Genomic DNA, 61,913 nt, shown 5'->3' on the forward strand with positions numbered 1-61,913 from the left:
CAACTATAGCAGCTTCTCACACACAGCCATGGCCTGAGTAAAGCCTGTTTCCCTCAGTTGGGAAATGGGATATCAAACCCTGTTTTGAGATTACCAGTTCTTTCTCTGGGCAAAACTTCATCTTGAGCTAAAGATGCTGCTGTGGAGCAGGGGATCACACAGTTTGCTCCCATTCTGCACCTGGTAACACGATACAACAAGAATGTAAAGAGTATGTACTGGGGTTTCAGGTGCAGAAGGTGACTCAGGAGAACCCCACCAAATGCAGTGCTCTTAGTTTTAAGGAGATGCAAAACTCAGTTGGGGATACCCAAAGGACCTGCAAGTTCAATATGGATGACACAGGGGAAATAATAATAAAAAAGAGCAGGAGGCTTCCATTTCAAATGCTTTTAATAGAGGTTTGTTTTTTTTTTTAATTTGCAGGGCTGTTATTCCGTTAACTCCGGTCCAAACCAAACATATACCTCTGCAACCCATAGAACGAAGAGAATAGCAAGAGCAGCTACGGCTCAGTGAGCTCAGGAAATCTAATCAAACGCAAACCCAGGAAAGGAGAAAGAGTCACATACCCTGTCAGCATTAGAAAGAGGCCAGATGACCAATCACTTGATTGAAACCCTTGAAGGACAAAGCCCCAAATACTTCCACCACGGAAGGCAGAGGCCGCGTGAGTTATGGCAGCGGTCTGTGAGCCAGGTCTGCAAGCCCATAATGAAAACAGGTAGCTGGGGTAGAGGCACATTTTTTTTTCCTTTTTGCTGCGCTGAGAACCTGAAAAGATAAAACTCGCCAAGACTGAAAGGCTCTCCATCCAACTGATAGAACAAATGCCTTGTTTCCCTGTGATGAAGTGGATGGATGTGGCCGAGTGATAACAGGCCAGTTGTGCAGAAAATATTGCTGCAGACAGAACTGAACAGTGCCCCTAACAGATAATAGTATTGGCAGGAATGCTGAGAATTCTGGATCAGGGAAAACCTTCCTGTGCACAACTGGGAACAGGGAAAGTTTGTGCACAGAGGAAATGGGGAATTGGAGGGCTCTGTTGATGTGGTTATGGAAACAGCTGGCAGACTAGTGCTCTTGAGACAAAGAGAACCTCAGCTTCCTGAGAATGTAATGTGGAGTGGACAGAGCTCCTTCCAAGATGCCAACAGATGCCCAATTTAAACTTTGTCCTGCTGGGACGCTATTCAAGTCAACAGCAGGCATGAGGAAGGAACTTGCAAGTTTTCCTGCTCACAGCTATAAGGACCAAGGAACAGTTTTAAATGCAAAGGGATGCACAAAGATCACTGCTTGTGAACTGTTGCCTGCCCAACTCTGACACAGCCAGGATATTATTGCCAAGATGATGTCTACTTCCTGAGCAGGAAGCCAACTGGCCCCAATGCCAGATTTGGCAAGGAATGACCCTCTGAGGGAGGAACAGCTGTTGGCTGATCTATTTCACTTGCTGTCATCGTGGTAGGAGCTGGACGAGAACCGGGTCGGCAGGCAAGCAGAGAGACCATGACCAAGCTGAGAAGGCCGTTTCCTCCGTTCTCTGGTGCCAAGGTGCTTTGGGGCTTAGATTAGAGCTCTGAGCTGCTATATGTTCTGCCACCACTAAATTCGGAAGCTCTAATTAAGAGGGCAGGCTGAAATGAATCAGGCACCAGTGACCCAGCGACTCTGAGGCTGAACGCAAAGCATGTTAAGAGAGCGATGTTAGGCAAGCTAGCCCTGGGAGACCAAGCCGTCCCTTACAACACTGTTGCCTAGCCTCGCTCACTGGCTTAAGGCTGGGAAAAGCTTGTGGCATGCAAGCTAACAGGGGGAGGGGGTCGCGACCCCTCGCTGCCATGCGCCTGCAGAGCTGGTGAGCCATTCGTGCGAATGCAGCTCAAGGGGGAACACGGCCTCTGGCTTTCTACAATACTGAGAGCAAAGAAAAGACAAGGCAGCAGCACAGGTAGAGGGGCTATGTTATGTTCCCCCACCAAGACATCCAGTTCCAACGGCAAGCGACAACCCTTTGAATGGCACTGTGTGCCTGTGGTAAGGGTCAGATCCCCCCTGCCTCGCCCCTCACCGCGCAACATCCCAGGAGGAAGTACAATCCTGCCTGGCTAGGGGTTTGCCTCTGTATTTCTCTGCCAGTTGGTCTGTAATGGCCGCCCTGAATGCCAAGCCAGACGAGGCTTAGCTGCGTGGGAGGCTGCACATCTCACAATGATCTGTGCCTGGCTGGTTCATGAAGGTGCAGTGCTGGCAGGCCCACATGGAAGAGGTTGCGGCATGTGTCGAGCTACCCATGGCGCCATATTCTTGGAGTCCTGGCAGCTGAACGCCAACAGTGCCTGCAAAAAATCACACAAAGCAGAGAGGAGAAGGTTAAAAAGACAACAGCAGATTCGACAAGCAGGGGATTCTCATGCGGGATCACTGCAGAATGTCTCTGTAGGGCCTTCCCCACCTATCAGGGACTTCAGGGCCTTCTCCACCTATCAGGGAAAATCTCCTTCCTTTGCAAAGTCTCTGCACAGCTGTGTGAATCCCCCCAAATGTAGTCACTATTATCATTCATGGAGTATCTTCACTTGATTGTCTGCTCTAGATCAGCCCATTTAGACCTACTTGAATCAACGCAACAAGAGTGCTTCAGAATTTTTTTTAAAAATCTGTTCTGAGGAAAATGTCCATTGCATATGTTAGTATGTTACAGCCAAAAGAAAAGGAATCTTGTGTCACCTTAAAGCTTAACAGTGTTATGGTCTCATAAGCTGTCATGGGCTAAAGAGCTGACTACAGCAAGGTCAGCCCCCCCCCGCCCCCCCCGCCTGCTTCCAGCCCACAAAAACATCTGTTACATCAGATGTCAAGGTGCTAAAAGCCCTCTTTTGTAGTAGAAAAGTATACTAGTTTTCCCCCACATAATCTATTCCAAGTCATCAAAGGAGGTTAGAATCCATCTCCAACACTGGGCTACCTCATATGAAAAAATTAAAGCTCTCTAGCCTTTCTGCAGCAAAATGGTTAAATTTCAGTGTCAAAAAAGGGTGCAAACACAAGACATACTGCAAAGCTGTTCAATGGTGGCCCACTGCTCCGATTTTTTCCAAGTCTGTGCCAGCTCCTCATTCCGGGTCCTTACTGCTTCCAGTAACAAGCTGATGCTATCCTGAAAGAAGATAATATTAATTATGGTGTGATCTGTTTATGATGTGAGAGGCAGCGGGCCGCACTCTGGAAAAATCCCTTTGTTCCAAAGCTGTTCTGCTACATACTGAGTTGGTAATAACAGTTCCCAGCCTTTTCACCTGGCTCTGCTCTATACCCCACACTGTCCCATTCTGTTTTTAAAACCAAGATGGAAATGCCCTGCACTTCAGTTTCCACTCTCAAATTCAGCATCATGTTATATGTCCATGAAGTGCATTCCATCTCCCTGCTTGCTAAAAGAGTCAGTAACCCAACAAAACAAGACAACAGTGAGTTGTATCCACCTACTGTTTCCAACAGTGAAATAATGTGAAGTGCTATGATGGCTGCATGAACGACTCTCCACCCAGCTGCCTCAAAGGACAGATGGCCAGAGCCCAGCCCCATGAACATCATCAGTATTTATGTCTGTGTAGAAGAAGAAGAGTTTGGATTTATATCCCACCTTTCAGGAGACTCAAGGTGGCCTACAAGCTCCTTTTCCTTCCCCTCCCCATAACAGACACCATGTGATGTAGGTGGGGCTGAGAGAGTTCTGAGCCCATTGAGCCCAAGGTCACCCAACAGGAATGCAGGAGTGTGGAAACACATCTGGTTCACCAGATAAGCCTCTGCCACTCAGGTGGAGGAGTGGGGAATCAAACCCGGTTCTCCAGATTACAATCCACCTGCTCTTAACCACAACACCTCGCTGGCTCTAGAGGATGGGTAGCATGTATTTCTTCAAATAGTCAAAACAAGCACGATAACTGTGGACAGGAGTGAATAGCTGGCAGCAGCTAGGAAGCTGCAATTGTACCCTCCCAGCTCATTCACTTGTCTGTAATGGTTACTATTCACTTATTTGTAATTTTTATTTCCCACAAAGAAGGGGCAAAATAGCCAAGATACAAAAAAAAATGACTTTGCCAAAGGCAGCAACTTGTACTCCAAACAGCAGAGGGTGCTAGAGGTTAGTTCTACTGAATGGAAACCTGCAGACAGTTTACTCCTGGGCCCCCGAATGCATTTGTTACAAGGGCCGGATATGACATAAATGTGACTTGGTCGGGCCAGGGCTGGTGGGGGGGGGGGGGAATGTGGTTACCTTGGCTGTGAAGCCCACAGCAGGCTCACCAGCCCACATCAGCACTGACAGTGATGGTCAGCACTGGGGGGTGTGTGTGTGTGCCTCAATGGGTGAGCCCCCAGCAGCCTCACCAGCCTAGATCAGCATGGGGGAGAATGTGTGTGGCTGCCTCACCTGGTGAGACTGCATTAGGGGTGGGATGGCGACCATAGCTGGAGGGTCATCTTGGCTGGCAAGTCCACAGTGGGCTCACCAGTCCAGAATGGCACTAGGTGAGGTAGCTGGCACTGGGAGGGGTGGCTGCCTGCAGGTTCACCAGCCCAGATTGGCACAGGAGGGTGGCTCGCCAGGACAGATTGGGAGTGGGGAGGGTGCTTAGACTGGTTAGACCACAAAGGACTTGCCAGGCCAGATCAGGAACAGGATGAGGTAGATGCCTTGACTAGCCAGCCCACAGTTGGCTTGCCAATCCAGATCAAGAACAAAGGGGGGCTGCCTCAGCTGGCTCACAGGGCTGATAAGCTCTGTTAAGGGGCCAGCTCCAGCTCCCTGGCCACACGTTTGACACCCCTGGTCTACTCTATCCCACAGATCTGGGGTATATACATGCATGTGACCACCCATCTTTTACCCTCAGAAGATATAAGACATAAAAATGGGAAATGCATGACCTTTCTCTTAGTTTCATAACCTGTTCTTTTACTCTACTCTCTCCCTTGCCCACACACAAACTTAAACTGGGGGAGGGGAGAGAGAGAGAGAGAGAAATGGTAAGCCAAAATAAGCAACAGGGCAATAAATAGCTAATTTGATTGGCCCTGATCTCCAGTTGTCCACTAGCCGCCCAGCTGTTCAGCACATGCTTGGTGTGTTCCATTTTTTGCAAGCTTCTGGAAAACATATGGCCTGAGCTTCTTTTGCTTGCTTTTTTTAAACTGGGAAAAATACTGATGTTATAATCAGAGCCTCGTGTGCAGCCAGACTCTAGCTGCCAGGCCTATAAAAATGGGTGGGAGCATGGGCGACGATGCAAATACAAGAAGCCTTAGTAAGGCTGGGTGACTGATACCGCAGTCATTTATTACACCAATTTCTGATTCAGAGGAGTTTAAAACATTTCCAGTTGTTGAGGCAGCACTCAAGGTGGCTCCAGCTACTTTGAGAACATCCTGATGCAAACGCTACACTCACTGCTCCAAACTATGCAAAAGCTGTGCCTGCCAAACCTCAACCCCATTGAGCATCTCCACTATCAATCTTGAAGATTGAAGAACTTCAAAAGCAAGGCAACCTCTGATGTCTGAGGCAGGGCTTTTGTCAAACAAACTGAAATTAGGTATGGACTGAAACACAAATAGCCACCCCACCAAGCAGGCAGGATGCTCTGGTTGGAGACCGGAGAACAATTCGGCACCTTTCTGTACAAAGCCCTTCTTGCAAGTTCTCCTAACAGCCTCCAGAATAGCTTTCTTTGCATATACATACCCTTAAAGGCATGACTTCGTTGGTGACCAAGAAGAGGAGCAGATGGAAATCGGAGATTATGTCAAGGAACACAGATGAGGTGTTCTGGGATAAATATGTAGCCAGACTGTGAAAGTCCTGTAAAGATTGTAAACAGGATAAATTGCTAACTATTATTATTTTATTTAAATAAAGCAAACCAGGCAAATTCTGTCATAAAGTTTACCACTGTAAGAATTTTAACAGAAGAATTTTTCCTATAAATTTATACAAAAGTCCCACAATCACATAAACTACTATCAACTGGCTAATTTCAAATATTTGGCTATCCTTCCAAACATGCATTAGCCGATCAGAGATAGACAAAATGGACTTAGATTGCCAGTGAGCAGCTATACATAAACCATTTTTCTAAAGGATCAACATTATTTTCCAAAAAAGCAGTACCCCAAAAATAGGAACTTTAAGAAATTTAGGAATGATATATTCTTTCCAATCCAAAATCTATCTTAAGATTGCCTGCCTGAATGCAGGGTCATAACCAAAAATAAGAAGTATTATCTACTGGGAATTCCATCTCTACCATATATTCAGAAGCATATGTAGTAAAGTATCAAGGTGATATGATCTTGAAGACATTCTCCTTTGGACTGGATGAAATAAAACTAAATGGGACATTTACCCAAAGTCAGTTCCACACATTGAATACAATGATTAATAATACAATTTAATATGAATGTTAATAACAACATTTAACAACATGTAAAATTGTTCCAGTTTTCAATTAAATGTACATGAGTTTTCTTTCTCTAAAAGGAGAGCATAAAAACTGTCATATTATCTTTGGCAACACAACATTACTTTACAAGGTGTGTATAATCATAACATAACATTAGTAATCATGGTCATAACATAACATAATAGAGGCATCAGTAAATGCAAGTCTGCCCTGGTTGAGCTGAGACTGCAGTAGAAGAGGGGGAAAGTCATTGTGCTTTCACCTCCATATTCTGCAAGCTTGGCCTGGGCTGAGTCATAATTTTGATATCAGTCCATATAAAAGGTGCTTAATCTGAAAATCATAAACAAAGGGTAATCTAAAACAATCACTAGCCAAACTGTTTTCTTACTGCTCCATATTCTTATGATCTCTAACAAGATTTGTGACACTCACATTAGCCCAGCAAACTTTGCCACACTATACAAAGAACAAGCAGATATACATCAGATGACCCCAGGTCACTGTCAATTAATTTCTCAGAAAAAGTATTCAACGCCTTTCCTGCTATTCCATGGTTTATGTGGCCACAAAGCCACCACAGAGAGCCGTGAGCAGGAGAGCTCTACTCTCCAAGGGGAAGGGGGGGGAGATATTGAAAAGATATGAAAAACAGCATCAGAATTCTTAGTACAAAGTAAGAACAAATGACTAGTGTCTTCTGACTTTTGCCAGCTGCCAATATCAGCCCAGGCCAAGCTTGCAGAATATGGAGGGGAAAGCACAATGACTTCCCCCCTCTTCTACTGCAGTCTCAGCTCAACCAGGGCAGACTTGCATTTACTGATGCCTCTATTATGTTATGTTATGACCATGATTACTAATGTTATGTTATGATTACTGATGCTTTTGTTGTCATAATGCTGTGTTTAAAAGGCAACGCTCATTGTTGCTTAGAATATGTCATAATGTTATGTTTATTGATTCTATGTTATTGATGTTATGTTTTGATTATTGTTATTTAATGCTACGATTATTGATATTGTCACTTTGCAGCTGTTGTTCACCGCCCTGAGCCCTTCAGGAGGGCAGCATATAAATCTAATAAACCAAACCAAGCCTGCATTTCCTTTTTGTAAACAAGCCACACTCTTTAGGTTTGACAGCAATCAGCAAAAGGAAAGCACAAAAAAACTGAAGAGTCTGCAGAAGGTTTGCTTTTGTGGGCATCTAGCTCAGCATCTCAAACTTTTAAATATCTGGCCAAAAACAGATGCTCCAGGAGAGGTCATAAGAGCAGTTATGGACAGAGCGACCACTTATCACTTGCACAGTTCCTGACCTGAAGTTTAAGGACATCTTGAGTACAGACTGTATCTCTAGTTACTTTCCACGCTTGCAAGAGTTGCCAGGGTAACTGGAGTGAAAAGCAGAGCTAGGGATAAATTGTTGCTAAAACAAGTAGCTCATCAACAACTCCACAGGCACAGGGAGCTGGAGCTCAGATCCAAGCAGTAACGGCAAACTCAAAAGGCAAGCTAGACTTGGCTTTCTTCCTACACACTCTGCACCCCCACAAGTCTCCAAGTCTACTACAGTCATATCGTAAGCATCTTCTTGTTTTAGCAGTGGTACACGGATGTGAACTGAAGAAACAAACAGATGTGTATAAATGTGTGTACATGGGGAAGGGATATTACTAGGACCTTCACACACACACACAATTCCTACGACTTGCATTCAAATTCAAATGAGGGTATTTACAACAGTTCTTCCTTTTGGTGCATTTGAATGATGATTAAGAGCAGCTTCTCTCCACTGAACCCCTCCCTACCAACAAAGGTGGCGAGAAAACAAACTCAAAATAAGTTATATTCTTCTTATATACTTCTTATATAAAGAAGTAACACACTTCTCTCTGTGATAAAACTCTGAAGATGCCAGCCACAGATGCAGGCGGAACGTTAGGAACAAGATCTACCAGACTATGACCACACAGCCCGGAAAACCCACTACAATCAGTTGAGTCCGGCCATGAAAGCCTTCAACAATGCAAGAAAAGAAGTTACATCAGTCACTTAGGCCCCTTCCGCATACGCAAAATAATTCGTTTTCAAACCACTTTCACAACTGTTTGCAAGTGGATTTTGCCATTCTGCACAGCTTCAAAGAGCATGGAAAGCAGTTTGAAAGTGCATTATTCTGCATGTGCGGAATGAGCCTTAGCTTTTCAACTGTTTATCCCTTTTTTGGTACAATTCCCTATATAATTGAGAAGGGGAGATACCGGTATGTTCTATTAATTAATTAAGAAAAGAAAAGAAGTTTCATTATGTAGGGTTGTTGATCCTCTCCCTTCAACCTCTTACCTGCGTTTCTCCCAGTACATCACGATTCTCAATAGGGAATGGATTTTGAGAAATAGAAAATGTATAAACTGGATCCTTAGGGAACGTGGTAGTAATCTTAAAAAAAGAAGAAAAAGGACTATTCAAAGCACAACCCATGAAGTGCAAGAAACCAAGGCCAGGTGTACGGCAGATGTAGACTTTAATAGAGTGTCTTCCACAGGTGAGAGCTAGGGACCCAGCAGGGAAGGTCAAGGGGAGCGGAAGAAGCGATGCTTCTCAAGAGTTCTCCAATTTACTCTCATTTACACATATTTGATCCTCATCCCTTTCCCCAAAGCGACACTTCAACAAGCATGGCTAAAAGAGGGGAATGTAACAGGGAATTCTATTTCAAACAGCAAGGGTTACTCAGGACCATACAGACTTGCACAGGATGGTCAAGAGCAGTCCTCCTTTAGGCAGATGCTGCTGCAATCCCTGGGGCCGAATCCATTACAGGTTCAAGCTCCCACCCTTTCCTCCCAGAAAAAGTGACCCTCCAGACTCAAAAAAGCATTACTATATACTGAAAATCAGACACACAGCTATCCTTCTAGACCAGGGGTAGGGAACCTGCGGCTCTCCAGATGTTCAGGAACTACAATTCCCATCAGCCCCTGTCAGCATGGCCAATTGTTCTAGACAGTGCTCTGCTGAAGGAAGACAGCTGTGCTTTTTGTATTCCTACTCTCGTTCAATGGGAAGAACACCATGCTTGCTGATCCCACACAAGTCGCTCAAGGCAGGCTGATATTACAGGCTGTTGCATTTCATGCAGAAATACTGTCATATCCCAATTGTGATTCTATCGAGCTTGCTAACAAAGGGCTTTTCAATCAAGGACTGGCACAACTTGTAACGGACACCAAAGGTGCAGAAATAGTGCATTATAATAGAATAATTAAAAAGGTGAAACACTGCAAAGAAAGGCTTCAGAAATTCAGTTTTTAATCTCTTTCTCAATTCCTCCTAAGTGCACGCTCTGTCAATCTGTTTTCATCTTAATTATACCCCAGGTAGTCCAAAAACAGATGCCTCTGCTGCTTGGGTAATAAATATGTTTCAGGGCTGTCAACTGAAATAGAACATCGGCAGGCTGAACACAATGGCCACCATCACTGCAAAAGGCAAAATTCACTGCGTGAATCAGACATTAAAATGCCTTCAGCCGCAACAATGCCTGCAATTTATGTGAATACATGGATAAGGAGAAAGAACAAGTCTGCAGCCCACACTCCAGGCTCCTGCACAAGATCTCTTTGGATTCAGTTATTTTAGACTGAGTGTAGCTACTTTCTCCATTTGATCTTCAGATGGTACGCTCACCTCTATTATACTCTTCCATCCTGCAAAATGCTCTGCTCCTTTCACTGTTTTAAAGCTAACTTTGACAGATGTGTTTATATTTACTATGTTTTCATTAACAGAGGCAAGATTGTTGATATGGAGGTACCATACTTCATCCTTACTTCATAGCAGAAGGGATCCCATTTCCCTGTGGAAGAGAGCCTGCCGTTGCACTGCAGATGAGCTATTTCACCCACGCCGTAGACTCTGCTAATGGCAGTGGAGATGCTATAGGCTTTCAAGCCCTGTCTGGCTCAGCCACTATAACAAGCAGGCTGCTTAATCACTCCTCTGAAAGGCACAGTAGACACTTACTAACAAGCTCCTGGTGATGTAATCGCCAGAATCTCTGCAGGGGGTGACAGTTTCTACTCATCTAACGGATAAACGTCATTTCATAAAAGCTGTGCGAGATGCTACAAGCAGTGCCTAACAAGAAGGCTAAATGCTTCCCCTCAGGTTCGTACTACCCTACCCCAAAGGAAAAGCTGCAAACAACAAGTCATAAGTTGCTTGCTAACAGAGGAGAGGGGGCACAGTTAGGAATAAGGTGAAAATTCCAGTTTCAGATGTGGGATAAATATTGCTCCATTTATATTTTCCTCTGCAAAAGAAAAGGACAAGCATAGTAGATACTTACATCAATTATTAGATACTCGACCGGGAGTGGACGGGCTAGCTGAGTGATCTCGTTGCCAAACTTGTCTATATCCTGAAAAAAACAGCAACCCACTGGTTAGACAGAATGATTAATGCACAGTCACTAAGGAACAGGAGATCAGAGTGCACAGAAGGCAGATTGTGCTCAGTCTATGGATGAAACCACTGACAAGGTTTCTGGTGGATGTGAACCAGCAAGGTACCTGTGGGATGCAAGAACTAGGATTCTCTGAAAGAATATGGTGTCCTGGGTGCACCGGGACCTGATCCAGCACAGCAGTTGTGCTCTTAAACAAGAGGGGCACACTCAGGTACACTTAAAAATATGTGTTATGCTTTAAATATTGAAATATTCCAAGAATTCTCTCTTGCTCCAAAAATTTAATACACATCAGTGCAGCACATGGATTTTATTTTTTTAATTAAAAAAAATGGATGACACAACACAGAAGTCACTCCGGCAGGCAATGCTTCTGTAGAAAAAAAATGTTGCACAGCGGTATGAAATACTTTTCTCCATTATAACTAAGTAGATATTTTACCATCAACAAAACAACAACCCCCCTCCAAAAAAGATCCAAACAAACCAGGAGCTATTTAACTTGACTCTCATATACCATACAGTTGGTCCATCTAGCATAGTCACTTGCTTGATGCTGGCTGGCACTCTTTTTTTGCCACAGTTCACTTTCTGTGGCACTGCAGGGTTTTCAAGGCAAGAGACGTTCACAGGTGCTTTGTCATTGCCTGCCTCTTTATAGCAGCCTCAATATTCCTTGGTGGTCTCCCAGCCAAATACTGACTACAGCTGACCCTGCTCAGCTTCCGAAATCTAACGAGACTGAGCTAGCCAGGGCAGGGCAGGGCAGGGAAGGCTGGCCTTAGATGTTACCAAGTGGGATGATATAGCAGTGTCTCTTAGAGATATTCTCACACATGCAAATGAAGCGCTCTCTCTCTTTCTATTGAATTTATACCCCGCTCTCTCCCCCGGCCCTGACCACAGTCAAACTTGGAGCAGGGAAACAACCAATACAAAAGTTAAAACCATGCAACAATCAACATCCATAAATTTTAATCTAATATAGATGGAGACTGAAGTCCCAAACCTAAAAACACTCTCCATCCCCTATGGTATTCAGTTTCCCAAGGGGGAAGGGGAGAGGGACAAAGGGATGGGGAGAGGAAAGGGGGGGAGGGGCAATACGCAAGATGGAAAGCTTGTGTGATGTTCCAGGTGGTATCATGGCACCAGATATAATTGGGTGTGGGAGGCCAGCTAAATCAAATGGATCATTAACTCACAGAACAGCCTCAACTGAAGACCTGATGGAACATCTCTGTCTTACAGGCCCTGCTCCATCTTACAGGCCCTTACTGGTTAAGGGTACTTTCTATGTAAGCATTAACATGGCTGTATAATTCTGCCACTATTTTCACAACTGCAGCAGCCACTGAATACTTGATGGAGCCTTATATACAGTTAGACCATCAAGCTCAGAATTTTTTACTCTTACTAGCAGCAGCTCCCCTGAGCCTCACATCTTCTGCTACCTGACCCTCTTGACCGAACATGCCAAGCACTGAACCCGGATCTTTTGCATGCAAAGCTGGTTCCTTTGCCACTGAGCCACAGCCGCATCCCATTCCTGCAGCCTCCCAAATAAGTAAAGGATCACTTTGTGAGGGAGATGAAAAAGAAAAAGCTACTGGTTCACATGCATGAAGTGATCTTTAAGGACACTTTCTACATCATGCATTACAACTGACTGTACTCTCAATCACATACTTTCTATATTCCTCTGGGAATTTATTTCCTCCTCCCCAATGTTCTAGTTGCTACCTGAAACTACTACATGCTATTCAACAGGTCAAACTAGAAACAGAGTAGATAAATGTAGTTTTTCCTCACATGTCCTGCTCACAGTGAGATGAATCTTAAAATAGAAAGCGGTATGTGGGTGAGAAGCTGAAAAAACACCCACCGTTCTCTTCACCTCCCATTGTTTCAGATGTGCCTGTGTAGCTCAGCAACAACACTGAAAGTGAGCTGGGCTGAGAAAAAAGCATAGGAGTGTGGTGCTCCCTTCAAATACATGCCTCATTCTCTTTTAAAACCATACATAGATGCCTCTGCCACCTCTAGATTGACCTCTGATCAAAAGATGGCAAGATGTACTTCTGCTAACATTCCAGATCCATCGGAATTTTCTTTCTTCCTTAATACTTGCAGATTACAAAAAAAAGAGCAATTATTTGCATCTGAAGCAACTAAAGGCCTGGCAAAGGAACTTTCCTAAGGCATAGGGTGGGTGCCACATAGGGGAATGGCACTTTGAAGAGCCTCACATGGGTGCTGGGCCACTATCACTTGTCCAGAGAAATTCAGCAACAAGCCCAAGGCTAGAGATGATGTAGCAAGGAGAACACAACATCCAACACAAGTGTGCTGTTTTTATATCAGAACATCTCTGTAACACACACAGTCACATTGATACTTTGCCATGTTGGACTTGGAGATCTAAGTCTCCAATCAGACCTAACTTTCTCCAGCTATTGGCACCATCAAAAAGAGAAAACACAAAGCAATCCAGCCATCTTTTCTAGGAAAGGCCCAGAACCTGCCAAAGCCTCAACTAGTTTCACTTTGTCTGATGAACTGAATGCAAGTTAGGGGGAAAAATGGCCAGCATATGTTCATTAATCACAAAGTGACAATTAGACCTGATTTACGTCAAACATGCCAAGCTCAAACATTGCTTCAGAAATAAATTCATAAGAACAGACACTTTTCATTAAAGATTCTACAAGTGGGGGGCTGTATTTTCCACCTAAATCACCACTTACCAGCATATAAATCATTCACTCAGACCTACATAAATTATACATTCGTAATTTTTAATCAGAGGCCTTACATAAAAGTTTACATTCGCTAAGCTTTCAAAAGCATGTGTGGCTATGAGGCAGATCCCAAGGACAAGTACTCGGACGCTGCTGTCAATCTATGTGTTTGATTTACTGCCTGGAGAGGGGGAGGGAGAATGCACATACAGATCACTCTCTGCATTGCAAGTTGTATAAGGCAAAGACGGACATCTGATTAGCACTGCCAATCAGCTCTCCAAGGAGACGGTTTGCACTGCATGGCTAAAATTCTAAAAGATGCAGGTTCAGATCTCAAATTTGTCTCTCATGTACGGTTGGTGCCTTCTTTTTTAAAAAACATTTTATCGTTTATAATTTGATTTAAAGGTCGTTTTGCCTTTAAATTCTCTTTGGAAGCCAGTCTCTTTTCACTGGCATTAAATGCTCTTATGGAGGGTGGGAAAAGAAAAATCAGAAGTATTTATACAGGGCAGCTAATTTCATAGTCCCCCACAAAATTTCAGCCTATGCTGATCAGTGATGGTATAGCAGAAAAGAATTTATTTAGAAAGTTTATGTGGCACCTCATGAGAGACCTGCTCAAGGCTTCTAACAAGGTACAAACAAAACAACAATAAGATTATGAAAATAGAATTAAAATGATCAATGTTAATACACTATGGACAAAAAAGTAAAAGAGTCAATGTTCATCAGCTTAATTCACAATTTTAGCAAGGAACATAAAACAATGTTCACAAGGCAGTTCTCAGTCTAGAAACAGCCAGGCCTAGAACAGAACACCAACTTGGTCACTTGTCACGACCTGCCTGGATGGGTTAACAAAGAACAGGGCTTGGGAGGAAGACGAGCTAGACTGTATGAGTGAGGGCAATCTTTGACATACTCTGGTCCCAAGCCATCAGGTCCTGAAACGGTAAGAACTCTGAACTGAGTCTGGAAAGAAACAGGCAATCAATGCAGATCTTGCTGTACAGATCGGGATCCCTGCATCTATTCTAGGAGGTGATAATAGCTGAATTTTGGACCAATGGTGTCCATTTTTCAGAAGTTTTCCAGTGGAAACAACGGAAAACCCCTTTGGGGGACCCATAAAATTGACTTAAACTACACCAAACTTGGTGATTCTTCCAAGGACAGTCATCTGCAGCTATGATGCAAACGTGGTATCTCTACTTTGAAAAACATCCCCTCAAGCCTCCCCACCCCAAATTTCCCATAGCCTTTAATGGAGCTAAAAAACAAACAAAAAAAACACCCACCCATAAATATTTGCCTTTTTTTTAGGTCCATAAACCCGAATCTGAAAAATCCTGAAAAACAGTGCACACCCCTAGGTCCCTCCCTACCTTCTGGACTAATATTTTGTTTACTGGCCTCATGCATCCTTCCCAGGCATTCATTCAGAACTTCCACAGACTTGCCTAATTCAGCTATTGGGGGGAAGAACAACTGGGTGTCATTTATATATTGATGCCAGCTCACTCCAAATCCTGAGGCTATCTCTTTCAGAATTTTCATGCAGATTAGTTAAACAAGGGACACAAGACAGGTCACAGCAGGACCCCGTAGTAGGTCTAAGAGCAGTCCTTCAGTATCAACTTCAAGCACAGGCCAGTCAGATAGGCCCTTTCTGCACGGCGACGGCAGCGCTTATGCTGGTGGAGGTGTGGGGACTGCTCCCTCCCCCTCTCGGTCATCCTCCCCCACTCACCTGCCTCCCCAGCGTCGCTTTGGAGAGCTGCAGGGACCCGCCCACGCTGCCCTCCGACCCCTGGAGGTCAGAGGACAGTGTGGGCAGGTCCCTGCAGTCCTCCAAAGCGACGCTGGAGAGGCAGGCGAGTGGGAACGACAGGGAAAGTGGTGGCTTCCCTGCGGTGTGGTGCGGTTTGCACCGACCCGCCGGGAAGACGCAATATTTTGAAAACCTCACTCATTGAGTGAGGTTCACTCAATATTTTGAAAACCTCACTCATTGTCAGGGACAGCTTCACACTGCCCGCGGAAAAGCAGGACGGCGCTGCTGCGATGCAGCAACGTCGGCCATGCGAACACTCTCCCAGGGATGGCGGTTTTGCTGTCCCTGGGACGCTTCATTTGGCCCCTGCAGAAAGGGCCATAGAGTGGAACTATCAGACAGCACAATAATACCTCTGCAACAAATGCAGGCAACTCTCCAGGAGACAACCATAGTAAGTGGTATTGGATTCCACCAAAACGTCCAAAGAATCACAAAAGTTATATTCCCCCATCACTGTTCTACTGAAGACATTCAAGAGAGACCAAAGCCTTTTGCATCTAAATCCAGACCTGGGTCCAGGTAGAAATGGGTCTAGATAAGCTGTCTACTTCAGGACTGTTGTCTGCCTTTTAGATATGCTTGCCATGCTTCTGACTATGCACTATGGAATCAAGATAGCTGCAGTAAAAACAGATGATGTTCCGGAACATCCTTAGTAATAAAAAGACAGCAAAATCAAAATCAAATCCAATGAAACAAACTCATAAACATACTTCAGCAAAAAAAGGAACTTGCAGCACTGTATATATAATTAGCCTGTATATCTAATTCAATTCGAATATGCAGAATTTTCCCCCAGCACTAGTTCACTTTAAAGTTGCCCTCTAAGAAGTTGCATGTTAAATGCTTTTTAAAGAAGTGACTAAATTATGGAAGAGACTCAATAACGTTGTAACTATCAAACAGAAACTTTCCTCTTCTCACTGCAAGAAGCATCTGTAACCCTTTCCCTCAAAAGAGGTATTCACCTATGATGCTTTGACCTCCAATGAAATATGTTTTTAGGCAAATACGTGCCTATAGGCCTTAGCAAATACTAAGCTGGTAGAATGCAAGCTCTTTCATTGCCATTAGGGCAGTGATCCTGTGTGGCTTGTTATTGTAGCTTAAAATTTTTACAGCATGGAATGCCATCTGGCTTGCAGAGGCAGCTCTCTAAAGAGAAAAGAAGAAAGTTAAAATCGACGTCTATTTGAAGGCTGCAGGAATACTCATGCGGCAGAGAGACATGCTGAACCACATTAAACCAGCATTCATTGGCCATACAATTAGTATGTTCTTTAAAACACAGTCTGACATGAAGGTGGAAGCCCTTGTGACTCCCAATCAGTAAATGATTCATCCACCACAGCACAATGGCCACGTCTGAATAAGACACTGTCAAAGCCTTTGGTTATTCAAGTTCGCTGAATTCATATTGGGCCCATATACTGCATTTTTAAAAAGTTGCTGTGAACAAAACGGTCCAACAGGAAGCAACAGCATGTAAGAGAGTCAAACGAGCAAAACTGCCATTTATTCCCCAGGCCAGCGTATTTTTAACTTTCCTTCAAACTAAGGCCCTTTCCGCACCACAACGGTGCGGGGGTGCATTGGCATAAACAATACCGACGCACGCACGCACGCACGCACGCACACACACGCACGCACACACACACACACCCCGGACCGTTCACATTAAGGATGTGGTCCTGGGAGGGCGGCAACGCAGCCTTCGCACAGGCTGCACCGTCGCCAAACGCCTACCTTGTCTCCTGGCTTTCAGCTCGTTGCAGAAGCCAGAGGACACGCCCCTGCAGCCTGGAGCGACGGCTCTGGAGTCGCAGGCCAGGGGGGCGTGTCCCCTGGCCTCTGTGACAAGCCGGAAGCCAGGAGACAAGGTAGGCGTTTGGGAAAGGGGGAGGAAATGGTGCCTTCCAGCTGCTGCCATTCGCACGGCAGCGTTTGGAAGCCGCTGTTTCCGAAATACCTCGCTCAGGGAGCGAGGTTCGGAAACAGTGGCTTCGCCCCGCTTGGGGATTGCAAGGCTGCCGCTGCTGCGATGTGGTGGCGGCGGTCGTGCGAACCCCTGCCCAGGGACGCTGTTTTTAGCGTCCCTGGGACGCTGTATTCTGCCCGTGTGGAAACAGCCTAAGTTTTTGGTCTGGTCTGCTGCACGCAGTTGCACAAGGAACCAATGCAATCCAAACAGCACCTGTGATCCCTCTCAGTTTGCGTTCCATTTCCTTCTCCCCCCCACATTGGAAAACAAAAACTTTTGTGCAAGTCATGTAGGCAAAAAGCTTGCACTGAGTTGTTCTTGACCACTGTTTGGTTCATCTTTCTCTTTCAACTGCTACAGTCTCTCGTTATGGTGAATTTATAGCATTACACTCTTGCACCCAGCAACAACTTAACCTGGCTACTTCACAGTGCTACTGATGGATCTCCTTCCCCCCAACACCAAAAGAGGATCACATGTGCTAGTAATGAAGTTCTACAAGTAATCTCTCATTAACACAAGCTTAATACACCCCCAGCTGAAAATTTAATACACCCCCATGCACAAATTTAATCTGAGACATAAAGGTGCAACACAAATGAAGTCTGGTTGGAATATATATTCCAACATGTCCTTATTTTAAAGGAGAGCTAATTTCACTATATGGGAGCACCTGTCATATAATCATATCTTCCCTTTTTTACTTCTAAACAGAGACAGTGTTTACTATTCACAACTTTTTGCAAGAAAAACATCTCGTTCACCCCAGCAAGCCTAAGAAGGATGGAACTAGGGTTGGTGGGTAGAGATGCCTTCTCTAGTTTGACACAGGCACATGAGTCTGTTGCCTCCATTTAGATAAAAGAGTGTGTGGTAAACTGAATAAAAGCAGTCAAAACTTGAAATCTGATGCTTAAAGAGTCTGCTCTCTGGATTCTTCTGATCACACAGCTACTTCTGATTATTTATTGGCAGAACCACGTATTATTTTCAATATATAGAATCATAGAGTTGGAAGAGACCACAAGGACCATCAAGTCCAACCCCCTGCCATGAAGGAACACACAATCAAAGAACTCCTGACATATGTTCATCCAGCCTCTGTTTAAAAACCTCCAAAGAAGGAGACTCCACCACTTTCAGAGGCAGTGAATTCCACCGTCAAACAGCCCTGACAGTCAGAAAGTTCGCTAAGATGTGGCTGCTGCCTATTTGAAAAAGGGGTGTATGACAACACTAGACTCCTGCAAATGAAGACTATCCTCCCAGTAAAGCAAGGTCTCTGAATATCCAAGATGAACCAGCACAGGAATCCACTTGCAAATGGTAGAAATAGCCCTGAAATTTAAGATTCAGAGAACAAACTGACATTGAAAGCACTTACAGCTATTTAATACATTTTACCCAATGGTGGGATTCAGCAGGTTCGCACCACTTCGGCAGAACCAGTTGTTAAAATGGCACTTGTAAACAACCAGTTGTTAAATTATTTGAATCCCACCACTGAAACCGGTTGTTAAACTATTTGAATTCCACCACTGATTTTGCCCCACTCTTCCTACACAGGGCTCAGAGTTCAAAAAATACATGGTTCACTCTTCCCAGCTTTTTCCCCTTCAGTCTACCCTAGCCACACTATTGTCCCATACCAGCTAAAGACAAAAAGCAATCTTGCTCCAGGAAGCAGGGACACCTGCTCGATAAGAACAGGCCTCATCTTGCCCAGAATTCTACCTACAAAAATCAAACACCTCCAAAAGATGACAAGCAGGACATGCTGGTGATAGTGTCATCTAGCAAAGCCTCCTCCCCAACAATCCTTAACCACAGTTTGGATGGGGGTGTCATAGGCTACTGCTCTTTGCTACTACTTCTGATAGGTAGACTAATTTTACTAACAAAAGTTACAAATTACTGTTAGGAGAGCAGCAAATTTCACATTTTGAAACTCTCAGGTCGATGCTTTCTGCACTCAGTGATTTGTTAGTTCTGTCAATTAGCCCTAGAATTTAATTTTGGCACCTCCGTTCTTCAGATGCCCTCCCAGAAAATAATGGATTTTACGTGGATGGATAACCACTTCGTGTCTTTCATAACAAAGACCTTCTTTCTTGTTTGTCATTTAATGGCTGAATCTGCCCCCTAGCTACTTTCACTCTCCTGACATATTTAAAAGTGTTTAAGCAGTATGTTGATTCCTGAAAACTTCATTTTGTTTGCCTTACCATCAGTTTATATTTCTCTTCCTACACTTAAAACAGTTTTTTTTCTCTCACACACATGCACTCAAACTAAACAACCCCATTCTAGATGCCTAACCAGCAATAAGTATGAAGACATGTTCAATGTTCCTTATAAAAAAAATACAGGGAAGCTGGAACAGCAAAGAATTTACTGGGGTCAGGAAAGAGAAGGGGGAGGGGAGAAAAGAGATGGCAAAAACAATTAAAAATGTTTTTGCATCCAAAGAAGATTGGCTGGAAAGCAGAAAGTGTTTCATAATCAAAGGAAAAATGGACATTGAAAAAAGCTCCTGAGAAGTTTCACAGAAGGTTTTATGAAAATAACTAACTACACATCTGTGAACCAACGCTGTGCCCCCAATATTGGGGAGGACAGCCTAGAAATGTGGAAAATAAAATATCTACTATATATTAAAAACTCTTTAATTCCACAATGCCATGAATTAGAAGACAAGGATATCAGCAATACCAATTGTGCCCTGCAAATGAATTGCCGCTGGATTTAACTTCACAGACTAGAACTATGTATACGAGACCTGGTGCTGAAATGAACACTGAGCAACTGGTAGTTCTTCAAGCCAGAGTACCAAAGGATGCTGAAGCAATAAGCCAAATGCAAAAACCTTACCCAGCTATCCTCCTAGGCAAAGGGCAAAGGTCCATTTGTAACACAAGTGTCATCAAGAAAGTCTTTAATCTTTTACCATCCCCAAGCAATTTCCTGGACATTAGAACATCAATAAAAGAATAACTCACTGAAAGAAGATGACATTCTGCATCAGTGCTCAGATCACAGGTATTTTTCTAAAGTCAACAAGGGAACAGAGTCCTGCAAAAGCACTAAACCTCAGCCACTTTTTGAATGCTTCAAAGGACCCATAAAATTCAAATTCCCCCTTTGGATTATTTTCTGGTGTGCTACATTTGATGGAATGTTGAGACGTCCATGAAATAAGCCAAGAGCTGGAGTCCTGCCGTGCAGCAACCAACTTCAAGAGCACGCTGCAGCCTGGAGCTCACAGGGGTGCCCAATAATATGACAGCGAGATAATGGAAAGTCAGACTTGGCAGACTAGCTGCATGCGGCTTCAGGAAGAAGAGGAGGTGTTTGTAACACCCTGAAAGGCAAAAATGCAGAGCTGCTCGCCACAAGCATGAATTACAAATTTATGCCCAGAGCAACTATTTAGAAAGTTCAAATACTTGTGCACTTTTGATGGTTTCATCTCACTGCGGAACCGCAGCTTTTGCAAGAGGTTTTGGCGACAGGTGGGAAACATGTGCGCAGATTAAATAAATAAATATGCTCTTAGAAGGGACAGCTCAGATTCATGGACGATGTACCTGTCGCAGGATTTTTCTTTCTTTTCTAACATTTCTAGTCTTACAAGGGGCTATATTTGAACACAAGGCCCAATCAGGTCAAGACACATTCCAAGTTTAAAAGAGACAGAATTAGCAACAGCTGGCTGAACGGAGAAGAAAAGATCTCCTAGAGTGCAACCCTGCATCTACGAGATTTCTGAAAAGAGGAGGGATGTCTTAAAGTTTGCTTAGAGTTGAGTATCAATGGCATGACACTGATCTGAACGCTGTGGTATCACAGTCGCCAGCAGGCACCTCCAACCAGGAAAAGTGAACAGACAAGAAGTACTTCCCTGTGCAACTATCTGCTGGGAAAAGAACTATTTAAGCAGAACAGTTTGGTTCTGGATGCTCTTCTTCATCTTAGGATAATCATCCAGGCAGCCATGAATCGAGCATCCAGGTGGAGATTGCAGCCTTGCTGCCAGTGCTGACTTGGTCTTTAAAAGGCCAACATAAAGAGAGTGGTAAAGACATAAAAGACTCGCCGGGCCAGAGGCCTTAGGCAAAATGCCTGGCTACAGGAAGCTGGGGCAAATCTGGCACTGATGGTTTTCCTGTTTTTGTGATATTTAAGACACGGATGAGTCATGCTAGTTCTCATGGGAACCAGCAATGTCAGGAACAGGCTGCCATGGGTACAACACCCTCTGGCCCCGTCCCACCAGCATACGCTGATGCACACCACAGAAACGTGGCTCAGGAGACAAAAGGTATTTTTAAATATATATATATTTATATATATACAAGCACATCTTCACTCACTGAGACTGGGCAGCCAGTAACTGCAGTCAGCAATTTCTCACAGCTCAGAGGCCCTGCTCTCAATGCTGGGCTTCTGTTTGCACAGCAGTACTAATTCAGACAAATTTATGAAATTGTTTTCTGACAGAAAAAGAAATACCATACTAGGGACCACATACCTTATGCAGTGAACAGGCTTTTGTATAGATGCTGCTTCAAGCCTCTCTGATTTTACATGCATCACCTTCTCTCTGACTGCAGGAGCTTAAACAGCATCTGTTCTCCTACCCAGCAAGACCACACGGCTTCTGTTGTACTGAAATTGCTGCTAACCTTCAGAGATAAGTGTACTCCATATTGCACAAACACTGACTTCTTGGGTTATTACCAAGATTTCTAAAAGCCCTTTCATCCAAGCGCTTAGCAACATATAACTTCCTTCCAAACCATTCCAATGCATATTCTTCCTTATACTAGAGAAGTTATTCCAGTTTATAATAGCCAAAATAAGTTGCCAAAAAAAGGGCTATTAAATTTTGGGAGATCAAACTGTGAAAACCTTTGCTCCAATAAATCATCTAATCAAAGTAATGTATTCTCTTCCCCCAGTTCTGCAACTGTTCAGAAGGCACACTGAGTGGCTAGAGCTTCACCTATCTAAAACACTAACTTAGATTTCATAACCAGTGTCTAAAGCCAGGTCTTTCGTATTTTCTGAGTTACAAATTGCTCATAAGAGCAGCCTTGACTAAACCTGCCACTGTCTTTATAATGTCACAAAAGCAAAGGGAGGAATAGAGTAAGCCTGACATGCACAGGATGACTAAATGTGCCAAAAAAGACCATGACTGACAAACAGCACAAATGTAGGTAATGAGTTACAAAAAGATCTGAACCAGACTGAAATTACACCTAGGAAAATCACTAGTGTGATTTGCTGCTTATTCATAATGAGCCTCAAAACTGTTCAGAGAAATGAAAACGTGGATAACAGCAGTGATTCTCCACAGGGACCAAAGACTTGGTACACAGCATGACGGGAGGTGGTGGTATGCATGGGAAAGAAACTACTGGAGCTATCAAGCCATCTGTCTCTGTTGCATTCCACAGCTTTTAGCTGCATGTAAAATCAGAAACATAAAGAAGCAAAGGAGAACAGTCAAATACCACAGTCCCATAATACACCCCACTTGCAATTCACCACAAAAAACTCTTTAGAAGCATACAGCAAGTACGAGATTTACTCCTTTCACTTATGATATAATCAAAACAGTATGTAAAGCCAGAGACAGTAGCAAAAACAGCAGCCTAAAAGGCCAGATCACCAGACTATGAGGCAATCGTTCAGGAGAAAATAACAAAAACCCAACCACTGGATCCAACCAGTGATCCATCTAGTCCAGCATCCAGTCTCACACAGCAGCCAATCAGATACTATGGAGGGCAAACAGAGTATAGAGGCCAAAGTTGTTACCTGACATTGCCTCCTGGCACTGAAATTCAGATGATTGATGCCTCTGAAAGTGGAGGTTTCCTTTAGTCGCCATGGCAAGTAGTCACTGATGGACCTATCCGCTATGATCTAATCTTATTTTAAAGTTGTCTATGGTTGTGGCCTTCACTACATCCCCTGACAGAAAATTCCAGATTTCAATCACCTGTTATGAAAAGAACATCTTGATTCTACTGTCCATCAGCTTCACTGGATAATACTGACTACCTAAGTTAGGAAGCATTCTTATACCCAAAAATGGAGCAAAACAAAGATTCTTGGACAAATTTCTGGGATGTTCCTGCAGGGGGTGCATTCTTTGATGTATTGGCACCAAAATTTCAGGGTATCATCTGGAAACTGTCATGATGGGACCCCCCAATTTTGGTGCAGTTTGGTTTAGCGGGTCCAAAGTTATGGACCCTCAAATGGGGTGCCCCATCCTTCATTCTTTGCTAAGGAGATGGGGGCTACCCTTTTGAGGGTCCATAACTTTGGACCCCCTGAATCAAACTGCACCAAACTTGGGGGATCCCATCAGGACAGCCTCTACATGATATCCTGAAATTTTGGTGCTGATATGTCCAAAAATGCATCCCTGCAGGAACATCCCAGAAATTTGCCCAAGAATCTTTGTTCTGCATTGAGTTTTCTGCATTGCTGTCAATGGGGATTGCAGGCTGGGGGAAGGGGGCACATTTCTGAAGGCACAGTCTCAAAACTTTCATGGTCTCATCAGGAGACCTCCCTAATGATACCCCCAGATTTGGTGCAGTTTGGTTCAGGGGGGCCAAAGTTATGGACCCTCAAAACTGTAGCCCCCATCTCCTATTAGCTCTCATTGGAAACAATGGGGGATGGGGGCACCCCCTTTGGGAGTCCATACCTTTGGACTCTCTGAACCAAACCTCATCAAACTTGGGGGGTAGCATAAGGACAGTCTCCTGATGATATGCTGAAATTTTGGTGCTGCTAGCCTAAAAACTGCACCCCCTGCAGGCCAAAAATAGAAAACCACTAAAAATACCCAAAAATGAACCCTGCATTTTGATGCCCCCCACAAGGTGGTGCCGTGGGCAGCTGCCCACCTTGCCCAATGGGCATTACGCCCCTGCTTCTAGGTATTACTGCATAGACTAGGGATGGTTGCATCCCACACAAGTACACTCAAACAAGACTGCCAGTTGAAACATCTGCCGACTCCCATTCTGGAAGTTAGCCACCTCAGCTGTAGATAAGGGACATGAGCTCCCCAAAGACAAGGTAAGCTGACAATGGAAAATGCCAGTTATGGCGGGTAAATAAACTTGTATCACCTATGCCTCGTGCTCTCTGTTGAAAGACAGGCACGAAGTGTTGTTTTGAAAACAAATATTAGCCTGAAAAAACTCCCCAGCAATGACATGTGAACAGCACAGGGACTGCACTACTTCCAATTCCCCCTTCCCAAGCATGAGTAATGCACAAGACCAGCCTGCTCTTGAAGCAGCCAAGACCATCAAGAAACGAATGATATCCTAGGCTTGGAAGTGACATCAGAACCTGGAGAGAGATTGCCCCAGCTGGGCTGTAAGATCCGCCTCAGCAGCAAGGAGGGGGGGGGGGGGGGGGGAAAGGAAACTAATTTGGTGCTGTGGCTTTGTTTTGAAAGGAGCAAAAAACTGAGGGTGGACTGATAGCCCATCGGAGCTCAAGAGAAACCAAATCGGGGGAAAATTAGTTTGACCCCGCTGCAGATGTTTTGTTGGCCAGGTCTTGTGCATGCCTTTGGGAGTTATTACTGCCATGGTGACAACATTATTTGAATCTGAACGGCTGCTATAACTTCGTGTTACATATTTTACTTGTAAGCTGCCTCGAAATCATTTGTGGAAAAGATGTAGATATGTGGAAAAATTAAACTTCATTTTCCCCATTTCAAAATCTTCTGGTTTAGGACGCGAAAAAAAGTTGAACACTGAGGAAAAACTACCTCCAATTTTCAGTGTGGCCTGAAAGATTTCAACAACGAGAAAAATGCTGATAGCAAAAGGAGTCAGGCTCCACACTGGAATTTGGCTACAGTGATGCCTTTCCTTGCATATTTTGCTCTCTTCACTTTACCGCCCCCCAAGGAGCTGACTTAATCCTTGTTTTCCATTTTGTTGCTTTATATTCTGTAGCTATTGACACTGCTCACCAGGCAGCTTTAGAAGTATATTCCATACAACAAAAGCGATTCTCACTGGCTGTCAGAATCCTGCAGCTTTTATTGCTGCATCATTTTGCTTCAGTGAACACTTCACCTAAACATAATTGGGCAGAAGAAACACCAAACAATATCTAGGGAGTAAAAGTAAACTGAAGGGTGGCAGCCGCAGCCAAACAGAAGTAGTATCACTAATTTAGAAGACTAGCCAGAAGGCACAAAGCAGCACACCGCAGATCTCGCACTGTTGCTGTGGAAAGCCTGAAGAACGATGGGAGCACTCTGGAAAAAGGGGAAGTGGAACTTATGCAATAACTGAGGCATGGAGCTTATGCAATAACAGATGAACACATTGTTTTCACACACACTACTGTTGCTAGGTTTTATACAAAAGAATTCACATTCCAGCTGTTCTTCAGTCACAGGGCTTTTTTTTACCATGATCCTTTGATTACCCCACCCCCTAACCTTGAGGTGCTCAGAGGATTCCTCAAAGACTCAAGAAAGATGCTGCAAAAACTGCAGAAGACTTAAGGCCCAACTACCAAGATTGGGAGCTTAAGAAAGATTTAAAGGCTCACAAACATCATTTTAGGAGCAGCAGAGGGCTGTGTTGATGCATCTGCCCCTCCACCCAGCATAAGGTCCTTACACGTTGGAAAAGAGCGAACGAACTGGCACCCTTCAGCTCCATGGTGGGCAAACCCAGAAATGGGCTCTGCCATTGAGTTAATGCTGGCATCCAAGTAGATGCCAGTGGGACTAAGAAGATTTAAGGCTCAAACATCATTTGGGAGCAGCAGAGGGCTGTGTTGATGCATCTGCCCCCTCCACCAGCATAAGGGTCACCCACACCGGTGGAAAGAGCGAACGAACTGGCACCCTTCAGCTCCATGGTGGGCAAACCCAGAAATGGGCTCTGCGGGCTGTGTCGCACCAGAGGCGTCCACCAGCATAAGGGTCACCCATTAATCGTGGTGGAAAGAGCTAACGAATCATAACCCTTCAGCTCCATGGTGGGCAAACCCAGAAATGGGCTCTGCCATTGAGTTAATGCTGGCATCCAAGTAGATGCCAGTGGGGGGGGGGGCACCAGGGCGTCCTTGGGGGTGGAGCTGACTTTAGTCGGCTTCCACCACGGTTCCAGTCTGGGAATGCCGCCCTCCAAGCCCACAGACATGAAAGTGCAGAATAAGCCTGTTTCAGCTATGGGGCGATTTGGGCAGCAGGAGGGTTTTTAAATTTCCCTCCTTTCCACACCACCCAAAGGCCCTTTCGGAGGTGGCATGGCTCTGCCTTCACCACACTGCCCCTGACTGCCGCAGCCCTCCCCCCCACTCAATCTGGATTGTGCTGCCTGTGTATCAGTTGGGAATCCAAGCTTAAATGACACTCCGGAATTAGACTGTTCAGCTGAGAAGTGAACCACTGTAAATTCAAGCCAACTGCTCCAGCACAGGATGTGGCGCGATAATGACATCTTACTCTTGTGCATTGTTAAGCCACACAGATACTTTCCAAAGCACGCCAGAGGAGGGGAGTGGCCAGAAAGATTGCTGCCTGTGCAAAGATCAGAAAGAGGTGAGTTGTCATGGGAAACCTACTCTGGAGCTCCCCAAAATTACATTTTCCTCCAGGGCAGAAGAAACCATCTGTTCTTAAGAACTGGGTAGAGGCTACCCCCACAGACTGCAACAGACATCTCATTCCCAAAGAGAAGCAGCAGAGTGGGAAAGAATCTTCATATTACTGTTATTTTCAGAGAGAGGCAAGGGCCACACAGAAATACAAATGGAGGTTATCAATACTTGCCTTATAAAACACATCAGGAACATATTGCTCACTGCTGGATTCTTTTGCATAGCCAAGTTCTGGAGCATCACGGCATGGCAGCAGGCACTCATCACGCACCAGGGCCATGCACTGATTGGATACCTGGTAGCCCTCAAAGTGGACTTGGTTGTCAGGACCACCTGAAAAATAAATTATCTTTCAGCTACTAAAGAGGGAAAAGGCAGATGTACAGAACTTGTAGGCTGCTCCAAACAGCAACCATAAATTGTCATCTCTGGATATAATGAACTGGCCAGATGTATTTTTTCCCTTACATGGTTTTATAATGGCTGACTGGGTCTCTCTATTCACGCAGCAACAAGCAGCAGCTATCAAACTGCTCCTTTTGTGATTTTTATATTGCGGTCTACTACAAGCCATTTTAAAAAATCCTTGGAACAGCCTAATAAGAGGAGCATTTCAGTAGGTAGACAAAGTGTTGGCATACAAAGTGCTGGCACAGACTGTACTTTTTAAAAACAAAATTATGTATCTTTATGGTAAGGCTGAGCTCAGCTACATTTCAACTGTCCTCGTCTTGCCTAAGAATGCCACTGAATACTACTTTAAAAATCTCATCCACATTCAGGAATTTGCAAACTTTGGTTAACAACCTGAATTGTGTGTGTGTGTTTTTTTTAAATCCAAGGAGGGGGTGCCACAAGGATCACAGATATCTCTCATGTTTCCCTCCCTTCCAGAAGCCCTTTCCAACTTGAGGAAATATAATTCCAGGGTTGCAGGACTGCACAGTTTATTAGTCACGTGGGTTGGGAGGCTGCAGTAACTGAGGGATACTGGAGATGCAGGAAAGATATGTGACCATCGGCACTTTTCATTGATGGATCGCAGGATCCAACCTAAGCTAAGCTTACCAATAGTTTTGCAGCAACACACACATAGCAAACAATATAAATAAGAAGGCTAACTGATGTCTATCAAAACACTCTCTGCAACTATGCAAAATCTCTAACTGGAAGCTGAGAAACTCATAATTCCGCAAAGCGCATGGAGGCCACAAGCTCTGTGTCACCCCCGACACAGGCTAAGCCAAGTTCTACCTTTGCCTTTATGTTACAATACTCTTCAGATATTTTCTCAAAGCTCAACATAGAGAAAGATGGTCTCCCAATCCCCAAAAGCCAATTTCAAACCCAAACATCCATGTAATGTTCATCCTGCATTTACCTCATGGGACCAAGCAGGGGGACCATGTTTACTATTCCAAACACATTTAGGCTAGTGTAGCAAGAAGGTCAGCTACGAGCAAATATATAGCATCCCTGTCAGCAATGGACAGACAGGGACAAGCATGACACAAATTATGAGTGACTACCTGCAGCTGGTTCTTTGCATGGGTGACAGAATCACAGTGCTTTCAATTTGAGCAATTTAAACATCAGCCAGTTACACATTAGACAAGAGACACAATGTCAAAGAAAACTGAGCATATGCAAATGAGGAGGATGGCATTTGCTGGAGTTGATGAGATACATATATGAAAATTTAATACTACAAATCATGTACATGCATTTATTTTACAGACACCATGGAGTCAAAATGTTTGGCCCTGATTTAACCAGGGGGGAGAAGGGGTTATCTGTAACAGATGTTCCAAAAAAAGGAGCTTCCGTTCTCAGTCACATACAACTCTGCAAAAGAACACAAAATTTTGCACGCACACCAGTGGTGGGATTCAGCAGGTTCGCACCACTTTGGTAGAACCGGTTGTTAAAATGGTGCTTGTAAACAACCAGTTGTTAAATTATTTGAATCCCACCACCGGAACCGGTTGTTAAATTATCTGAATCCCACCACTGACACACACTAATTCAATGTAACCACAGTCTCCTCTGTCAGTTGAATGGTCATATCTTTCGGACTAACTTGAAGTATTTAGGAGGAAACTGTAGAATGATACCATTCATTCAAGTGGTTTACAGAAAATGGTATTATATATTTTAAAACCTTCAAGAACATATCTGTATCCTGATGTTCCCAAGGTAAGAAAGCCATAAAACATCGACAAATACATATTTTATAGAAAATGCTACATATTCATATTTTATTCCTTGTTCTAATAGACCCCTAAACTAGACAAATACGCTTTTGAGGAATGAAGTTTCAGAGTAAGGTCTGCTTCTGCAGCAAGTATTTATGAACCCATCTGCTCACCATGTGTCACAAAATTCTACTGAAACTTCTAGACACTCTCAGTCATAGAAACCCTCCGGGGGTGGGGGGGAAGAAAATATTTGTTGGTTTCCCAAACTACAAATAAGAGGATGTATTCACTTGATCCTTCGAGATATTTCTTGCGCCAATTCATTACACATTTTTAGAAGGCAAAATGTGGGTGATGCAATGACTAATGAACCATAGCATACCAGTTGCCAAGAAGTTGAGTAATTTTTTTCTCTTAGTTACTAGCATTTCCCCAAATGGAAAGGCCCTGTGAATTGGATACATGAGGAAAACAAGCCTTGTGAGAATATTTAAGGTCTTCATTACATGGCAAAAAGCCGTTAAAACTTCCCACAAGGCACTACCCAATTTCCAAACCATAAAACCAGGGGAACACAGAGGGAGAAAAGAGAGCAAGGGAGGCTGCAGCAGAGGGAAGCAGAAAGGGGTGAAATCACCTTGTTTCTACCATTAGCAGAGGTCTACTGACAAAAGAGAGGATAACTACATTCCATTCACCCCTCTCCGTTGCAGCCACCTGAACTATATGGTTCTTAGACCAAATGGGCCCCACAACCCTAAGAGTGAACTTTCCAAGGGGTGGGAAAAATTGCACAGGATAAGGGAACACAAGAAATTTCTACAACTTCTAGTGCCTGTCACTGACAGATCGTAGAATCCAACTGGATTCTCACTTATTAGAGAGGGTTGCTCAGTTTGTTTACTGCTACATTTTTTCCTTAACTATATTAATGGTGGCATTTTGCCTTTATTCAGGCTAAAAATTTGCTCTAGCTGCTAACCTGATTGTCAACCTTTGTAGCTTGTGATCATCAATTATCATTAACAACCACTAACAGCAAACATGCAATCACTCAGCACTTTCATCTAGTAAAACTAGACTGTAAGTAGTTCAAGACAGAGGCTGTTAAAGTTTCAGAGCTTTTTAAACCACTGCTTTTATAGACTAATTTATTTTATTGTATTAATTTGCAGCGTTTTTAAAATTGTTATTGTATTTATTGTATTTTTATTGCAAACCAAAAGGTATTTTATTAATTGCTGTTAGCTGCTTCGAGTCTCACTTTGTGATGGAAGAATGCAATATAAATTGAAGTAGATAAATAAATCATAATAGATATCCTTCAATTCATTGTTCATATAAAAGGGACTGGGCCCTGCATTCACATACCCCACATTCTCCTTTCATATGTGGTGTCTTCCTTCCTTATCTGGCATGCACAACCACAATTTGCTAGAACATTCAGCTGAGGCAACCAGTGATTTGTGGAAACCAGGTGTACCTCTCAACTATGGTTTGCAAACCCACTTCAAATTAAAATTTCAAATATTGTATGGAGGCACTTTCTGGTTAACAGATAATTTACATAATTCTTCTAGTATAGCAGGCTACGGTTACAAAGATTAGGAAGGAGAAATGGAAGTAGAGGCATCCAACCCATGGCACATTTTTAAAATTCCTAACCATGGTTTGAAGAACTGAGAACATGATGTCTGAAATGAGGCACAGATTTTAGTGTGCTATGATGCTTTTGGTACATTCAAAAAGGTATAAAGCAGGAATCAGAACAGAAAGTATCCCATCTGGTTGACTGTACTGACTCACTCTGTGTAATCCACCTTGAGTCCCTGTGAGAAAGGCAGACTACAAATAATGTAAATAAATAAAGCAAAAGAGAGCCTATTTTACCTGGCTGATCTGAAAAAAACCTGGAAAATTTGACTGCTTTATTTCTATGTACTTCAGGCAACTGAGAAACAGACTGTATTTTTTTTTACCTGTTGCCACAACAGTTACAAACTTGGATCCAAAGTGACCATCCGGAGACAGGCGGCATATATTTGGTTGCTGGTTCTGAAAATGCCCAGCTGTGATGCACTCTTCTGCGCTGAGGAAATAGGCATCCTAAAAAAAAAGTTGTGGGGGAGGGAGAGAATAAAAATGGAAGGTAAAATGATGGATTCTTTGCACTGGGCTGTATTATAGGAGCCAGTACCACCCATTGAGACTTCATTTTAAGAAAGTAACTTCACAATTCATAACGTGTTGGGAAACCATCAAAATCTAGAGTCATAGGCTTCATCTATATACATTAAAACCCTATTTGCAGCCAGCTGAGTGTCTATCACCTTACAAAATAGGGGTAACAATAATTCAAGGGGTCTGAAGGCTTTTATTTATAAGCTGTTTAAGAGGTCTCAAGGCCTTTATTTAGAAGTTGAACACCTGTGTTTTGCATAGTTTTAGTTTCAGCAAGCAATTCCTAGGATACTGGGAAAACTTAGAGAAATACATTCAAGCATCTTTATTTGGTGGCTGATCTCCAAAGCCATAACTACTGAAAGTGCTTCGTGGTAACCAAGGTTACCTCTAAACCATGGTTTCCAAACCTACTTCATTTTAAATTTTATGAAAGTTTTGACTGCCTGGAAGCCAGCAAAAATCTAGCTGAGAAATAAGAGTCTTAAATGTTATATATAATGTGGGGGCTGCATGCTCACCACTGACTCTTACTGGGCAGATGTTAAGAATGGAAGGTAGCAGAAAGGAGGTTGAGGAAAAACTAATCAATGACTTTCCCAGAAAAGATTCATTTCACTGTTGGATATTTCACTGGCAGAATACAAGTCAATGCTTGGCAATCACATAGACAGCACTTTTGCTTTAATGCTTGTTGAAAGTTTAGGCAGCATCTCTCACAGGAGAAAAGGTGAAGGAAGGAACCATTCTATACTATTTTTATTTATTTATTTATTTTATTTAATATACCGCCCCATCCCCGAAGGGCTTTGGGTAGTACAACATAAAATAGTATATATAAAATCAGCATGAATATAATTCCAAAAATACACTTAAAACAGTAATTGTTCCCAGAAAAAGGCGTCTCACGAAACCTTACTTAAACTAAAACTTAAACTTAACCCTCCTAAAAAGGAGAAGGGGGGGGGGAGGTAGTGGGTCCTGATGACATTGAAGACCCAGAAAGTAAGGGGGGGGGGCACACTCAGCGGCTGGTCTCTTCAAAGGCCTGGTGGAACAACTCAGTCTTACAGGCCCTGCGGAAATCACCAAGGTCCCGCAGGGCCCAGACAGCTGGAGGGAGAGTGTTCCACCAGGCAGGGGCCAGAGCCGTGAAGGCCCTGGGCCGGGTGGAGGCCAGCCGCATCATTGAGGGGCCAGGGATCTCCAGTAAGTTGGCCTCTGCCGAACGGAGAGGACGAACTGGGACATAAGGGGTAATGCGGTCCTGAAGGTGTAAGTGTAAGTGTAGTGGTTAAGACCAGGTGGACTGTAATCTAGAGAACCAGATTTGACTCTCCTCTCCTCCACATGAATGGCAGATTCTTCTCTGGTGAACCAGACATTCCCGCTGGGTGACCTTGGGCTAGTCACCGTTCATTCAGAACTCTCTCAGCCCCACCTACCTCACAAGGTGGGAGAGGAAGGGCAAGGAGTTTGGAAGCCACCTTGAGTCTCCTTACAGGAAAGAAAAGGTGGGGTATAAATCCAAACTCTTCTTCTACTACTACGATTCATTTTTGGCAACAGAATAGGGGTTAGTTGGAGTTCATAGTAAAACTTGAGAAAGAGTAACAAGTATAAATGAGACCAAAAAAGAGAGTTCTGGAAAGATGGCCCCTGAAGCAGATGGAGCTTCTTGGAGCTCTCTGACACACACTACTGAAAGGGGCCATCATTGGCACAACAGCAGACAGGGTCTGACTCTGGCCTCCCCAGGAACTCTGGGGACCTTTAATTCAACAAGTGAATCAGTTTGGGTTCCTTTTTGATCCACTAGCTTGGATAAAATCGAGGATAAAAAGCAGCCTCTCCACCTTCTCACGCCCTTCTTCCCGTTTCCTACTTTCATTTTCTTTGGGTATTTAATTTACTTTTGGGCTGTTTGTAAGTTTCTTATTATTATTACGTTTCTTTTTTTACTGGATCTGTGGCATGATTTGTAATCTACTGAAGGATTACAAATTGTTTATCTAACTAGAAGTTTTCCTACAGTATACTGATTATTGCAGAGCCATGTGATTTTTCTTTTTCTTTTTCTAAATATTTTCCTTTTATTATCATATTTAGTGGGTTATTATATTATCATATTTAGTGGGGGGGAAATTAAAAAGAGAGAGGCCAAAACCAGGGAAAAGCTAATTGGAATATCCTCCCAAAGGCAGAACAAAACGCAGTGAGATGCTGCTATGTGTTGGTTGGAAACTACCATATATACTCACGCATAAGCCGAGTTCTTCAGCCCATTTTCCGGGCTGAAAAATGCCCCCCTTGGCTTATACGCAAGTCACGGAGGCTGCCCAGTTGGCTGGGGAAGAGGGGAGATCTTCCCTTCTTCCCCAGCCAGCTGAGAGACCTCCATACAAGAGAGGATCCCAAGCCAGCAGCCCCAGTCTGTTGTTCAATGCCTTGAGCCCTTTGGGGGGGGGGGGGGGGGAGTATCCAAATCCAATAAACTAAACTAAGCTGCTACATTTTCCACCCTCGGCTTATACGCGAGTCAATAAGTTTCCCCAGGTTTTGGTAGTAAATATAGGTGGCTTATACACGGGTCGGCTTATACACGAGTGTATACAGTAACTATATGCAGAATGATTAGCTGCTTTCTGGGACTATGGAAGACTAGGCTTCAACTGAAAGAAGCTATACGTACGAAACTCTGCTGGATGCTTTAAAAAACCCCACACAACATTAAGGAAGTTCTATCTAAGAAGAGAATTTGATCGCTGGCATCATGTGAAATTGCTTGGTAACTATGTATTGTCGAAGGCTTTCACAGCCGGAATCACTGGGGTGCTGTGTGGTTTCCGGGCTGTATGGCCGTGTTCTAGCAGCATTCTCTCCTGATGTTTCGCCTGCATTAAAATTATTGCTGTGTTTGTATTTTCGTCTGTTTGCTGGTCTATGATTGAATTTAATTAAATGTAAATGTAATGATGTTAATCACTTCGCTACGTATTTAAGTGTCTAGACGAATTTCAAACCACTTCACATTCCTCTCGCACAAAAACTCTGGCACTGTCATAAGCAATTCACAGTCCAGCTAAATTCCCCATAGACTCATATTCTGGTTACGAAAACAAAACCCACCCTCAACAGCATGGCTTAACTTCACACACTTCTTTCTAGAAAGATTTTGTTTGGCAAAATCAGCACGTATGACGATATATAAATATCAGATAAACTGAAAAGCAAAGTTGTTTGCTTCTCACCTTGTTCCGACTGTATCGGACAGTCCCCTTTCGTGTATCCTCAGAGACCAGATCTGTAAATATCCAGCCAACCTTAAAGAGAGAGATTTCTTTCACAGTTTTGCTTTACCTTTTTTGAAAAAAAGATACCCTTCCAACCACCAGTACAGAATGTTCTTGGCTAGCTGAATCTCTTTGAGACAGCCTATTCAACGGCAGCCTGAAGGAAATTGCTCTCCCAGATGCACACAGCTCATTTGAATACAATTTATACATTTGCAGCGCCAACTGGAAAGACCTGCGGTTTTATGCCTCTTCCTGGAAAAATCTGGAGACTGCAGGGCTCCCTGCCCCCCGCCCCCCGCCCCCCCGTCCCTTACCTGCAAAAAGAAGCTTGCTCTTCAAGCATGCATACTGCAGAATCAGTTTACAAAACAGCTCTGAGCTAGTTAATCTAAATGGAACATTTCCCCCCCGCACAAATCTCACCCTTTCCCAATCCTACTTGATATTGCTGAAATAATTCTCCCAAGACTTTCTGAAATGTAACTAGGTACAGTGGAACCTCGGTTTTCGTTGTCGTCAGTTTTCATCGGTTTCGGTTTTTGTCGATTCTTTTCGCAAAATTTTTGTCTTGTTTTCGTCGCTTGCTTCGGTTTTCATCGGTTTTCGTCAGGGCGCGCGCACTAATTTTACGACAAAAACTGGCGACCCATGCATCTCCATTGCTTGCCAGTAGATGCCTCGGTTTTCGTCGGTTTCGGATTTTGCCAAGGTTTCCTGGACGGATTACTGACGAAAACAGAGGTTCCACTGTATTCAAATACCTATTTGCAGCTCATCTTTCCAACATTCACTACTTGTCCCAGAAATGCTAAATCAGATGTGCTTGGCAAATGTGAAATGCCCGGTGGTTACTGTGTAGAGATAAATAACCTTAGCAAAACTAGAACCAAAAAGAGAACTGGCTTCCAACAGAACTGATCTATTTTTTGAAGGTACCAAAATATACATAAAGATCCCTACAAAAATTCGAGTGAATATTCTTTCTGTACCAGCTCTAAAGGAAAATATTCTATTTTAAGAGGAAATGAAAATCCATCTAGTAAATCACTTTATATTGTGAATACAAACGCCTTCAAACAAGCAATAAAGTATGACTCTGAAAGCCATGAAGTCAAAGGAACTAGAATTAACATTCCCTATCCCATGGTGGCAAACCTATGGCATTCCAGATGTTCATGGACTACAATTCCCAATTGGCCATGCTGGCAGGGGCTGATGGGAATTGTAGTTCATGAACATCTGGAATGCCATAGGTTCACCACCACTGCATTCTCTGTAGCTACATTAGTATGCATGACACCATGACCTGCATAATTATAAATGGATAATAGTTACAGACAAAAAAAGTCAAGTCCTTAGTGCGCTTTACCAACTGTGTCAGAAAAGCACAGCTATAGCTGAAGTATGAACTAAAGCTCTCCAAGTTCCTGTTTCACTTACTCTTGCACTAAACAACTAAGAAGGAGACTGATCAAATTCACAAAGATGGGCCGACTGATAGGCTCTTAGTATTATGGACAAAATACATTTGTAATTTATTTGCAATTTATCTATTTCATTTATAGTCCATATTTTACACAGAAACTTAAGGGAGATTACAGACAAAGCAATGCAATCAGAAACGATCAGACAATCAATGGATTAAACTGAAGATCTCAAATGTTAATCTGATGTTCACTGTTGAAGAACAATTGCACCAAAAAGATTCCCTCTAGCCCAACACATAAGATTCTCCAAAATATATCTATCCAAATGTTTTCTGCTACCTTTCGCAAGCCAAGCTTGGCAGCAATTTCATCCACAATATCTGCTTTAGCGTCTTCTAGAAGCTCGAGACTGTTCTGTGTACCAATCTGAAAAGAGAAATACATTACAATGAGCTAGTTCAAAGACTATTTAGCTTCCTGATAAAAACAGAACATCTCATTTTAAGCCCTGTAACAACAAACAAAATCAAAGATATCGGGTTTAGCCTGATGCTTCACCCCATTGACTGTCGCTACGTTAGCATGCACAACACAAGAATAAGGTGATTTATTACTACTACAAGTAATATTTACTGTGAACCAAACAATGAGGTGGAATTAAGTGCACCCAATCCACTACTTTCTAGAAATACATATTTTGCCCGGGTAGTTTAATCTTCTCGCACAAGGAAAAAATGAGGCATGTATTTGACCCTGGAAATTGGAGTCAGGGTGGACCTATACAGGGAACCCAGGAATGTTTTCATATGAGAGCTCGAATACGTGGCAAGTTAATCATCAAGTTTAACAAAGTGGTCCTGTAACCTATAGTCCTCTTGTCTGTAATTTACTATCCCACATTCTTAATTGAGGAATTAAAGAAAGCAAACTCCAGGTATTTAGGGATACCTGATTTAGTATTTTACACACACTTTAAATGGGGGGCCTCCACACACCTTCCATCAATTTGGCAGGGAGCCTCCACACCTTGGAGCCACTGATTTTGATCCTTCTCCCTTTTACCACTTGGAGCAGGAGGGCAAGCGACAACACTTAGGCCTTCCAGCCCCCACTGCCAACAGCCAGACTCTCACCACCCTCTCCATGCAAGCAGCTAGCAGACGCAGGGAATGGGGAATGATGCCAACAGCCATCCAAAAAGAAAGAAGAGTCTGCTAGCAACTGTCTAAGATGGCAAATAAGCAGGTGGCAGGGAGCCGCAGTCAGTGATGCCAGGTGAGTTATAGTCAAGGTGGGGAGTGGTTGCTGCCTGTCTTCCTGGGCAGAATCCGCTCACCTACCACCCAGGGCAGACAGTGTGCCCATCAGCAGCCAGCACTCTCTACTTCCACAGCAACCCTTGTTCACCAAGTGTGTTTCACCTGTGCTATGGGGGTTCACTTGCCCACTGACCTCAATGATGATGCGTCCCCTGGACGGGGGAGGAACACATGCTGTTGCGCAGCTGATGGAAGACCATGATCTGTGGGGCCCAATCACTGGGGGAGCACCCAATCGTTGCTTGGGTGGCAGTGAGGCAGCTTCTTAGGGGTCAGCAAAGCTGTTGCCCCACCCTCACCGCCCAATGCAGTAGATCACAGGTAACTGTCAAAGGATCTTAAGGATTCAGGAATAAGGTGTTAGGATAAATAAAATCCACTTGGCCAGTTCCAAAGCTGAAGGGCAGCTTTAAACATTACCAGTTTATTTTCAGAACAAGCTTCAAAGCAGGTCCAATAAATCACCTCACAGCAAAGAAACCAGGCGAGAACACGCCTCTCTGTCCACTGCTGCGTGGCCCTCTCTGTGCACCACATCGTGGTACAATATCAACACACACTGGAACTGGCAAAAGAGCAAAAGTCTCAACACTTAACTTCCTGCTGTGCAGAAGGTTTAAGAGGGCTGATGTAAGTTTACTTTGCAACTTAACAGAAAGTCATGAATAGCACCACTGAGCCGATTCCCAGTGTGTGCTGTAATGAAAAATTTTTGCCTGTGCGTTTCAAGCGGCCTGACATACATACATTATATATAAAGCAGGCAGCAACTAACTGGGGGCTAAACATATCAGGCAAAACCTACTAAAATCACTCTCCCATGTCTGTCAGCAGGAGCTGCCCATCAACACTGTAAAGGCCGCAGGAAGCCAAGGCTGGAATTTAAGACAGAAAGGGACACCAGAGAACCAGAGACAAATGAAGAAGGAGCACAATCTCACACACCATTACGTGCTTTGAAAAAACGAATGGACTACAATTTAGTACCTTTACCCATCACCCTCCCATCACTGAATCTCCAAGCGCAAAAAATGCAGTATAATCTGAGGTTTTAAGGACCAGATAAACCAAAAATAAAATCAGTAGCAAGGATAGTCACCAGTAAAGATGATGTAAAGAAAAGCAGGCGGGGTGCTGGATTTAATGGTTGGATCATGATCGGACACACACTCCTGTGTACTCTGTTAAGCTTGGCTGCCAAAAGTCCTATCTGCTCCCTTTGGTCCCAGAATGAGAGAGGAGGGGGCTTTAAGCTCACCCCATCCTTCAACTCTCCCGCTAGGGCTGGCTGCTTGTCTCTGGGTCATTCCCAAAGCCATGAGCCTCTTCTCCGGTGCATCCTCCTTGCAGGAGTGCTGCTTGGGATTAAGTAGCCCAGCCCCTCTCCCCTGGGTCCAGAGTTGCCAGCTGTGGGCAGGGAAAAACCTGGGGATTTGGGTGTGGAGTCTGAGAAGGATGGGGTTTGGGGAGGGACTTCAATGGGGTACACAGCCACAGAGTCCACCTTCCAAAGTGGTCATTTTCCCCAGGCCATCTGATCTGTGTTACCTGATCAACTGTAATTCCAACAGATCTCCAGCCACCACCTTGAGATTGGCAATCATACCTGGCCCTCATTGCAGCTGCAATCATTCATCCAAGTGTCTGATTCCCTCCCCGCCCCCCATGACCTTTATGATGCAGACGATATAACCAAATACTACTCAGTTAGGGGAGATTAGGCCTTGGCACTTATTCATTGAATCAGAGTTAGAAGAAACTTCAAGGGCCATCAAGTCCAACCCTCTGCAATACAGGAACACATAATCAGAGCACTCCTGACAGATGGCCATCCAGCCTGTCTTTAAAAACCTCCAAAGAAGGAGACTCCACCACACTCCGAGGGAGTGCATTCCACTGTTGAACTGCCCTTACTGTCAGGAAGTTTTTCCTGATGTTTAGGTGGAATCTCTTTTCCTTCACCTTGAACCCATTACTTTTGGTGCTAGTCTCTGGAGCAGCAGAAAACAAGCTTTCTTCCTCACCAACATGACATCCCTTCAAATATCTAAACATGGCTATCATGTCACCTCTTAACCTTCACCAAACAAAACATACTCAGCTCTCTAAGTCTCTCCTCGTAGGCTATATACTTTGGAGAAGGAACCACCCAAATAATTGAGAAGCCAGATCCATTTTTCAGCTTTGGGGTTCTGTATTTCAAGGACCACTTTTTCTAAGTCCAGCTGCCACAAAACCTTTTCCTGTAATTTTATTAATACTATGACAAAAAGTCAACTTCTAACCCAAATACAAAACCATCAATTTTCTGAGGAACTGTAAAATAAAACCTGGAGGTTAGGTTAAAAAATTGTACAAAGGGCTGTTAAATCACTCTCAGGCTTCAGCTACCATGATTTATGACTCATTAATGCAATATGCCTCATTAATGCAATAATGCAATTATGCCTTTTTCATGCCATGAAGATTTCCAGTGCCCTCCCTGCAAATCAGGAAAGGTTGGGCCTTTCCAAAGCTAGCCAAATCATCCTTTGCATTCAGCTGAACTAAGAGACAAAAATGCATATTCTTGTTGAGGATATTTGCAAATGGAAAGAAAGGGCAATTTCTGCCAATTCCCCCTTTCCCCTGCAGACATCCAACTTCCTCCACCTGATTCCTGATGTTCCCTATTTCCCTTGAAGAAGCAAGGAACCCCATCCTACAGATGGAAACCCCTTCTATCAACATACATGTCATGCAGAATCAAAACCACAGGGTTTGTCTCTTGCTTGACTGCCACTGCTCCCAGCATCTCTTGTCCGCTTCTCTCCTTAGCTGTAATGGGAAAGGTCTTGTCTACCGTCATTGATTTAGGAACAGAAAGTAGTTGAGTCTCCTCAAGAAATGCCATGAGGACGGAATGAACAAGAGCTATGAGTGGCAACCAAGCTAAGGGTCAAAGGGATGACCCTGTTGTTAACCCCTCCCCCCAAAAAACTAAGGGGCCACAATGAAGGAACCACCAATTTTTTAAACCACTGTGCTGACTTGTGCACCTGGGACTTGTTGAACTCTGGGCTAGGTATAATGCTCATTAGAGGGAATCGATTCATCCACAACAAAAGAAGGAATTAACTAGTCTGAACTACAAGAGAACATAGACTGTACTATTTCAGTTTATCTTAACCTGCATAAAATCCTACTTTCCATTACTGTAATTGTTGTGAAATTTAGCCTTATAATTTTTCTGAACATTCATTTCAACTATGACACTCAGTTTTTATTGTGGGACAAGAGGCCTTAGTGACTGGTGCCATCTAGTGACTTAAAGTGATCTTGCATCTTTTTAAAGAATGCCGGTCAATTCTCATTAATAAGTAGTACAGTTTTTTGTGTATAGCATACTTCAGGAGAAGCTTACCCAGAGAAATGGGACAAACAAGTTTTGAAGTTGTATGCATCAAACAGATATACATTAGAAGCAGCTAGGGATGTCTGGGCATATCTTTGGTGGCAAACTTGGGTTGGCTTCCACACAGCGTGGTAGCTGTTTGCTTTGCTTAACAGTCTCTCAGCATGTATACAGTGTGTTCCAACTGTTCACTTCACATACTTTGTGTCAGGAACTTTTACAATAAGCCTGGAAGGTCAGTTTTCTCCCAATGTCAGAGAAAGTGGGAAAGTTCAGAGATGCAATGATTTGTGTAAGCCACGCAACCCACCACCTCCAAAACTGCAAGGGTTGCACACGCACGCTTCCCTCATGACACCAGGGATTGTTCCCAGTAGCAGCAGCAGCAGAAGAAGAGTTGGATTTATACCCCCCCCCCTTCTCTCCTGTAGGAGACTCAAAGGGGCTTACAATCTCCTTTGGATTTTCCCTTCCCCCCTCACAACAAACACCCTGTGAGGTAGGTGGGGCTGTGAGCTCCGTAGAGCTGTGACTAGCCCACTGTCACCCCGCTGGCATGTGTTGGAGTGCACAGGCTAATCTGAATTCTCCAGATAAAGCCTCCACAGCTCAGGCGGCAGAGCGGGGAATCAAAACCAGTTCCTCCAGATTAGAGTGCACCTGCTCTTAACCACTACGCCACTGCAGTACCCTGCAACAGGAAGCTTCGTTAGTTACGGTAAAACTATTTGTCTTCCTGCTTCCTACCAAAAGTCCTCTGGTAACTAGTTCTAGGCCACACGACAATTGAACCAGGCCTCTGCTGCAGAAGCCATTGTCTGGAGTCTCCCTTCTCCCCCCCGCCCCCCAGCAAGAATGCTTTCTGGCACTCTTCATTAAAGCCTGCTATCTCCCCATTTCAGGGGCAGAGGTGCGCTGAGGCTGCTGAAAGGCAGGGAGACTGGCCTCAAAGGAAACTTGGAAAGCAAAAGGGGTCAAGTCTGCCAAGGCAGCTGGAGAACTAGTTAAAACTATTTATTCCTCAATCTGACCTCATTTTCCCCTCATTAAATTCCTAGGAAGCTTCCATTAATTTTTAGGAAACAGCAATCTATTTCCAGTATCTCTGGGAGTTAAGGGTGGTCAAATAAAAAAAAAACTGCTTTAACTCGAAATCATTCTCTTGCATAGTATGACACATGCATGCAAAGAAATGGCCTAAATAAATTCCCACTTTTGAGTACAGTTCTGGGGGTCATTTATTAATCCCAATATTAGCTAGCAGCAATACATAAGCAGCAAAGATATGAAATGAATTCTCCACGTCCACATCATTCCCAGGATTCAGCAAGTTTAAAGCTTCAGGCAGTAGCAGCCATTAGAGAGACTATATAAAAATTTGTTCTTTGAGAGCATTTATAACCCTTAAAGGCTGTAAGGGCATATATATCGGCATTTATAAGGGCATACATATTGCAAACAAGTGGCAATCTCCCTCATGGTGAAATATACAACTACATTGCAAGTTAGCATGCACAAAATGAACACAAGTCACTCATGTGTTCTTGCTCATCATTTTTTGCAATGCCTTAACATTATTTGAAATTGTCATGGTTCATATTAGTTATCTGTAGCAAAATATCACAGTTCAAAAGCATATGGGAGAGGGAAATTGTTCAAATTAAATATGACCAAGTGTGACCAATATCAAGATGTGATACGCGTGATTGGTGTTTGGAATATGCTGCCACAGGAGGTGGTGATGACCACTAACCTGGATAGCTTTAAAAGGGGCTTGGACAGATTTATGGAGGAGAAGTAGATCTATGGCTACCAGTCTTGAACCTCCTTGATCTGAGATTGCAAATGCCTTAGCAGACCAGGTGCTCGGTGGCAGCAGCAGCAGCAGCGGCAGCGGCAGCAGCAGCAGCAGCAGGCCATTGCTTTCACATCCTGCATGTGAGCTCCCAAAGGCATCTAGTGAGTCGCTGCGATTAGCAGAGTGCTGGACTAATTATGAGTGTATAGGCGCAGATCTATGGCTACCAATCTTGATCCTCCTTGTTCTGAGATTGCAAATGCCTTAGCAGACCAGGAGTTCGGTGGCGGAGGCGGCAGCAGCAGCAGCAGCAGCAGCAGCAGCAGCAGCAGCAGCAGGCCATTGCTTTCACATCCTGCATGTGAGCTCCCAAAGGCATCTAGTGAGTCGCTGCGATTAGCAGAGTGCTGGACTAATTAATTGATAATAAAACTGCAAAGATTGTCATGCCCTTATATAAAGCAGTGGTGCGACCGCACTTGGAGTACTTGGAGTACTGTGTCCAGTTCTGGTCGCCACATCTCAAAAAGGATATCGAAGAGATAGAAAATGTGCAGAGAAGGGCAACAAGGATGATTGAGGGATTGGAGAACCTTCCTTATGAGGAGAGGCTGCAGCTTTTGGGACTCTTTAGTTTGGAGAGGAGGTGGCTGAGGGGGGATATGATTGAAGTCTACAAAATTATGCATGGGGTAGAAAATGTTGACAGAGAGAAATTTTTCTCTCTTTCTCACAATACTAGAACCAGGGAGCATACACTGAAAATGCTGGGAAGAAGAATTAGGACTAATAAAAGGAAACATTTATCCACGCAACATGTGATTGGTGTCTGGAATACGCTGCTACAGGAGGTGGTGATGGCCACTAACCTGGATAGCTTTAAAAAGGGCTTGGGCAGATTTATGGAGGATAAGTCGATCTATGGCTACCAATCTCAATCCTCTTTGATCTGAGATTGCAAATGCCTTAGCAGATCAGGTGCTCGGGATCAGCAGCAGCAGCAGGCCGTTGCTTTCACATTCTGCATGTGAGCTCCCAAAGGCACCTGGTGGGCCACTGCGAGTAGCAGAGTGCTGGACTAGATGGACTCTGGCCTGATCCAGCAGGCTCCTTCTTATGTTCTTAGGATCCAGCAGGCTCCTTCTTATAAATTCTGTTGCCTAGATCCATGATAGCGAGTATTCCAGGAGGTTATGGATCATATCATTCCCTGCCAGCATGGCCAATTGGCTATGCTGGCAGGGGCTGATGGGAATTGTAGTCCATAACATCTGGAGTGCCAAAGGTTCACCACCTCTGGTCTAGATGGACTCTAGTCTGATCCAGCAGGCTCTTTCTTACGTTCTTATTATTTTTTTAGTATTATTTTATTTGGCTTAATAGACCGCCCAACCCCCGAAGGGCTCTGGGCAGTGTACAATGAGACATAAAAATATATATATATAAGGTCTCATAAATGGACTCTGGTCTGATCCAGCAGGCTCTTTCTTATGTTCTTAAGAGTTGCAGTATGACCATGACTGACCATAGACCTAAAATCACTGTTTTGGTTTCTGAAGTTCCTGCATGTAAATTTCCAATATCTACTTAGGAATGAATCCCAGGTTATCTCAGCTTAAGTGAGGCTGGAGCTGCCACCATCTTGCCCCCCATCCATTTTCAGCCAATCCAGTCCCCAATCACAACAGCTCAGTCAGTTGACTTAGCAAAGAAGGCATCTGCACTGTCGCTGGCTCACTTGAGTGAAGCTGCCACCAGGGAAAACAAACAGCTATAAACAATGATGACCAGATAGAATAGCATCAGTGACAAGAGAGGGGGAACAGCTGAAAGTCACCCTCTGTCCTTCTTATAGCATGAAACAGTTAAAAGTCATAATCTAATAGAGAATCACACACTGAGAGCAAAAGCTCCCTAAATTCAGTGGTATATACCTGCATATATATCATGCTATAATAGTTTCTGACATGCCTCTCCACTTGCAAACCGACACACACACACTGTTCATGGTACGGCTTCATTGTCTCAGCAGCAATTCAGTGTAAGAGTATGGTGAAAACAATTTTTATTTCAAGATCTGCGAGTGCTAAAGAACATTCAACTTGCAACTAAAAAAAAAAGGACAGCTTTCCGGAGCACAGAAGCCATTACCTGAGGCGGTTCATAGATGGCAGCAACCTCAGCTCGAATACCTAGAGGGATGTCTTTATGTTCTGTGTACCTCCCATACAGGTATCCAAAATGCTGGTTTCCTGTTTTTCTCCAGAAGTCTAAGAAACGATCTGCGATTGTATGGTTCTCAAACATGATGTTATCCACATGCCTGTATTTCTGCCACATGAAAAAAACCACAGTTTATCAAGATAAACCTCAATGAAGCTTAAATATAGTCACGTACGAACCTCAGCTACTTTCCTTCTAAAAGTCATTCTATCCCACATCCATATGCCTTTTCTCCCTCTGCAGACTTTCCAGGTAAGCATGCATAAGAGTTAGAAACTCCTCAAAAGATAAAAGAATAGGAAGGAACCAGTTTTCCCTTTTCTCTGCCTATTTTGCTCTTTCTCAAGCCACAACATTTCTTACATTACAAACCCAGCATGCCTTGCAGGAAGACTACAAACCCAGGAAACACCCCCCCCCCCTTCATCAATTGCTGATTTGGTCCTCATCCCAGTTACACTCCCCCAACCCAGTGTGTTACAGAAACTTGAGCAGGTGGCTCACAAATATATGAAAATTGATATCTGTAGCTTGTGCCCCAAACAGATCTCCTCTCGTATACAAGGAAATTGTTGAAAGAATGCACTTCAGGCTCCCTGTGCAAAAGTTAACCAGTTGTTTACTAAGGAACTGCTCGAGAAAAAAATCCTGCCAAATCCAAGCTGGCCACTTGCTTCCAAAAAGACAAGAACGAGTGGCTGATGTTGATCTCACCTGCCTGTTGAGCGTGATGGCACTGGGCTGGCACTTTGTACAGATCCCTTCTGGCCACGGGGGATGTCCCTCACACCCAGATTTAATCTTGCAGCTAATGTTTTCAAGGGCAACAAACTTCCCCCTAACACAAATGAAAAAGATCATGTCATATTCTAAATGCATAGACATTTCTTTCTTTCTTTCTTTTTTAAAGCAAAGCAAATTCTTCTACTGTAGTATACTGCAGACGTCAAATCAGAGTAAAAAACTGGGGGCAAGGCTGGCGGCGATTTCTGAGGGTAACCTGCCTATGTCCTTTGTAAATGCTGGGGTTAACAAAAATATCAGACACGCAGTAACAATTCTGTTGGACTCAACAACATAGGAGCTGCCGCTGATGTTGATGAGGAAAAAAAAATCAATGACATGGTCATTTGAAAGTGGCTGACTTTCATCTTTTTTTTTTACAGGTCAAAGCCCTTACAATGGAAGAGCACTAATAAAAAGGTTGTCTTCGTGTATGGCATAGTGTTGTGTGAGCTTCTAATGCAATGAAACAGCATTATGTCATGTTTGCTTCTGTGCTTCTGATGTTATTATGTAATGAGGATATTGTGCCTGTCGATTTTTGCTGTTTAGATAGTTTAATATTGAGATGTTGTATTATGTTGCGGTGTTATGTTTTGCTGTTATCTCATGCCTGTTCCTATACGATTGCTGATATTTTGTTGTTCTGATGTCAAGCTGTTATCTTATTTTGTGCTATGTGCTAATACGTTTTTGCTATTTGTTGTTTTGTTAAGAAATGTTAATATTGTTGATATGCTACGTTCAGTGATGTTTGATGATTGATAACTGGGACTATGGTTTGGAGGTTGTTGCTGTTCATATTTATTTATTGTTCATATTTGCTGTTTGCTGTTCACATTAATTGGTCTGTTATTCTGTTTTGTTGGTTGTTAGCCGCTCTGAGCCCTACAGGGGAGAGTGGGGTACAAGTCCAATAAATAAAATGAAATGCAATGAAGGGGAAGAGTTAAGCTTCCAAGCTAAGGAGAACACTAATAAAAAGGTTATCTTCATGTATGACATAATGTTCTGTGAACTTCTAATGCAATGGAAGGGAAGAAGAAGAAGAGTTTGGATTCATATCCCCTCTTTCTCTCCTGCAGGAGTCTCAAAGGGGCTTACAATCTCCTTGCCCTTCCACCCTCACAACAAACACCCTGTGAGGTGGGTGGGGCTGAGAGAGCTCAGAAGAACTGTGACTAGCCCAAGGTCACCCAGCTGGCGTGTGTGGGAGTGTACAGGCTAATCTGAATTCCCCAGATAAACCTCCACAGCTCAGGCGGCAGAGCGGGGAATCAAATCCAGTTCCTCCAGATTAGATACACGAGCAATGGGTTAAGCGTCCCAGCTGGAGTGTTAAAGAAGAGGCCTTAAGTTTTGAAATATTGATGAGATGACAAATCCTTCCCTTAAATAAATGCCACTTTCTTTTCCAATGCTTCTATACAGCAGTCTTGAGACACTGGTATGAGAGAAGGCGGGAGGTTAAGACCTGCCAATTAAGTGAAGAAGGTAACTACGAAGTTTTCACTCTTCCCACCCATCTGCCAAATTGGTTTGTAAGCTCGCTACCGTTTGTTTTCGTGTTATAAATAAGCCTCTGGTTTTTCCACATTTTGTTCCATCAAATGTAAAAAGATTCCCCCAAGAAACTGAACAACTTTCATACTTGTCTGCACCTCCGGTCAGTTTCCTGATGTAGGCATGGAAAGACATATGCTTCACAGGAGGTTCCAGATGGTTTAAATAATCTTCATCAAAAGGCTGCCAAAAACCCACAGACACAAAGGAAAACCAGGTCAGACACCTGCTTGATAATACATTGATCACTGAATAAATGGATGTTTTCATGTGAACTCTGCTGGCATTCAATGTGGAAACAATTAGGAATCTCTGTGCTCTTTTCCACAGCAGTTACTACTTTAAGAGTAATGGAGAGGCTTTTCTGCTTTTTGCGCAGGATGGCATTTCTAGACATGCTCAAAATGGCTTCAGAAATCCAACCTGCCTCATGGGTATTATAATAGTCTTAAAAAAAAAAGATGGCAGAGCAGAAGGCTAGCTGATTAAACATAATGGGAAAACTCTGGCACAGACTAAAAAAACTGAAAAGGCCTTTCAGAGGATCCTTGCTGCACAAAATCATTATATTAAAAAAGCTCAAAAATATAAAAACACATAAGAGTGGTTCTTAGATGAAGTTCTAAAGGGGAGGAAGAGCCACAATGAAAGTGGGTGGTAGAAAATACACATAGACTGCTTTGCATGAGCTTTTAAATCCATTACTGCAGGGAAAACAGATGTCAGAAGCCTGACAGTCCAGACAGATGTCCATAAACGCCATATTTAGCCTTTTTAGCCATTGTCAGCACAGACAGGACACATTCATGTTTCAGCAGCATTCTCACAACTGCTAACTAATGTAGCAGCCTTTTGTTTAATTCTTTACCTCTAATGGTACACAGTGCACACATTTACCCAATGGGCCATGCCGACATCTGTGCCAAGAGAAACAAAAATTAGTACTTCCTTAAATTTACAGAGTTTTACAGAGTTCAGGAATTTGTCATGAACAGAAGTAACAAGGAAAACAACCTATCGGAAAAGTACCAGCAAATCAGATTTTTAAAAAGCGCTGTGATCAGACACTAACATATGTATGAGTAAAGCCTACACTTTCCACCTAACATCCCTACAGATATTTGAAACCTTCATTACAAATACTGCTGAATTAAGACACCACGATGCTTTGCAATGCATAAAGAGGGGAGCTACCCTGAAGAAAAGGTCTGAGCCACACTTCTCTCCTACCAATTGCTTAAAGATAATAAAGAACATGTTATTTAGTATGGTGAAGGTGCAGTACTAAACATCTGCTTGGCATTCCTTTCCTGGCTTCACTTCACATGTTACAGTAGATGGGCAAAGATACAGAAAGCTCAATTTCTACCCTGTTACATAACCACCCCCTCTCTTTGTTTTGACCCACTGTTGATTCCTCCCTTCCATCTGAAACACTTGTGTGTCATTCTACTCTTCAATAACAAAATACCTAGGAACTCAATGGGGATATATACACCAAAATGTACACATTGCTCCCAACAAAGCAGTAATGAGTTTTGTTTTGGATGACTTTAATAAGGACAGCTTTTTATCAGCGAAGATCTTTTTTGAAAAATCTAGATGAAACTTCAGTAGCCAAAAGCTTCTGCTTTCTGATCTTCTCCACCAAAGCAGTTTTTTTACACATATGGAAAAGCCTTATAAAGGAGCATGATGGAATTATTAAATGTTTCTAGTAGTTGCACTCTCAAAACTGATAGTTAAAATGAGCATCAGAAAGTTATCATGCCCCTTTAATTGACACATGCCAAATTTGATGACACTTTCCCTGTACCAATGAGATTTGTCCCTTTGAAAGTTCTTTAAGCCTTTCATAAAGGAAATATATATTTAGAGCAATCCTGCACTGGAAACTCAATGTAACCAATAAATACTATATCTTGTGATGTCCCTGCAAGATATGCAGCCATTTCAGTTCACAAAAGGATACGTAGTGGCACAAAAACCAGCAATACAAAAACCAATCAGAGAATCCAAAACTGCTGCTTCCTGTACAAGATTTCATTTCCATGCAGCCTTTGATAAACATTTCATTGTTTTTAGGAATAAACTATTCACACTAGTAGACTCTCTTCAATCCATTTTGTTTTAGCTCTTCACTTCCAGCGAGCCCAGCCATCTTATTGTACCCCAAAATACAAACACCTTTTGGATAACAGTAACTGGCAACAGAAGTTCCATTTGGATTAAAGGAGTCCCACCAATATTATTTTAAAGCCATGTATTGGAAGTAAAATCTGTCCATCACCAAACTTTAGGCTCTCCTGAGGTTAAGATTAAGATTAGGAGTTTCTGAAGCACACATGCTGGCAAGAATGTCATTGAAACTGGTTAGGAAACTATATGTACTCTGTGTGGTTGTGTCTGTGTGTATGTCATCAAGTTATCAAGGCAAGAGATGCTCAGAGGTGGTTTGCTATTGTTTGCCTCTGTGTAGATGGAAAGAGTTCTGAAATAATTGGGTCGGCCTCATGGGAAGGAGTAGGGAATCAAACCTGGTTCTCTAGATTTGAGTCTGCTGCTCTTAACTACTACACCTCTCTGGCTGTCACTAGGGGCAAGTAAAGCTTCCACTATATTAACTGCCAACCCTTATATCTAACTGAAGGACCGATTAAAAAGAGCTTTGGAACACAGAAGTTGCCATCATTACTTATGTGTGTTATTTCCAGAGCAGCAGTATTTAATTTTTCCAGTCCCAGGACTTGCCTTTACCTCTTAGGCGGATTCCGCATGGGCCAAAAACAGTGGTGTGAAAACGGTGTAAAATGGTTTAAAGTGGTGTAAAAGGGTTTACACCATTTTCACACCGCTGTTTTTGGCCCATGCGGAATCCACCTTGGAAACAAGAATGCAATCTACTAAACTGCAAGCATGCAACAGTTGACAGGAATACGGGGAGCCAGAATTATGACCGTGCCAATACCAAGAAGAAGAAGAATTGGATTTATATCCCACCTTTCTCTCCTGTAGGAGACTCAAGGGGGCTTACAAACTCCTTTCCCTCCCCCCCGCCACAAACATCCTGTGAGGTAGGTGGGGTTCAGAGCTCCGAAAAGCTGTAACTAGCCCAAGGTCACCCAGCTGGCGTGTGTGGGAGTGCACAGGCTAATCTGAATTCCCAAGATAAGCCTCCACAGCTTAGGCGGCAGAGCGGGGAATCAAACCCAGTTCCTCCAAATTAGAGTACCCCTGCTCTTAACCACTACGCCACTGCTGCTCTTCCACCTGAGGACCAAAAGAGCAAGGGACATGAAAGACAAGACAAGCATCAAGAAGTATACTGTTTTGAGGAACGAGCCAAGGGTTAGAACCAAGGCAGAATTGCGAACCCTTCAGAAACTGCTTTCTTCTGTGAGAATTTCAGAAGGTTACTGTCACTGTAATCCTATGCACAATTATCTCAGACTACATTCACTGAAGTTGATGTGTTCAGGCTACAGTAACTCTGCTTAGGATTCCACTGTGTTTTACAGACTTTGTGGTTCCATCATCTCTGTGCTATGTTACAGTTTGGGATGAACACAGGCTAGGTCCTGTTCCCACCAAGCAACTTTGAAGAGTGCAGCATATCCACCTAGTCTCACACCAGTCACATGATTCATTCCCCCCTGGATCACGGAAAAGAGCGCTACCTAATGAAGCACGGTTACCTGGTACATTTGGATAACAACAGTGTGTGGGAATAGGCACAAACTACACCCCCGCCCATGTTAAAAAGAAAATAAAAGAAAATTTGAGAGCTCCTGTTCCATAAAGTCCAGAGAGCTAAATGCAAAGGTATTTACAGTTGCTGGTCTCTGTTCCTGTAAATCTTCCCATCTTGTTTCATTAGGTACTGGTCAATGTCATCTTCTACAACTTGGGGAACATTTATGTGGCGTGTTCCTTGAGACACTGAGGTATCCATGTTCTCAGAGGAAGAACCAGCAGGGCTTGAAGGAAAGAGAAACAGCATATCTCCATGTCTACGAGACAAAAGATGTGACAGAAGAACTATTACAGAATGCATGCTACTTTAATTCTGAAATATCACAACCTCAAAATGCTTAGATGGACCATAGACACTCTAGAAGAAGAGGAGTTTGGATTTATATCCCACCTTTCTCTCCTGTAAGGAGAGTCAAGGTGGCTTACAAGCTCCTTTCCCTTTCTCTCCCCACAACAGACACCATGTGGGGGTAGGTGGGGCTGAGAGAGTTCCAAAGAACTGTGACTAGCTCAAGGTCACCCAGCAGGAATGCAGGAGTGCGGAAACACATCTGGTTCACCAGATAAGTACAGCATTATCATTGTACATTATTTCAGAAATGCAAACACAATATTTGGTTGTTGGGAGTCATTTCTTTCTACATCAAAGCAATCGACCCTGATTGATTCTTCAAGAAGCATTTCTCTGTGACAAATCCATTCCCAGGATGAACCAGTATGGCACTGTCATTGAAATGCTGCCTACCCTCCACTTCCCAGTCAAGAGAGGAAGAACACAGATGCCAAGAAAAGGGCAATAAGATTCTGAACTTTATATATTATCTTCTCCTCCTCTATAAGTATCAGTCTGCTCTGAGTCGAGCCATAAAATGGAAGGCAGATTCAAAAAGGAGGTGATGACCAACCTACACCCCTCAGGGGGTTAACCTTTCCAACCATAAGAACAACAAAGGAAATAACTGCCTGCCCTGAAATGATCGAAGAACCTAAAGGATTTGGAGGGGGGGAGGGGTGTTTGCCTCTGTGCAACAGGAAAAGCAAAGAGAGACCTTTTTTTTATCAAGGCTGGATTTTTTAAAGGTAAAGAATGATGCAGAAAACAAGCTGAACGACTGCATACGGAGCTTAAAGGGCTAGCCAGAAATCTTCCTATATTAGTAGTCTGATTAGAATTGAATTTAGTGTTGTAACCAGAGACCATAACATAACATTACAACAAATATCGGGACATCGGTGAGTTCCGCAGGGCCTGTCAGACTGAGTTCTTCCGCCAGGCTTTTGTATCTTGTCAGCCGGCCTGACCGGAACATCATGACCTCCCATGGGTGTCTTTTTATGGGTTTTATCATCATCTGTGTATTTATTGCTCTGTTGTTTTAAGTTTTTGGTATGGCTGTTTATAATGTTGATTTTATTGTTTTATTGTAGTATTTTATCGATTCCATTGATGTTTGCCGCCCTGAGCCCTATTGGGAAGGGCAAGCTACAAATTTTAAAAAATTAAAAAATAAGATGTAGAATTCAAGAACATGCCATAAGTAAATGACAGCATTAACGACATTAAATGTTATTTACTTATATTAGCAGCCCTACCCTTTTTGAAAGTGGCTTGACAACAGTGGGGAGTGAGAAGCAGGGTAGTATCACCAGGGAAAGCTGCTCTTGAATGTTTTTCATGCTAAGCTCGCTGACGCAGAAGTTTGTTCTGCTGACTAGCTCCAGCCTTTTGCAATTTGTGCAAACAACAACATTTCAAGAGCCTGGCACTTCTATTAGCTATGCAATGGTAAGCTTAACTTACAAGTTTTGCTCATTCACGTTAGATGGGAAAGAAAGGATTTTTTTGTGAGCAATAAGCACTGAAAATTTATTGTCTATATTCCAACAAAGAGTATTAAACAATAGTCGCTATTTTCAACAGAGTACGAATCATAGGCAGCCTTAAGCAAAAATGGGAAAGTTAACATCATATAAGGAACATCAAACAATGGACATTTCTGTTCAATTATCAGACATGGATGAGAAAATGTGAGGCAGAAGACCAGCAGCACCAGAACCTGCTGAATCGAACAGTGGCTTGTCTTCTTTAAGCACTTACTTGATTTTAAGTACATTGAGGGACTTGTTGGGAGAGGCTGTGATCTCACCCGTCCTATTTCTATTGATGTACACAGAAAACCCATTATTTCTGAAGCCAAATTCTTTTGCAACCTGAAGAAAGAAGAATGAGGGATGAAAACATCTGGAATGTACGCTGCAGGGATAAACATACAAAGGCACTACAACACTTCTGCTGTGGATGTTTTATCTAGATGTAATCATGAATTATGCAAACATGTTTTAGCAGGGGATCTGAAGTGTATGATCCATAGAACACTATGTCTAAACAAATGAGATCTTGCATGGGTGCCTTTTTCAAATTAAGCAGAAACTACTGTTAAACCCACTAGTAGCTATCACTGTTTCCGAGTTAACATGGTTAGACCAAGGGGGAACAGACTACATTCTGGAAAGGCAAGGATAGGAAAGAGCATACAGTCCCACAATCTGCTCTCAGGTGTTTAACCATGAGTAAGCAGAAGTGGCAGCTTTACCTCTGCATCTGCTAAACATGACTAAGGCCTCTTCTGCACATGCAGAATAATGTACCCTTCTTGAATGTAATCACTTTTTGAAGCTGTATTCTTTGGCTGTGCAGAATTGAAGTAAAAAATCCACTTTGGGTAAAAACCAATTTCGTGGAAAGTGCGAACTCGAAAGTGCATTATTCTTGCATGGGGTGCAACAAGTGGGACCCTTGGGGATATTGCAGGATATAGCAGGCGGGTAGAAAAATGTATTGGACTAAAAAAAGCTTTAAACTGTTCTTAGTGATATCCAAAATACACACAAGTTACAGAGGAATCATCAGGGGTTGTGTGGCTGCATATGAAGTTTCTCAATTTCTTTATGGACTCTGACCCAAGGAAGTTATTGCTGGCAAGTGAAAATCTTGATCTACTGGAAGGACTTCCCTGTGTTTTGATACAATCTATTGGTGGGGTTTTTAATCATTGCGTTTCCTCTTTCTCTTCCCTGAAGCCATTGGCATATATTGGAGGATTGATTTCTTCTTAACCTTTGTTTGTTTTTATGAGGCTCTTTTTGCCATTAAATGGCAGGTAACTTATGGCGACTCCTGGTGGGGTTTTCAAGGCAAGAGACATTCAGAGGTGGCTTGCCTGCCTCCATGCCACAACCCTGGTATTCCTTGGGGGTCTCCTATCCAAATACTTGCCAGGATCAACCCTGCTTAGCTGCTGAGATGCAATGGGATCAGGCTAGCCTGAGAATGAGGCTCATAATGGATATTAATTTCAGCTGTTTTTTGTTATTTTATGTTTTACGTCATCTTGGTACATTTAGTAGAAAAAGAGTCAAATAATATGGCTTCTATTGAACACTAGATAGCCCAACTCTAAATAACGCTTGCCCAATAGCAATTAGTTCCTCCTAGATTTATTTTCGATTTGGATTTCTATCCTGCACTATCCCTTTAGGACTCAGATATGGCCTGAGGCAAGGACAGCTATATTGCTTCTCACAAGCCCAGGAGAGAGGGAAGAAAAGCGACCTTGCACTACAAATGTACTTCTGCACTGCGCCCCCCACTCAGTGTGAATCCCACTCGTCTATCAACCAGCGGCAATCAAAATGGAGATATCACGACACTCCAGGTGCAACTTGTGGCTTTCAGGTATACTGAACCAGCTGGTCTGGCCTTCTCCTATAGAAAGTTCTTCCCTGACAAGCAGAACACCATCTGCAACATGTCAGGCTGGGTTAGGTGAGGCTTGGGTGATGATGTCAATTCCAGGTTTAAGACAAAAGGAAGCTACGGTTTAATTTTGAAGAGATTAGCATCCTGCTCAATGCCAAATTGTACAGCTAATCAGCTATCCCCACTCCCTTCTAATTGTATTAAATGATCATCACAGCAAATCCTACCAAGCAGTCTATAGACTAGCTATGTTCTGACAGGACAGGCACCTTTGCTACTGCCCCAGAAGAACTCTGAAGCAAGCATGCATACCAAACCGGAATACCTTTTTCAGAAAAGTTGCAACAGTTTCCCGCTTTGTGGCTGTGATACGTTTTACTCCCTCCGGCGACTGGACACGGATTATCTGTCAAGAAGCAAAAACAGGGACAAACAACAGAACCAACTTAGCTCAAGTTTTGGTTTTTGAGGCAAACATGTAGGCTGAAAAAAAATGAAGATTAGGCTTTGAAACCAAACCAGCACATGACTCAAAATTAATTTTATTATTACTGAAGTTACTCTGTGTTCCAGAATAATTGACAGGGAAAAGAAGGAGGAAATGGAGTTAAGTGTCAGGTAAACTTACCAGCTTTGCTTTATCTTAAAGGTGCACAGTACTTTATTCCACAAGAAACCTTTTCAAACAGTCAAAACCAGCAGGAATTATTCCATGCAAGCTCATCAGGAAAATTAGTCAGACATCAGATTTAGTGCCCTTCATTAAAAAATTTATCAGGCTGCATCATTAATTGTCACCATCTCTTCATTTTGACAACAACCTCTAGTAACGTGAATCACATTAACCTTGAGGGACATATAACTATGGAGCAAATTTTGAAGAAGAGCAAGGCATTTGCTCTGGAAAACGCAAGCTTAGGATAATCCTAAAAAAGATGAAGCTGGTCTTGAATCATTAGTTTGTGCATAAAACTGTCTAACCCTTTAAAAGAGGCTACTACAACATACACAGCAGCCAGATAAAAAGAGAAATAAGCAGAAAATGCTAAAATTATGTATAAACACATACCAGACTTGACACACAGTAACACTTCACTGCCAATGTATCCAAAAGGACTAACTTGAAAGTTATTTCTCTCCTTGCTGTGATGCTCTGTGTTAACAAACGGACTAAGGTTTAATGTGGCCTCTCTGCTACCATTTTTACATACCATAGTACTGTGTCAAATGTACAATTCCACTTTAAGAACAAATATGTCAGTTTTCTTTGTTTAGCTTAAGATGAAGATTGTATAGTATTTTTCATATTGTAAAGTGATACTGAAAATATAAGCATGTAACTGTTCACAAGAGAAGTTGCATAATTAGTGGTGACAAACTCAGTGCTATGTAAGAGTTATGGCTGATGGAATGTACATTTGCAGAAGCTAAAAAGGGAATTACCAGTATATCCTTTTGAGAAATCCAAGGATAGCTGCACTATCAAGAACTGAAGAGTGAACTCAATTGATGTATTAAATTAACACAATGTAGCCCAGATTTACAGTACGGCTTATTTGAAATAATGTCTTGACAACACCCTTTCTCAGTTTTTGATGGCTGGTTGCATGTGGTTAAGAAACAAGAGCAGCAACTATTACAAATCATTCTTGCAATGCCCCAGGATACTTGCAACTACTTGCAGTGATCCACCTTGGAGAGGCAGCAGAACAACTAATCCTAGATCCAAGTCATATCATTAAGTTTAAGCACAGATCCTTGAATTTCAGCAAAAAAGAATCATAGAACTGGGAGGGGCCATATAGGCCATCTAGTCTAAGCCTTTGCTCAAGGTGTTTTATAGATCTATGAGGATCACCTTTAAACTGGATCTATAATTCACTCTCCCCATTAACTCCATCATAGCTTCAAACACAGAAGTAGACAAGGAGACTTTTAAAAGATGAGCTACTTTTTCTTTCAATAGTGTCTGTTACATTGATAAAATGAACAGTGTAACTTCCAGATGTGGATGAAAAGACAGTTGCTGCCTCAGCAGATGCCCCCAAAGCACAAACACATCATCATCCTGGATGGCTGCCCAGTTAGGTATCAGCTGAAAGTCAGAATTTTGCCTATGCAATAGTGACATGTTTGCAACCTTCGCAAATTGTGAAGTCATCCTGTTTGCTGAACAGCCGTTTCCTTACAGTTTTGAGAGGAGAAGCTAAACAAGAGTGTTTCTCCAAAAATTTATCAGTATTTCTTGAAATGTCTATTCCAATGCAGAAAACAATTTTGACCCAGATGGATAAACTTGCAATTAAAATAGTTATCTTTATCAAAAGAGGCATGTAATTGCCAGAACATCAGTTAGGCTCATTCCACACATGCAGAATAATGCACTTTCAAACTGCTTTCAGGGCTCTTTGAAGCTGTGCGGAATAGCAAAATCCACTTGCAAACAGTTGTGAAAGTGGTTTGAAACCGCATTATTTTGCGTGTGCGGAAGGGGCCTTAGATATTTTACCTTTACGCAGGGTAAATAGCACTACTTAACTTTTGTTCAACCCTGATCAAAATTGTAGATCAAACTCTATCAAAAACAGAATTATTTTGAAAGGTACACCACAACCTTGATTCTAAAACTGAAGGCTCTGAAAGTCTGCCAAAACTGTGTCCTAAGAATGTCATCCCACTTTTATCAGGATAGTCACCAGAGCTGTTATCAGTGTGTCACCTGAGACATAGCTAGTCAATATTGTCACAAAGACCGCCACCATCTATTTGTTAACAACAGTACTCAAGACTTGGATGCTAACATGAATACTGTCAGAATGTATGTTGTCCATTCCTATGCAGTCATCCACGTCCTCAACTCTGCATAGGATCAAGAAAACAGAATGGGGAGACTTTGGAGAATTAATGATCCAACAGTTCAATAATAAGTATTTCAGGTTAGTGGTTGCCTTTTTAAAAGATAGTTAATGTTATTTTATTATAATCATACTGACTGTAGCTAGCCACTGGGACATTTTATAGGAAAAATAGGATAAAAGCATTTTAAATAAACATACACACTCAATACAGAAAACTGTACAACACTGCTTTACTGTAGGATGCATTCTCAGTTAATGTAGTTTAGCCTTCAGATATAAGTTGTGTTCAGATACACCTTTAAAAACACCTCCCATATGACACTGAGTTGAAGCTGTTCTCTCACAAATGCCTCAAATCACCAAAATCCTAATTTCTTCCATAGTCCATAAAAGCCATTTAGCTTAATTTTCTCACATTTTTGAAGGGCAAGGAAGAATTTCCCACTTCTGAAAACTGGGTGCAGGGAAAAAGTGTGAACAGTTGCTCACATAAGCCACTTAATAGAAAGCTTTTGCTCTAGCATTTACTCATTCTCTCACAGACACTCCTATGGATGTTGGCTTTCAAGTAAGATCCAGTGTGCATAGAACTAATGCTTAAGTTTTTCTTGTCCATTTAGGTGAATCAGTCTTCTGCTTTTCAGACTGGGGCTAAGTCAAGAGAACTTGTATGATTTTTCTATAGTAAGTTATGTCCTAGTACATTCTTATGCTTAACTTATCTGGACACTTGCACATAAACCAAACAAAGGGCACACAATTGGGTCCTGCTATTTTATGGAAGAATTTGGATTGAAGGGAATTCAAGGAGTAATTCACTGCCTGAATCCATATTGGGACTCCATAAAGCAGCTGTAAGCCAACTTTAGTAAGAGCTGGAGGAATGAAGGAATGACCGTGACTATAAAAAACCGTGCAACTGTAGAAATAGTATTAGATGTTGCCAAGAGTGCGACCTTCCTATGGGATATCCATGATAAAGCACTGATTTAACAATACAGTGCATTACAACGAGTCTTACTATATACAACACCACTATAATTCTGAAAACAGTTTACAGCTCTGGTCTCTCTTCTTCCACACTTTCCTTATTCTACGCATAATGGCTTGTGAGCAGGTAGCCAAATGTCCCAACAACCATCCTAAAGCGTTGCAAAGACTACTATGATGACACCGAGCCTGGAGATAAAATAATGACTAGACTGAATGGGAGGTAGGTGGGAGACAAAGCTGGTGCTGATTCTGGGAACTGTAGTCTGGCGAGGGTGCGGAATTATCTGTTAAAACCGCCTCGGTTCTTTCGCGAACTACAATTCCCAGTGTTCCTTGGGGGGAATGACTATTTAACAAGTCTGAGATGCACGCTACGTCCTCTGTCTTTGGGGCAAAGGCAACACTCCTCACACTGATGAAAGTAGGGAAGGAAAGCGATATAGGGAGAGACACAAACAGCCTCGCCTGTCAAATCCTACTCGATACATGGTAGAAAGGGGAGGGGGGGTGCGGAGTTTACAATCCGCGACCCTCCAAGGAGTTAAAAATATCACCTGCTTCCTAGGGGAAAGGAGACAAGCGTCTCCTGCATTGGGCTGGGGGAGAGAGAGGGCAAAGGTGGCAGCAACAAGGCGAGAATTGTGGGGAAGGTGAAGACCAAGGGGGACCGCAGACTCTCAAGGGTAAGGGGCGCAGCTTAGACCCCCACATCCTTCCCCATAGGGATGGAGGAGACCTTCTCTTCCCACACGGGCCTCACGACCGCGGGCCCCCTGCGTGCTCCCCCCTCCACCCCAACTTACAATGGTCTCCGCCATGTCCTCGCGGCCGCTCCCGACTCGCTTCCTGCCCCGGCTCCAGCGGCGCCGCCTCCTGCCCGCCCCCTCGCGCGCGCGTGCGCCGCCAATGCCGCCGCGTCACTGATCCCGCCTGGTAACGCGGGCGCAACCAACGAGGTTCCGGGGAGAAACAGTCCGACGCCGGCCCCGCCTCCTTTGGCCCAGAGCTCTCTGCTGTCGGTGGAGAGAGTGGTTCTTCTCATTATCCTGCACGTTGACTGTGGGAAATCTGGTGGAAGAGGGATTTTTCCACTACAAAGGAAACGACAAGCTGGTTAATTTTACAGAACAAAAACAAATTTCTTTCCCATAGACATTTGTACTTGTTCTAAAGTACAAACTACAGAAACAGCAAGTTTCGCCTGCGCATTGCTTAAACAGAGAGACACTTTTGCCAGAAATGGCAGTTAAAATATTTTAATTCTATTTGCGTTTTCACAAGATGAATGTATAAGTGGTCTAGACAGGATAGTTTCCGAATTCACACCTTTCCCTAAAGTTTTACTTTTCAAGATGCACTTTAGTAAGGGTTTTTTGTAGCGATGACTCTGCTACATGGAATTCCAGCCATTTTGATGCAATCCTACAACATGCTTTAGAAGGGACATGTTCTATTTTTATTTATAGCATTTATACTTGCCTGTCTTCTAAAACAGGACTCAAGGTGACTCACTCTCCAGCAAAAAACAACACATAATCAATAAACATTTAAGGTCTGTATAAAAACATTAACCAAATGTCCTTCAAAAATGCTTTGCATATGCCTTGTATAACTTCCTACAATTCAATAGCATGGCGGCCTTGCTCACAAAGCCAGTACACCCATTTCACAGTGTAGGTGCCACCACAGAAGAAAACATGGACGTCACCAACTTGTAAAAAGCTACAAGGAGAAGCTTCAAGAGGAGATGAGGAAGAGTGAGGGAAAGTCGTAGCCTGTCTAACATTCCTGGATTGCCACTATGACTTCTGAATTCAGCCATAAAAACTGGTGTGCCTTCTGATGAATTTTAACACTTGATATGTTCTTTCTTAAATTACACTTGCATTATAATCCTAAAAAAAAATGCAAAATGCAAAACAAAATATGGAGTTGTGATTTAATTGATAACTTTCCATTTTTTATTTTGCATTTTTTTCAACATGCAGTATTTTTTCAGACAATCAGTTCAGGAGATGCAGCTTCTCTACATAGAAGAGAATAACTCATAGAAGAGTACATAACTCATCAGAAGGAAATGTTTCATGTCCAACTGTTCAACAAATTCCCTTGTTGAAGATCATGAAATGTATTTTAAAAATGTTTATTAAATCATTACTGCATCTAATGGAATTTTGGCTTTTGCATTTTTCTGGTTATTAGTGCAGTTTATTCTCCATCTTTGGGGCTTCTGTCATTTTAAACAAATCCACTAGAGCAGTGGTTCTCAACCTTCCTAATGCTGTGACCCTTTAATACAGTTCCTCATGTTGTGGTGACCCCCAACCCTAACATTTATCCATTTTACAGATGGAGAACACTGATGCAGAGAGTCTTAGGCGACCCCTGTGAAATGGTCGTTGGACCCCCAAGGGGTCCTGACCCCCAGGTTGAGAACCACTGCACTAGAGAGTAAGTCTTCTTGGAATCAATAGCATTTACTTCCAAGTAAATATGTTAAGGTCATAGCTTCTGAATTCTAGATTTGTTTAAGTGGTTCCTGGATATACTGTTCCTGGAAGGTTTTGACTTATGTTCTTTGACATGTTTGCAGATGCTTTTTGAATTATTTTGGTAAATATCCAAGAAGCCATAGCTGACTCATAACATGCCAGAATGATGCTAGCCAATCAGGAGGGTGCTCTGTGTTCATTGCTTCAGAAACTCCTGGATTGTCCGGTCCTACATGCAGAATGGAAGATTGCCTTGCTTTGTAGAGGCAGTATATTTCCTTGTTGATCAGTTCCAATAATCAGTTAACAGCTGCATTATCATGAATGTAGAACTTCTGTCATAAGGAATGTTTTGAACAACACTTGTCCTCATCATAGTCCTGTAAGAAAACTTAAATTGAGCAATAATAACTTGCTTACAGCTATGCAGCATGTTCATGGCATTTACCCTGAAGTTCCAAATCAAGCCATTGATCATTAGACTACAAATTGGAAGTTCTATTTGCTTGTTTTGCTGTAAAATCTCAGCTGGCCCCATGGGGTTTTCAAGGCAAGAGATGTTCAGAGGTGGTTTGCCATTGCCTGCCTCTGTGTCTTGTCCTTGGTATTCCTTGGAGGACTCCCATTCAAATTCTTGCCAGGGTTAAGGCTGCGAGTGTGTGGCTGGCCCAAGGTCACTCAGC

At 43.0% G+C, this 61,913-nt stretch overlaps 1 protein-coding gene across 1 annotated transcript; it reads right to left on the bottom strand.

Annotated features, from left to right (window-relative positions):
• Positions 1–375: 375 nt before the first annotated feature.
• Positions 376–59,641, bottom strand: NPLOC4 (NPL4 homolog, ubiquitin recognition factor). The gene is made up of 17 exons (XM_048490326.1): positions 59,542–59,641; positions 55,213–55,293; positions 53,226–53,338; positions 51,205–51,384; positions 48,243–48,291; positions 47,463–47,557; positions 45,743–45,866; positions 44,957–45,136; positions 36,634–36,720; positions 34,823–34,894; positions 31,370–31,496; positions 27,365–27,525; positions 10,836–10,907; positions 8,828–8,923; positions 5,762–5,878; positions 3,064–3,166; positions 376–2,345 (listed from the first exon to the last, which is right to left on the bottom strand). The coding sequence occupies exons 1-17, from the start codon at positions 59,554–59,556 to the stop codon at positions 2,188–2,190; spliced, it is 1,830 nt and encodes a 609-aa protein (XP_048346283.1). The 5' UTR covers positions 59,557–59,641; the 3' UTR covers positions 376–2,187.
• Between the last annotated feature and the right edge of the window lie 2,272 nt (positions 59,642–61,913).

Source organism: Sphaerodactylus townsendi, linkage group LG03 (assembly GCF_021028975.2).
Source record: "Sphaerodactylus townsendi isolate TG3544 linkage group LG03, MPM_Stown_v2.3, whole genome shotgun sequence".
Lineage (NCBI taxonomy): Eukaryota > Metazoa > Chordata > Lepidosauria > Squamata > Sphaerodactylidae > Sphaerodactylus > Sphaerodactylus townsendi.

Bases quoted from the DNA above. Each gene is read 5' to 3' on its own strand.
- NPLOC4 (XM_048490326.1), bottom strand. The intron at 45,137-45,742 runs GTGAGATCAACA...TTCATGTGGCAG, and splicing joins CCATCACGCTCAACAGGCAG to AAATACAGGCATGTGGATAA. The intron at 2,346-3,063 runs GTATGTCTTGTG...GATTTTTTGCAG, and splicing joins CACCATTGAACAGCTTTGCA to GCACTGTTGGCGTTCAGCTG.